Genomic DNA, 72,089 nt, shown 5'->3' with positions numbered 1-72,089 from the left:
TAAATAAATAAAAAAAATTGGTTATTTCTTTCCAGGAACGGATTCCGCATAAAACGGATGACATACGGAATGACATCCGAATGTCTTCCGTTTTTTGCGGATCCATTGACTTTGTATTGTACCAGGATCCGAATTTTGCGGAAAAGAATAGGACATGTTTTATATTTAAACGGACATGCGGAACGGAACAACGGAAACGGACAGCACACATTGTGCTGTCCGATTTTTTCCAGGACCCATTGAAAATGAATGGGTCCAGATCTGGTCCTGATCTGTTCCGCAAAAACCGGAACAGATCAGGAAAGAAAAAACGGACGTGTGAATGGACCCTTAAGAAGATACCTTGGTGGTGTTCGATTATAGCAGTCTGCTGTGTTGTCCCGGGGGAATGAAGGTTGTGTGCAATCCATCAGCTGAACAGTGATTAAACGTAGGAATCCTCTAAGTTTTCACCAGTTCTGTTCCCTTTAACGACAAGTTGGGTGACTACAGGAAAGACAGCCAGATGCTAATTATTAGCGTGTACATGGGAACATGGATATCTTCATAGCATCTTAATGGAAACAGATACAAATCTCCTGGTCCCAGGCCGTCATCAAATAATCTGCTCCATGGGGAAAAAAAAAGCTGCGAGCAAAGAAAACGGTGACGTCATATAAACATCTGCCACAAAAGAGAATTGCTGGAATGGTCTGTACCATCCGTTGTCCTGACCCATAAAGTCTGTATAAAAAAAATGGGGCTCTGGGCAACGACCACATTGATACTGACTGAAAAACCACCATATGGTGCCCACATACAATACCGTGTGCAGTAATAAGTGCCATATGTGCAATACCCCGAGTATCTGCCATTGGTTCTCACTGTTATGTCATGTTAATGTAATGCCCTGTATACTCAGTATTAGGGATGAGTGAATCGACTTACTTCGCGTAATAATTTCATAAATTAATTCGCACTGGAAAAAAAACATTTCCCGAACTCGGGTTCGGAACCAATACACTCTAATACTGAACAAAGTTTTAATGCAAATCGACTTCGGATGTTTCATTCGAAGTCCATTCGCTCATCCCTACTCAGTATGTTCCAGCATGAGCCAGGTATAACCACCTGGCCCATCCCTCTCTGGAGTTTAGGATGTGGGCTGGCCCCACCCTCTAGTTCCAGAGTTTTCTAGTCAGTCTGGCTGTCGAGAGAGAGGAAGTAGAGAGCAGACCCTGGCATGCTTTGCACCTCCATAATCTCCAGGAGAAGACATAGAGGAAGATCAGGAGGAGGTTTGGCATGTCTACAGTGTAGGAATCAGCAAGGTAATCAGCATAAAGGTTTCCAGACCCTGCTGCTGTATGGGGGGTAACATATTAAGACACCCTATGCAACCCCAGACTAGTGAACACTTCAGCCACGGTTGCCAGAGTAGTAATTGCTAGCTAGAGATCTCAGTATTACATGGAGACTGTAGCAGGAGAAACAGTAATCAGAGGGTCACTGCTCAGCTCATGCTTGGACATCCTGGAAGAATTTGCACTGTGCATAGATAATTCCTGGATGTACTACAACTAGTATTTTGTACACAGTGAGGAGAGACTTTCGTTTGGTTAATCTGACCTGGTTATTGACTTTCCCAACACCACACACTGCTTATTGCACCAATTCAAGCACTGCCTAGCACCCACATTTACCATCAAGGGCACCCCCAAACTACCATGAGGAAGGAGCCCTAACTACAAGGAGTGTCCTGAGGGAATGCAGGGTGTCCAGCCTGACGGAGTACACCATGACACATCATCATCAGAGTCACTACTACTCCCATCCTCCGCTCTGGCTTCTCCGCAAAGTGCTCGCTGCATATGGCATGTTCAGTTCCAAAATGACACTATCATACACCTCTAATATGGATTTAGTTTGCTCCTGGGCCTTCTGTGTCCGCTTCCCAACCATTACATCCATCTCTGTTCTAGGAATAGACCATATCAGCATAGATCTGACCATACACTGTCCTATGATATCTGTTAACTGCTATCAATCGAGAATCTGCCATAAACAGAACACAGACAGTAAAATGCAGCCATACTACTGCCGTGTAAGCCAGGACAGAGAACGCTACACAGAACATAACTAGTAGGCCCTCAAACATAAACCAGGAAATCCATTGGAGCCATATTGTTTCCTTTGTATACACAGCATAAGTCCCTGTATACAGAGCAGATGAAACATGGCGGGGTCCTGTCAAGAGGTCCCTATCTGACAAAACACTCAGCCCTGCATTCTTTTCATGCTTGAACCCTGTCCAGGGATGGCTTTACGATGGGTGATGCCCCTTCTGTGATATACTGTCATATAGTGCACAAATAACTATTCCAAACAGCATCACATTATTATGACACTATTCCGCCAAACAATGTGACTACTTCCATAGAGAATAATGCCATACAGTGGGGCCACCACCATATACCCTGTCTAAACTGGGCCATACACGTCAGTCAAACCTGTGGATTTCAGTGGGACCGGCCAACCATCTAATGTGTATGGAGTCCTCCTTGAAATCCATCTGCCCGATCTTTTGTTCTCATGGAGATAAGCCACAACTGCAGAAGTCTGGAAGCGTGTTTCTTCTCTCTACTCAAGCGTGCATCATGTCTATGGAAAGTAGATAGATATCTAATGTGTATGACCTGCCTACATAGTGCTACCATGCAGTCGCAGTGACTCAGTGGTTCACTGCTAAAAGGTTCATATTGTAATTTACTGTTAAAAGGCTAATACTAAGGCTCACCACTTAAAGCTGTTTACTGTGATGATATTTGTTCACTGTGAATCCCAAAAGGTGATATAAAAGATGCAGATAGCACTGGCAGTCTTGATTGGGTTGCCAGGATATGGGCTGGCCCCATCCCCCTGGTTAGGAGTCTTTGCTAAGCAGGCCTAGAAGAAGGAGGTGCATGTGTGAGCTGCTCACAACCAGGCCTAGTCCAGAGATCCTTCATCCCTGAGACTGAAAGCTGGCAGAGAGTCGCTAAACTGAGAGACTACCCGTGAGAGAAAGAGAACAGACCGTGCATGGGCTGAAACAGTAAGGCTGGGTTCACACCTGGGCGTTTTACAGCGCTTACGATCGCGCTGTAAAACGCCCGACGCCCCAAGAAGTACATGAGCTTCTTTGGGGCGTTTTGTCGCGCGTTCCCGTACATAGACTTTCGGGAACGCGCGACAATGGGCGTTCGCTTGTCTCTGTATGCGCGATTTCAAACGCCGGTACAATCGCGCATACAGAGTGCTCCTTTCAGAACTCTCAGGTGTGAACCCAGCGCAAAGTGAACACACGTTTATGGCAAAAGACTTTACTGCTTGTGGAAAGGGTTAATTGCCTCCAGCACCGGCCACACGTCTGAGACTGGCCTGGTCATTAACTCCACCATCATCCACCGGCAGTGGTGTAAATGGAAATGACTGGGCCCCACAGCAAATTTCTGAATGGGGCCCTTTCCCCCAGCAACTTCTTCGCAACCTCCACTCTTTTGGCTAGTCAGATGATGACCAGCACTCGCTCCATCTGTTTACTATAGTATCACTGCACATAATGTCATTGTATAATACTTTTAAAAGGGCCCTGACAATAAAATCTTTTAGTCCTCCTCCTGGATGGGCACCTTCTGAGTTCGGGCCCCAAAGCAGTGGCTTCCCCTATAGCTAACCCCTATATCCACCAACACCTTTCTTCTGCCCTTCTGCCTTGCATCCTACTACTCATCCACCATCATCAAGGGCACTCCAGCCACCACCACACAGGAGCCCACAAGAGTTCAGGGTGCTCCCTCCCATCACTTCACAGCCCAGGGTGACAGCCACCGAGGGTACAACTAGCACCAACAGTGCCACTACCACCACTCCTGGAGAAAACCGAATATGGCAGTACACTGTTATACATGCAAACCCATAGAACTAGGGATTAGAGATTATTCTGGATTACAGTGATACTATACAGTCGTGGCCAAAAGTTTTGAGAATGACACAAATATTAGTTTTCACAAAGTTTGCTGCTAAACTGCTTTTAGATCTTTGTTTCAGTTGTTTCTGTGATGTAGTGAAATATAGTTACATGCACTTCACACGTTTCAAAGGCTTTTATCGAAAATTACATGACATTTATGCAAAGAGTCAGTATTTGCAGTGTTGGCCCTTCTTTTTCAGGACCTCTGCAATTCGACTGGGCATGCCCTCAATCAACTTCTGGGCCAATTCCTGACTGATAGCAACCCATTCTTTCATAATCACTTCTTGGAGTTTGTCAGAATTAGTGGGTTTTTGTTTGTCCACCCGCCTCTTGAGGATTGACCACAAGTTCTCAATGGGATTAAGATCTGGGGAGTTTCCAGCCCATGGACCCAAAATGTCAACGTTTTGGTCCCCGAGCCACTTAGTTATCACTTTTGCCTTATGGCACGGTGCTCCATCGTGCTGGAAAATGCATTGTTCTTCACCAAACTGTTGTTGGATTGTTGGAAGAAGTTGCTGTTGGAGGGTGCTTTGGTACCATTCTTTATTCATGGCTGTGTTTTTGGGAAAAATTGTGAGTGAGCCCACTCTCTTGGATGAGAAGCAACCCCACACATGAATGGTCTCAGGATGCTTTACTGTTGGCATGACACAGGACTGATGGTAGCGCTCACCTTTTCTTCTCCGGACAAGCCTTTTTCCTGATGCCCCAAACAATCGGAAAGAGGCTTCATCGGAGAATATGACTTTGCCCCAGTCCTCAGCAGTCCATTCACCATATTTTCTGCAGAAGATCAATCTGTCCCTGATGTTTTTATTGGAGAGAAGTGGCTTCTTTGCTGCCCTTCTTGACACCAGGCCATCTTCCAAAAGTCTTTGCCTCACTGTGCGTGCAGATGCGCTCACACCTGCCTGCTGCCATTCCTGAGCAAGCTCTGCACTGGTGGCACTCCGATCCCGCAGCTGAATCCTCTTTAGGAGACGATCCTGGCGCTTGCTGGACTTTCTTGGATGCCCTGAAGCCTTCTTAACAAGAATTGAACTTCTTTCCTTGAAGTTCTTGACGATCCTATAAATTGTTGATTGAGGTACAATCTTAGTAGCCACAATATCCTTGCCTGTGAAGCCATTTTTATGCAACGCAATGATGGCTGCACGCGTTTCTTTGCAGGTTACCATGGTTAACAATGGAAGAACAATGATTTCAAGCATCACCCTCCTTTTAACAGGTCAAGTCTGCCATTTTAACCCAATCAGCCTGACATAATGATCTCCAGCCTTGTGCTCGTCAACATTCTCACCTGAGTTAACAAGACGATTACTGAAATGATCTCACCAGGTCCTTTAATGACAGCAATGAAATGCAGCGGAAAGTTCTTTTGGGAGTATATGCAAATTGCTATTATAAAAACTTAAGCAGCAACTTTTCCACTTTCCAATATTTATGTAATTCTCAAAACTTTTGGCCACGACTGTACATGAAAAATTAAGGCTCTTTGAGCACATTTTTGATCAGATGTGTGTTGGGCCCATCTACCACCACCCCTGTCCTCTGTCCTATTCCCTTCCCGGGCTTGTTGCACATAATCTATCATGTAATATCGCTTCAGAGTTATGACCCAGGCCGTCGGAGGCACTCTCGTGATGCATGATAATCAGGGTGGCACTAAGGCCCTGACCTGGTGTGATGATAGGTGCAGGCACTGTGCTGAGTGTATGTTTTATGTCTGGAGGTAGGCAATACGTACCTAAAAACAAGTTAATTAGGTAATGAGGTTGAGCGGGGACCATCACCGCACCTGTACAACACCCCGGGGAGACACGAGGATGTGTTAATTACATTAAAACAATCCTGCACTGCAGACAACTACATACCCATTGTAGTGGTAGTTATCCTGGAGATAGGTGTCCCCTGCCGAGTACCAACCCTCCGAGGATTTACAAGCATAACATTTTCAGTTCCCAGTTAGGGTACGGCCATAAGGACAGGTTTCCTGATGCAGTTTTGGAAGCCAAAATCAAAAGTGAATCGTAAGTGAGGAGAAAGTACCTGTATAAAGGACAGATACGACTTTTCTTCTTTTTTATTTTTATTTTATTCACTTCTAAATTAAATGCATTAGGAAACCTCATAGATAAGATTGTTAATCCCTTGTTTCATATAAATAAAGTTTATTGAAAGGAGTACATCATGTGATCCAACTGTGGATCCCCACGAGTACACCTCAGGGGGCTATAGTCCTTGAGATCTGCACTTGGGGATGAAATTACTACGGAGGGCATAATAATAGGTTTAGAGACGTGATGTACTCCTTTCAATAAACTTTATTTGTATGAAACTGGAGAACCCCCTTAAAGGATAAACCTTTAGACAAGTTGGTTTTAAAATGTTCTAAATACCCTAAAATACTCTAAAATATTTTTTTTGTAATATACTTTATTTATCAAAACAGCAAAGTCCACAAATTAAGTATATTAGAAAAAATAAATTTCAGGGCATTTAAAGCATCTTTAACCCCTTCACAACATCCACTGTACATGTACGGTATATATTGGCACCAGGGGCGAATTAAGTGCATGATAGGCCCGGGGCTGTCTAACCAACTTCCTCCATTTTAGTTTATTTTTATTTATTTTTGTATGAAGAGGCTGCGGTGCTTCGTGAGCGCTACATCTTCCTAGGCCATATGACATCTCCAGACTAAAAATATTCCCCAAATTGGCTCCTAAACTGAAAAATTTGGTTGCCACATTTAAAATACATATAATTATAATAAAAATTACTTGGAGGAGAATACAGCACCACATACCTCTTACATCCAGGGACTTCTCCTGTCATGTAGATCTTCTCTTTCCTCTTCACCTCCATTAGACCGCCATGAAAAATTCTTTCAGCCAGATCTCGTCTCTACAGAGTTTGTAACACAGACACATTAGACTTCTCAATTTTTCCATCAACCTCCCCATCCTGGTGTCCCCACAGTGTCATCCTGCTGCCACTCCCAATACTGTGCCCGTTGTGCTCCCCATATAGTAATTTGCCCCACACTGCCCCCTATAGTAATTCTCCCATAGTAATTTTCCCCTCCACACAGTAATTTCCCCCACACTACCTCCATATAGTAGTTTGCCCCCACACAGTAATTTCCCCCATATTGTAATTTGCCCCACACTGCCCTACACAGTAATTTCCATCACACTGACCCATATAGTAGTTTGCCCCCATACAGTAATTTCCCCCACAGTGCCCCCACACAGTAGTTTCCCCCAAACTGCCCCCACGCAATAGTTTCCCTCATACTGCCCCACACAGTAGTTTCCCCCAAACTGCCTCTACACAGTAGTTTCTCCCATACTGCCCCACACAGTAGTTTCCCCCAAACTGCCTCTACACAGTAGTTTCTCCCATACTGCCCCCACACAGTAGTTTCCCTCATACTGCCCCACACAGTAGTTTCCCCCAAACTGCCTCTACACAGTAGTTTCTCCCATACTGCCCCCACACAGTAGTTTCCCCCAAACTGCCTCTACACAGTAGTTTTCCTCACATTGCCCCCACACTGCCCTCACACAGTAGTTTCCCTCACACTGCCCCCACACAGTAGTTTCCCCAACACTGCCCCCACACAGTAGTTTCCCCCACACTGCCCCCACACAGTAGTTTCCCCCACACTGCCCCCACACAGTAGTTTCCCCAACACTGCCCCCACACAGTAGTTTCCCCCACACTGCCCCTACACAGTAGTTTCCCCCACACTGCCCCTACACAGTAGTTTCTCCCACACTGCCCCCACACAGTAGTTTCCCCCACACTGCCCCTACACAGTAGTTTTCCTCACACTGCCCCCACACAGTAGTTTTCCTCACACTGCCCCTACACAGTAGTTTTCCTCACACTGCCCCCACACTGTAGTTTCTCCCACACTGCCCCCACGCAGTAGTTTTCCTCACACTGCCCCCACACAGTAGTTTCCCCAACACTGCCCCCACACAGTAGTTTCCCCCACACTGCCCCCACACAGTAGTTTCCCCCACACTGCCCCTACACAGTAGTTTCCCCCACACTGCCCCTACACAGTAGTTTCTCCCACACTGCCCCCACACAGTAGTTTTCCTCACACTGCCCCCACACAGTAGTTTCCCCCACACTGCCCCTACACAGTAGTTTTCCTCACACTGCCCCCACACAGTAGTTTTCCTCACACTGCCCCTACACAGTAGTTTTCCTCACACTGCCCCCACACTGTAGTTTCTCCCACACTGCCCCCACGCAGTAGTTTTCCTCACACTGCCCCCACACAGTAGTTTCCCCCAACCTGCTCCTACACAGTAGTTTCTCCCACACTGCCCCCACACAGTAGTTTTCCTCACATTGCCCCCACACTGCCCCCACACAGAAGTTTTCCTCACACTGCCCCCACACAGTAGTTTTCCTCACACTGCCCCCACACAGTAGTTGCCCCCAAACTGCTCCTACACAGTAGTTTCTCCCACACTGCCCCCACACAGTAGTTTTCCCCACATTGCCCCCACACAGTAGTTTCCCCCACACTGCCCCCACACAGTAGTTTTCCTCACATTGCCCCCACACAGTAGTTCCCCCCAAACTGCCCCCACACAGTAGTTTCTCCCACACTGCCCCCACACAGTAGTTTTCCCCACATTGCCCCCACACAGTAGTTTCCCCCACACTGCCCCCACACAGTAGTTTTCCTCACATTGCCCCCACACAGTAGTTTCCCCCAAACTGCTCCTACACAGTAGTTTCCCCCACACTGCCCCCACACAGTAGTTTCCCCCAAACTGCTCCTACACAGTATTTTCCCCCACACTGCCCCCACACCGTAATTTCCCCCACACTGCCCCCACATGGTAATCCCTCCCATAATAATTTGCCAGCACACAGTAATCCCACCATAATATTTTTCCTCCACATAGTAATTTGCCCCATACTGCAAATTCCCCCCGATGTACTGTTCCTTCACATGTCCTCCTGTATGTCACCCAAAGTAGGCACATAGAATAAAAAAAAAAGGTAAATATTCACCTATGTCAAGGCGAGCAATGGCAGGCGCGCACACTTCACTGTGCTGCGTCCCGCCACAGGCGAGCGCGATGATGTCATCACGGACGCCTGCGCCGGGATTTCACTACCGCATAGGCCTCAGGCCTACTAGGCCTGAAGCCTATTGGCGGTGATCAGCAGGGCATGGAACTATGCGCTCCTGTGCCCCACCACAGTATGTGGGCGTTCAAGTCGGCGTTGGGCCCCGAGCGGTGCTGGGCCCGCGGCTGCTGACCCGAACGTCCCCATTGTAATCCGCCACTGATTGTTGGCTGATTCGCCAATTTTTTGTCATTTTACCTCACCGGAGAAATTGATTAAAAAGTAATCAAAAAGTAATACACACTAACTGAAAACTACAGATCACCTTGCAAAAAATGCGCCCTCACACAGCTCGTTTTTTTTTTTGTATAATTGTCTTTTTATTGAGAAAAAGATGAAATAATAAAAGTATACAATTACAGTTGTTTTTGTAATTCTTTGACAATTCAACCAAGTAGGTGGGAAAGATAGTATGAACAACAGTGCTATTACAATGTTAGATTGTGAAATATATGAGTTCCAAACAAATGACAGCATGGAAACGGCTGCACAAAAAGCTATTATAATAGCATTGTTTGGTGGAGCAGACACTAGCGGATCGCTAGTGTCTGACAGCTAAATTTGTCAAAACGATGTGGTAGAAACCCTTTAAGTCACACCACAGATTTTCAATTATATTCAGGTCTGGGGACTGAGATGGCCATTCCAGAACGTTGTACTTGTTCCTCTGCATTAATGCCTTAGTGGATTTTGAGCAGTGTTTAGGGTCGTTGTCTTGTTGAAAGATCCAGCCCCGGCGCAGCTTCAGCTTTGTCACTGATTCCTGGACATTGGTCTCCAGAATCTGCTGATACTGAGTGGAATCCATGTGTCCCTCAACTTTGACAAGATTCCCAGTCCCTGCACTGGCCACACAGCCCCACAGCATGATGGAACCACCACCATATTTTACTGTAGGTAGCGGGTGTTTTTCTTGGAATGCTGTGTTCTTTTTCCTCCATGCATAACGCCCCTTGTTATGGCCAAATAACTCAATTTTAGTTTCATCAGTCCACAGCACCTTATTCCAAAATGAAGCTGGCTTGTCCAAATGTGCTTTAGCCCAGTGTTTCCCAACCAGTGTGCCTCCAGCTGTTGCAAAACTACAACTCCCAGCATGCCCGCACAACCAAAGACTGTCCAGGCATGCTGGGAGTTGTAGTTTTGCAACAGCTGGAGGCACACTGGTTGGGAAACACTGCTTTAGCCCACCTCAAGCTGCACTTTTTGTGCTGTGGGCGAAGAAAAGGCTTCCTCTGCATCACTCTCGCATACAGCATCTCCTTGTGTAAAGTGCGCCGAATGGTTGAACGATGCACAGTGACTCCATCTGCAGCAAGATGATGTTGTAGGTCTTTGGTGCTGGTCTGTGGGTTGTTTTCACCATTCGTCGCTTCTGTCTATCTGAGATTTTTCTTGGTCTGCCACTTCGAGCCTTAACTTGAACTTAGCCTGTGGTCTTCCATTTCCTCAATATGTTCCTAACTGTGGAAACAGACGGATGAAATCTCTGAGACAGCTTTCTGTATCCTTCCCCTAAACCATGATGGTGAACAATCTTTGTCTTCAGGTCATTTGAGAGTTGTTTTGAGACCCCCATGTTGCTTCTCTTCAGAGAAAATTAAAAGAGGAGGTAAACTTACAATTGACCCCCTTAAATACTCTTTCTCATAATTGGATTCACCTGTGTATGTAGGTCAGGGGTCACTGAGCTTACCAAGCCAATTTGAGTTCCAATAATTAGTTCTAAAGGTCTTGGAATCAATAAAATGACAACAACAGAGCCCAGATGTATGCACCTGCCGAATTTTGTTTAAACATTTATAGCACACTGTCTGTAAATCCAATAAACTTCATTTCACTTCTCAAATATCACTGTGTGTGTCTCCTATATGATAGATTTAACTGACATTTTTTATTGTAACAACCAACGATTTATACAGGAAAATCATGACCATTAACAAGGTTGCCCAAACTTTCACATCCCACTGTACAGGTCCTTCTAAAAAAATTAGCATATTGTGATAAAGTTCATTATTTTCTGTAATGTACTGATAAACATTAGACTTTCATATATTTTAGATTCATTACACACCAACTGAAGTAGTTCAAGCCTTTTATTGTTTTAATATTGATGATTTTGGCATACAGCTCATGAAAACCCAAATTTCCTATCTCAAAAAATTAGCATATTTCATCCGACCAATAAAAGAAAAGTGTTTTTAATACAAAAAAAGTCAACCTTCAAATAATTATGTTCAGTTATGCACTCAATACTTGGTCGGGAATCCTTTTGCAGAAATCACTGCTTCAATGCGGCGTGGCATGGAGGCAATCAGCCTGTGGCACTGCTGAGGTGTTATGGAGGCCCAGGATGCTTCGATAGCGGCCTTAAGCTCATCCAGAGTGTTGGGTCTTGCGTCTCTCAACTTTCTCTTCCCAATATCCCACAGATTCTCTATGGGGTTCAGGTCAGGAGAGTTGGCAGGCCAATTGAGCACAGTAATACCATGGTCAGTAAACCATTTACCAGTGGTTTTGGCACTGTGAGCAGGTGCCAGGTCGTGCTGAAAAATGAAATCTTCATCTCCATAAAGCTTTTCAGCAGATGGAAGCATGAAGTGCTCCAAAATCTCCTGATAGCTAGCTGCATTGACCCTGCCCTTGATAAAACACAGTGGACCAACACCAGCAGCTGACATGGCACCCCAGACCATCGTCTGTGGGTACTTGACACTGGACGTCAGGCATTTGGCATTTCCCTCTCCCCAGTCTTCCTCCAGACTCTGGCACCTTGATTTCCGAATGACATGCAACAGTCCAGTGCTGCTTCTCTGTAGCCCAGGTCAGGCGCTTCTGCCGCTGTTTCTGGTTCAAAAGTGGCTTGACCTGGGGAATGCGGCACCTGTAGCCCATTTCCTGCACACGCCTGTACACGATGGCTCTGGATGTTTCTACTCCAGACTCAGTCCACTGCTTCCACAGGTCCCCCAAGGTCTGGAATCGGTCCTTCTCCACAATCTTCCTCAGGGTCCGGTCACCTCTTCTCGTTGTGCAGCGTTTTCTGCCACACTTTTTCCTTCCCACAGACTTCCCACTGAGGTGCCTTGATACAGCACTCTGGGAACAGCCTATTCGTTCAGAAATTTCTTTCTGTGTCTTACCCTCTTGCTTGAGGGTGTCAATGATGGCCTTCTGGACAGCAGTCAGGTCGGCAGTCTTACCCATGATTGCGGTTTTGAGTAATGAACCAGGCTGGGAGTTTTTAAAAGCCTCAGGAATCTTTTGCAGGTGTTTAGAGTTAATTAGTTGATTCAGATGATTAGGTTAATAGCTCGTTTAGAGAACCTTTTCATGATATGCTAATTTTTTTAGATAGGAATTTTGGGTTTTCATGAGCTGTAGCCAAAATCATCAATATTAAAACAATAAAAGGCTTGAACTACTTCAGTTGGTGTGTAATGAATCTAAAATATATGAAAGTCTAATGTTTATCAGTACAGTACAGAAAATAATGAACTTTATCACAATATGCTAATTTTTTTTAGAAAGACCTGTATATTTCGGCAGTGTTTTTTTTTTTTAAACCACTTGTCACCAAACATAAACGCATACTTATCAATGTTTAAGTTGGTAAATTTGAGCCACCTAAAACCTGCCCCAAGGAACACCTACCTATGGGTGGGTTTAACATTAGCCCCACCCATCTTCAGCCTAAGATAGCCTGAATTTGCTGGGACAGCCTCTGAAAATCAGGCAAAGTCCCGTCAAATTTGGGAAAGTTGGCGACTATGCACATGCATTGCGTGATAAAATAAAATCCAGCGAATATCCAACAAAATCAACATATTCCCAGCAGGTCTTGTAAGATACGGCGGAGAGACTGTACACCCAACCCTTGTGGTACAGCGTACGTATATATAGACTCGCAAAATATAGAACATGCTGTGATTTTTACGCAACGCAGAACTGATGCATGAAAAACAACGCTCATGTACACAGACCCATTGTAATGAATGGGTCCGGATTCAGTGCGGGTGCAATGCGTTCACGCTGAAAACTTATGTGAAAGGGGCCTAACAGTTGATGTAGTAGCCAATCTATAAGGTCAGGGGTTCGGATACAGAACCAGGTCGAGGTACTTAGCTGCTAACATATATTGTGTTTGATAAAGGCACTTGCACGTGCCGAAACGCGCGTCACTTTGTTCATCAGTGGCGAATAAAGAACATATTCATTGCATCGCAAGGAGTGCCGGTTTTGTTCCTTATTGAAGTATCTGGAGCGATGCCCGTTGACCGTGCACCCAGATACTGATGACCTGTCCTGAGGAAAAAGTATAATAAAAATACAAAATTAATTAATATTGGAAAACATTTTATTAGGGCATTAGGGACATCATATTCAAATTTGATACAAAGGTTTAGTTAATCTTTAAAGGGGCTGGCTGAAAACTATTCTACAGTTTTCAAACTAGCACCTGCAAATGAATACTTTTGTAACTGCATGCAATTAAAAATTTAGCATAGCCACTGAGTTATTCAATAAAAATGTATCTGTACAGCACCACCTGCTGTTTGTTCTTTCTCTTATTTCTTTGTCCTGCTCACTGAGATGGCCGCACATGCTCAGTTTCATCCTTCAACTGCCTCCTGAGCTGTGATAGGAAGAGCTGAGACACACCCCCTGAGCTGTGATAGGGAGAGCTGAGACAGGCCCCTTAGCTGTGATAGGGAGAGCTGAGACACACCCCCTGAGCTGTGATAGAGAGAGCTGAGACACGCCTTCTGAGCTGTGATAGGGAGAGCTAAAACACACCCCTGAGCTGTGATAGGGAGAGCTGAGACACGCCTCCTGAGCTGCAGCAGAAAAGACACTCCCCCGTAGCTGTCAGCTTGATATAAATCTAGCAGAGCAATGAATCTGGAGATCTCTGGATCCATGTGAGGTACAGGGCTGGTTCTAGCTTTGTTAGAAAGAGATTGTCATGTCCTGTATGATGTCTGATTCTCATTTTTTACATAAGTCATGAGATAACCCCTTTACAGTTGGGATCACATCTGTGCTGTGAACTCCAGCAGAGGAACAGACTGCCGGAGTTCACCGTATCCGGCATAGATGGATACCACCGTGCACTGCTGGTTCCCCATTCACTGTAATGGGATCCGGACGCTTTCTGGCATATATGCCACCTTGCAGACGAATAAAAAATGTTGCATGTAGCATTTTTTTGTCTGTGCCGGATTACAGTGCCAAAGTTCACAACGCAGATGTGAACCTGGCCTTACAAAGTTTCAAGCATTTTCTTATCAGTATCACTCATGGCTGTACATGTGCAATGAGCCGGACCATGGTGCGGTTAGGCGGACGCCAAATTATGCAGTGGGTCTGGATATGGGTATATAAGTCTATCGTTTTTGTTTGTGACGCCAATTGCAGTGTGCGCAGGGTACAGTCTCAGGGCCCTTTAAGTTGTTGCAACTCACGTACCAGGTTAGGAATGCCAGAGTGGTGTAATGTCTCTGTGTAGCAGTAGTAATAGTGTCAACGGTGTCTCCTACCTTGGTATGGCTGGACTCCTGGATCCTGGCTCACTTGCAATAAATTAGTGTGTTGCTAGTAGGAGTAATTGAGGAACTTGGTAGCAATGATTGAGATCCAGACTTGGAATGTAATTCAACTTGTCTTTACTGGAGGCAGAATTAATCCATATGAGATACAGCAATAGTCCTTGGGTCCCAGCAGGTATTGGCAATATGTGGCAGGGATCAATATCTCTTCTGCCTCTATCATATGCCTGGAGAATATGGCAGGAATCTATATCTTCTGCTTTGTCTGTCTTCTGCTGTGTATGGGACTGACTAGCTGAGGAGGAATTTGGCTTCTCCTGGTCTCTGGATAGTACTCACAGTTAGCTCACAGGGAATGGTTCTTCCTGGGGTTCTGGAGGTGGCTGCTTGCTTGTCACCAGCTGAGGCTGAAAGGCACAGACTGGGAATGGTGATCTTTGGTCTCAGCCGAGACACGATCCTGGGTTGGGATCCCTAGAACTGGGAGCTCCTACCAGCACAGCCTTCCCCTAGGGTGGCTGGCACACTAACTCTAACTTCCTTTCCTCCTCATGAGGCAGGACATGGGCGAGCCCACTCTGCTCAAAGAGGGGGAGCTAAACTGGTATAAGCTACCCCAGTCTAGATATGCTAAACTGAACTAAGGTCCTGCTGACACATTGCTGACACCTACTGGTGTACATGGAAATTACAGAAAAGTACCTTCAAACAAGGCTTTCAATGCACATTTGTGAAGAATATAAGATAAATCACATTAGATGACAAGGCACATGTTACCAACAAATAGTGGCGGGGAAAAAGAGTTTAGTAACATAACTCTGGGATGTTACACATGCACCAAACCCCAAGGGGCCTAGTACATTCAGTACTTCCCCTTCTTATCGTTCACTACCTCTATTCTCAGTGTGACCATAAAATGACAATCTCCTTCTAACAAAGCTAGAACCAGCCTTGTACCTCATATGGGTCCAGAGATCTCCACATTCACTGCAATTTCTCTGCTATATTTATATCAAGCTGTCAGCTCAGAGGGAGCGTCCCTTCTCGGGAGGCATGTCCTTTCTGCTTCAGCTGGTGGCAGTTGAAGGATTAGACTGAGCATGTATGTCAACCTCAGTCAACTGGACGAGAATTTATAAAAAGGGCAAACAGCAGGTGGCGCAATACAGACATATTTTATTGAATAACTTAGTGGCTATACCGAATTTTTTATTATAAAAAATTACAAAAGTATTCGGATCCAGGGGTTGGTTTGAAAAATGAATTTAATGAATTCAATGTCGAAAAAAGTCATACTTCTTTCTCTGTTAAGTGTATTACCTTTTGTTCCAATTACGTGGCGCTCGTTATTGCATTGTGCAAAAAATTTACCCACATCCTGTCGGCTTCTGGCGCCATCTCCATGTCTGCCTCCATCATGTCCATGTGCGCTTAAAAAATAGTCCTCCTCAATCAGGTGCCATGTAAAAAGATGCACGAGTCGGCACTGCCATATGCGCGAAGACAAATAATCAACTGGAGGCGGCCCTCAGGGACGGTGCTCAGCCAAACAGTCCTCAAATATCATCGATCAGCAGCACTCTTCAAAATCCCAAAAATGTAACATTTATCCCCAAGGAGCCCATCGCCTCTGTCTTCATGATCCACTTTTCTTCTCTCTGTAGCATTAATTTATGTCGCTCTCCACCTTGTAATCGCATCTACACTAGCTCCAATCCTGCAAATCTTATACACTACTACTCCCCCCATGCATGTCTCTACCCCTGCCTCTATCCACCTCTCATGCTCTTTAAACCTCTTACAGTATATAGACACCTTATCATCTTCCCTGCATAAGACCTGCCACTTGCAATACTACTGAATGGCCACTACGCGGTGTATGGAGCCTTCTACTTCTGGCTGCATCCACTGTATAGTTTCCCGCACCAGCATCAGTCAGAAACAGTTGATAGCTACATATGCCTGGAATCGGACCATCACTGGTTTGATATTGATGACCTTTCCTGAGACAAAGCCATCAATATCTGGAGAACCCCTTTAGCTGTCTCTGAGTACTGGACCATCTTTAGGACAACTGGCATGTTACTACGCTGAGTTTCGCGGTGGACTGGCCATAGACTCTACTGGGAAATTTCCTTGTGGGCTGATGCCCAGGGGACCGCCCAAGCCTTCCTTATGGCCACTAGCTGGGTACATAAAGATCTGATGCTTTCAGCACCTATGCACTTACCCAGCGTCCTCAGATGACCCCTTTCCATCCTCAGGATGATGACACATTTTCATACTGTGGTGTCGGCACCAGTATACTGTGCTGCACTGTGTTATTTGGTTCTGCTGGGGCGGGATTTTGTTCTGCACTATATTTCCGACCACGCCCACGTCTGTTATCCCTGCCTACTTTTTATTGGGACCCTGCTACAACATATGGTCAAGTTTCGTGTTTCTTTCACAACCACTTTAAGCTCCCAGAATAAGCATGTTTTTTTTTTCTTCTCATTTTGTAGTTTTATTGTATGTTGGCTATTATGTATATGCAGTAACTCTACACTTTATGTGCAGGCTGTCGGGGTGCGGGCACAGAGTCCACCTCCAGTACGGTAATAAGTAGAAGCGTCAGCCTGAGTCTTAGTTATTGTAATTCGTGGACAGGAAGCATAGGTGACATCTCCGTATGGTAATTGTATGCTGGAGACGACACAACTGGTACAATATACACTCACCCAGGAGTGTCTGCAATATACATGTCCGGGCGCTGTGCGCAATATACATGTCCGGGCGCTGTGTGTATTCCGCTGGGAAGGGAGAGCTTTGTGGTGACCATCATTGTTAAAGGGGTCCTATGGTTTACAGTCAATATAAAGTAACAGAGCCTGTGTAGTGCGCTCGCCTAAAGGGCCTGTGCAGTGGCCTCCTCCGCTCAAAATCTTGAACCTCATGTCAAACTGCCTGACCATTTTTCAGGGGATACGAAGTATTTCTTGACATTTAAAGAAAGCTGCAAGCTTTATTTTCGTTTACGTCCACATTCCTCGGGTTCCGAACAGCAAAGGGTAGACATTATCATCCCAGAAGAACCCATGCAACTTGGGATTACCTACTGTATTTTGTCTCTTCCCAAGCCTATACACATTATAGCTATTGATTCCACTCCTTTGGTGGGTGGTACTGTGGAATATTATACGCCTGAGGTAACCTTGATTGTGGGGGTTAGTCTTATGGAGAGTTGTTCCTTTTTGATATAATTTTTTTTTACCCGTGGAAGTAGTTTTGGGCATGCCCTGGCTTCAAATTCATAATCCAATTATCAACTGGTCCACGGGTGCATTCGAGAAATGGGGGCAAAAGTGTGAGTCATGCTGTTTACCGGTTATTCAAGGTGGACTCGCTTCTGAATCAAATAACCTGCCCCCCTACATCAGTGACTTCGGTGATGTGTTTTCCAAGTCTGATACCGAGTTCCTTCCCCCTCATAGACCGTATGATTGTGCTATCGAACTTATCCCAGGATCCAAGTACCCTAAGGCCTCTTTCACACGGGCGTTGCGGGAAAACATGCGGGTGCTTTGCGGGAAAATGCATGATTTTTCAGCGCGAGTGCAAAGCGCTTTAATGCGTTTTTCACGTGCGGGAGAAAAATCGCCATGTTTGGTACCCAGATCCGAACCCGGACTTCACGGTGTTGTGTAGATTTTATTAATTTCCCTGATAAAATAATAGCATTCTTAATACAGAATGCTAAGTAAATTAGATGATGGAGGGGTTAAAATAAAAAATTTAACTCAACTCATCCACTTGTTCGCGAAGCCTGGCTCGTCTTCTTTCTTCTTCTTTAAGGACCTGGGAGGAAAAGGACCTTTGGTGACGTCACTGCGCTCATCACATGGTCCATCGCATGGTCCATCACCATTCGTATCAAGGAGGGGGATGAGTGGAAAACTGCTTTTAATACCATAGTGATGCCATTTGGTTTAAGCAATGCCCCAGCAATTTTCCAGAATTTTGTCAATGGTATTTTCAGGCAATTTATTGGAAAATTTTTGATCGTTTATTTAGACAATATTTTAATTTATTCACCCGATTGGGATTTTCATGTTAGCCACACTAGACTGGTACTCTCCCAGGTGTCCTTAACTTTCACGATCCTAAGACGGTGCACATTTTTCTCTCGTAAGTTCTCTCCTACCAGGAGAAATTATGTTATTGGGAACTGAGAATTGCTTGCTATTAAGTGGGCCTTTGAGGAGTGGTGTCATTTTTTGGAGGGGGCCCTACATCGTGTTGCAGTTCTTACTGACCATAAAAATCTAATGTTTTTGGAGTCTGCTAAACGTTTAAATCCCAGGCAGGCTAGGTGGGCATTGTTCTTTACACTTTTTAATTCCTGTATTACTTTTAGGCCAGAAAGTAAAAATATTAAAGCTGATGCCCTGTCCCAAAGTTTTTGTGCTTTCCAACCTCCTGACACTCCACCTGAACCTATATTGCCGGCAGGAGTCATTGTGGCTTCGGTCACCGCTGATTTGATGACTGAAATTTCTGCGGAACACTTGGCTCCGGTACAATCTCCTAGTGATAAATGATTTGTCTCTGGTCATTTACGTCTCCAACTGGTGCCACAACTCTGTTTTGAGTGGACCTCCAGGTATTAATGCCACCAAGGAACTTGTTTCCAGGTTTTATTGGTGGCCTTCCTTGTCTAGAGATGTCCACTCATATGTTTCCGCATGTGAGGTTTGTGCCAGGTCCAAAACCCTTAGGTCCCGTCCTGTGGGTGAGTTACGACCACTGCCCATCCCGAATAGTCCGTGGTCCCATATTTCTATGGATTTAATCACCGACTTACTGAGGGTAAGTTAGTTGTGTGGGTGGTGGTGGACAGATTTAGTAAAATGGTACACTTCATCCCTCTGTCAAAATTGCCTAATGCCAAGACTCTGGCTTCCCTATTTGTTGATCATGTTATACGTTTACAAGGAATGTGGTTTCGGATACAGGTGTCTAATTTGTTTCAAGGTTTTGGACGGCTTTTTGTTGTAAATGTAACATCTCTTTGTCTTTTTCTTCTGCCTTTCATCCGGAAACCAACGGTCAAACTGCACGTTTGAACCAGTCTCTAGAGTAGTATTTAAGGTCCTATGTCTCTGATAACCAAAAGCTGTCGGTGAAACATCTGCCTCTGGCTGAATTCGCCATTAATAACCAGATGAATTAATCTACTGGTATGTCTCTTTTTTACTGTAATCTTGGTTTTCATCGACAATTTAGTTAGTTTTCGCCGTTCTCTTCGCAAATTCCAGAGGCTGATGTAATGGCTAGAGAACTGTGCACAGTCTGGGCCCAGGTTCAGTCGAACCTAAGAAAAGCCCAGGAGATTCAGAAAAGTAACGCAGATAAAAGGTGCTCTCGAGGAGTAGATTTTGGGTTGGGTGATAAAGTGTGGTTGTCCACCAAGAATTTGTCCTTGAAGGTACCTTCAAATAAGTTTGCAGTACGGTTTATTGGGCCTTATGAGATTGTGAGCATTATTAATCCTGTATCTTTTAGGTTAAGATTAGCCGACTCCTTTCGTATCCATAATGCTTTTCACAAGTCTTAACTTAAAAAGTATGTGTCGCCTGTATCCCCTTCACAGGAAGCTCCACCACCAGTGGAGGTGGACTGGTCAACCAGAATTCGAGATCTCTAGGATTATTGATGCGAGAAAGGTCCGGAACTCTCTGTAATATTTGGTCTATTGGAAGGGCTTTGGTCCTGAGGAGAGGTCTTGGGTGCCGGCTAGTAAGATGCATGCTGCTAGGCTGGTGAGAAGACTCCATCTTACACACCTGGAAAAACCCGCTCCAGTAATTATGGGTCCGGTTTTCCCTCAAGGAAGGGGGGGTACTGTAACGGGGAGCTGGCGACGAGCTTCCTCCTTGCAGCGCCGCCGACATCCTGCATCTGTGCTGGAGCTAGGACGCGGCCTGCGTCCTCGTCTTCATGGGGACCAGTGGGCGGGGAGGACCCGGCCGCGCTGAAAGAGGTGCTGAGCACCGATCACAATTTATCGGCGCTCAGATGGTTTGGGCTGGACTTGGTTCACGTGACACTGGCCACATCATGTGACCCACTTGTTCTGCTATTTAAACAGGCAGCCTGCTGGCCACCGGTTGCCTGTGAGTGGTCTTGCTACCCTCACCAGAATTTTCATATTGTGCCTTCTGGACCTGGGCTCTGTTTTTGACCTCAACCTTTTGACCTCCCTGGTATTGACGTGACCTCTTGGCTTTTGACTCCGGATTATGTTTTGACTTCGTTATCGGATTGCTCCCTGTGTGCCTGCACATATCTAAGCGAGGGACTGCCGCCAAGTTGTACGCCGTCGGTTAGGATAGGCCTTGCAAGTAGGCAGGGACAGAGGTGGGGTGGAGTTTAGGGCTGCACTTTACCCTCTGTCGTGACAAAAACTGGTGAATACATGAGCGATGTAATTATGAATAAGCCTTCCTTATTTCTTCTGCCTTCCAGAAACTGCTCCGCTGCCTGCAGCATGCTACTCTTTCTTCAGAATTTGCCATGTAATTTCCGTCTTGTGTGGATGTGCCACAACTAGTTTTCTCATTTTGTAGTTTTATTGTATGTTGGCTATTATGTATACGCAGTAACGCTACACTTTATGTGCAGGCTGCCGGGGTGCGGGCACAGAGTCCACCAACAGTACGGTAATAAGAAGAAGCGTCAGCCTGAGTCTTAGTTATTGTAATTCGTGGACAGGAAGCATAGGTGACATCTCCGTATGGTAATTGTATGCAGGAGACGATACAAATGGTACAATATACACTCACCCAGGAGTGTCTGCAATATACATGTCCGGGCGCTGTGCGCAATATACATGTCCGGGCGCTGTGTGTATTCCGCTGGGAAGGAAGAGCTTTGTGGTGACCGTCATTGTTAAAGGGGTCCTATAGTTTACAGTAAATATAAAGCAACAGAGCCTGTGTAGTGCGCTCGCTTAAAGGGGTTGTCTTGGCTACAGATATTGGATAGGTCATCAATATCAGATCAATGTATGCCCAACGCCCAATACCCCCAGCCGTTTCGGGGGAGAAAAGTATAGGGTGTATGGAGCTGGAAGCAGCAGGCTCTGTACACTGATCTGCAGTACGCTGACACTGGACACTACACAATGTATGAAGCCTCCTGCTTCCAGCGCGGTACACTGTATAGCTTCCCTCACCAAAACAGCTGATGTGTGGGGTGCCAGGTGTAGGATTTAGGTATTTGCCATATGACAATCATACAATGCCCGAAAAACACACAATCGTGCAGTGCCCAAGTAACACACAAGCATACTATGCTCATGTAATACACACCCAAGAAGCACAGTCATATAGAGCACAAGTAACACACAATCATACAGTGCCCAAGTAATACAGTCAAACAGTGCCCAAGTAATACAGTCATACAGTGCCCAAGTAATACAGTCAAACAGTGCCCAAGTAACACAGTCATACAGTGCCCAAGTAATACAGTCAAACAGTGCCCAAGTAACACAGTCATACAGTGCCCAAGTAATACAGTCATACAGTGCCCAAGTAACACAGTCATACAGTGCCCAAGTAATACAGTCAAACAGTGCCCAAGTATTGCAGTGCTCAAGTAACACAATCATATAGTGCTCAAATAACACACAATCATACAGTACCCAAGTAACAGTCATACAGTACCCAAGTAACACAGTCATACAGTAGCAAAGCAATACAGTCATACAGTGCCCAAGTAACACATTCATACAGTACCCGAGTAACACTGTCTAATGCATTTGCCTCTTTCTCACTTTTGGCAATAAATTTGGGATCAGAGCTGTGAGCACTGGGTGCCCAGGCCATCAAGACCAGTGGCGCTCCCTTCAGTATTGACAGTTGATGTACAGGCTACACCCAGCTGAAGCTGACCATAGCCTTCTGGGCATCTATGGAATATCCGTACCAGGGCCCCCAAACCACCATTGATGGTATACAATATTGCATCCGTGTATATGGTGAATTAGGACAGCCTTAAAAAAAGGGGGTCAGTCAGCACATCCCAATGCCACGGCTAGAAGCACACAGAAAAAAAAGACAATGCGCAGCACTCTGCAAACACATATAAAGTATAATAATGCCATAATTATAGAAAACATTCTGGTGCTAATGCTACGCTTATTTAGCAAATTTGAGATTCTTGGCAAATACATTTTGTACAAAATTATTTGGGCCCATCTGCCAAACGTCAAGGCGATCTCTATAAGACAGGAACCTAACACTAAATACTACCTGCCGTAACAGGTTCCTATCTTATAGAGATCACCTTGACGTTCGGCAGATGGGTCCAAATAATTTTGTAACAAAATGCATTTACCAAGCTGCTGCATTGTCTTTTTTTCTTTAGGACAGCCTTAGATACCAGTGTCTGGCTGCAAATACAAGATCTGAAGCCTGGACCAATTGATGGATAAAATTCTCATAATTGTGTCCAGGTTCTGGCAGTCAGAGGGCATCTCAGGGGGTTGTAGGCTATTTCCCTAGGCCTAGATGCTCTGACCACCAATCTAGTGAATGCAAGTGCTGCTTGCTGGACTGCAGAGGAAGCTATTGCGGTAGAGTGTTGGAGAGTAGGATAGTAGTGGTGACAGTGACAACAAGGGTGGTTGTAGTCATCAAGGTGGCTAATCCCTCTCTCCAGCACCTCCCCAGGCCGTGTGAGCAGTGGTTGGTGGGGTGCAACCCTTCTTCTTCAACTAAGGGCACATCCTGGACTTTTGGATAGCTCCTGCTTGGTGATGGCTGGGGTGCCCTTAATGTTAGGTGGTTGGGTAGCAGGCTGCAAGGCAGGAGGGCAGGCATTGGGCTGTGGATGGTGGAAGCAATGACCAGGACCACTTGGTTAGACTAAATAGAGTGTCTCTTTACTGAGTAGTTGATGGGGAATGCAGTACAAATACAAGCAATAGGCACAGTTCTCAGGTATTTCACAGAAGAGGTTATTCCCAAAGGTGTATGGCAGTACTCCTCATTGAGTCTCTTTCTAAAGGTACAAGCAATCTTCCCAAATTGACCAAAGGCATGCAATGTCTTCTCAATACACTTTCTGCAGTGCCCAACCGAGGGGTGCAGTCCAAGATTGGACAGCCAGTCTGTCTCAGTAGTGTAGCATGCGCAGGAAGTAATTGACCCTTTCCACAAGCAGTAAAGTCTATTGCCATGTATGTGCGTCTACCTTACTGTCTTGGTGCAGCACTGGTTCTCAACCTTCTGCAAATATTCCTTGTTTCCTTCCCTTACAGCATAATCCTTAGCAAAGTTGCTTTTCTGGCAGTTTTCTACTCACCCAGGGATGGATCTCCCTAAAGATGGATTTCTTTCTATTGATTTAGCTTGTGTGGCTTTCACAGCAGCAAGCATCACTCTTGGCTTGCTTGCTAGCAACTATCTACACTACATACTGCCAGTTAACTATTTTCCTATCCATACATAACCTTTTGGGATGCATAGTGCACAGATCACCTCAGTAAACATTTCAACACAATACACAGGATCAAAGGCCTTGTATCAAAGGTAAAGGCATTCGTATGGGACCATGGGGCTTCTATGGGGCCCTAAGTTAGATGAGGCCTAGCCTTGGTTAGCCCCATCCACTTTGGTACTAGATAGAGAGACCCCGTGCAGGACTCCCCTCTCCAGATGGACTGCATTGTTGTTGTGGGTGGTGAACCCTTGTAACCAGGGGTGGAATTCAGTCTGTTCTCCACAGTTCTCCTCAATTGGGAACCAGGGAGAAAACGGGAGGCCTACACCGTTCCATCCTACTTCCCTATGTCATGGGTGCAAGGGAGGCCTACAAAGACCTACATACCCCACCTTCTTTGTGGTGCAGGAGACGTGATGATGCTATTGCGCTACCTGTACCATTTTACAGGAGCCTGACTATAGGGGGCTAGAAGTGTGGGACTGGAGGATGGTGCTATGCACTGGAAGACTATGCCAGCTGTACTTGATCCAGTGTTCTGGGCCTTATCTGTACATTTTCACGTTTTATATGCAGGATATCTAGATAGATCTACTATACGTCTCGTTCATATCATGGTATGCTGGGGGTGGGAGGCACAGACTTGGGTAATGACCTCAGATTTCTGGAGCCTGATAATAGCTGTTTACACACCAGGTCATCACATGCATGTAATGGATAATAGGGATGCACAGGCGCATCGCTCAGACCAGCAGAGAAAGGGTCTGTGTACAGTTCCTTGGAATTCCTACAAGACATATCTGCTTTCTGTACATCTGTCAGGAAAACTATGCTGAGAGGATAAGTGCGGGTGTCTAACCTCATAACTCTACCGTCATTTACAGGGCTGGAATTTCCTTCTCCTGTCTATCTACTATCTATCTCATATCTATCTATTTACTATCTATCTATTATCTATCTATTATCTATCTCATATCTATCTATTTACTATCTATCTCATATTTATCTATCTATATCCTATTTAGCAGAGTAACATAGTACATGAGGCCGAAAAAAGACATTTGTCCATCCAGTTCGGCCTGTTATCCTGTAAGTTGATCCAGAGGAAGGCAAAAAAAAACTGAGGTAGAAGCCAATTTTCCCACTTAAAGGGAACCTGTCGCCAGGATTTTGTGTATAGGGTTGAGGACATGGGTTGCTAGATGGCCGCTAGCACATCCGCAATACCCAGTCCCTATAGCTCTGTGTGCTTTTATTGTGTAAAAAACACGATTTGATACATATGCAAATTAACCTGAGATGAGTCCTGTCCCTGACTCATCTGACATACAGGACTCATCTCAGGTTAATTTGCATATGTATCAAATCGTGTTTTTTACACAATAAAAAGCACACAGAGCTATGGGGACTGGGTATTGCGGATGTGCTAGCGGCCATCTAGCAACCCATGTCCTCAGCTCTATACACAAAATCCCGGTGACAGGTTCCCTTTAAGGGGGAAAAAAATCCTTCCCGACCCCAATCAGGCATCAGAATAACTCCCTGGATCAGCGACCCCTCTCTAGTAGCTATAGCCTGTAATATTATTACGCTCCAGAAATACATCCAGGCCCCTCTTGAATTCCGTTATTGTACTCACCGTCACCACCTCCTCAGGCAGAGAGCTCCATAGTCTCACTGCTCTTACCGTAAAGAATCCTCTTCTGTGTTTGTGTAGAAACCTTCTTTCCTCCAGACGCAGAGGATGTCCCCTCGTCACAGTCCTGGGGATAAATAGACGATGGGAGAGATCTCTGTACTGACCCCTGATATATTTATACATATTAATTAGATCTCCCCTCAGTCGTCTTTTTTCTAAAGTGAATAACCCTAATTTTGATAATCTTTCAGGGTACTGTAGTCCCCCCATTCCAGTTATTACTTTAGTTGCCCTCCTCTGGACCCTCTCCAGCTCTGCTATGTCTGCCTTGTTCACAGGAGCCCAGAACTGTACACAGTACTCCATGTGTGGTCTGACTAATGATTTGTAAAGTGGTAGGACTATGTTCTCATCACGGGCATCTATGCCCCTTCTGATGCAACCCATTATCTTATTGACCTTGGCAGCAGCTGCCTGACACTGGTTTCTAAAGCTTAGTTTGCTGGCCACAAAAATTCCCAGGTCCTTTTCCATGTCAGTGTTACCCAGTGTTTTACCATTTAGTATGTACGGGTGACTTGCATTATTCCTTCCCATGTGCATAACCTTACATTTGTCAGTGTTAAACCTCATCTGCCACTTATCTGCCCAAGCCTCAAATCTATCCAGATCCCTCTGTAGTAGTATACTTTCCTCTTCCATGTCAATTACTTTACACAGTTTAGTGTCATCTGCAAAAATTTATATTTTACTGTTCAAGCCTTCTACAAAATCATTAATAAATATATTGAAGAGAGTAGGGCCCAATACTGACCCCTGAGGTACCCCACTAGTGACAGTGACCCCTCCAATACTGACCCCTGAGGTACCCCACTAGTGACAGTGACCCCTCCAATACTGACCCCTGAGGTACTCCACTAGTGACAGTGACCCAATCTGAGTGTGTACCGTTAATAACCACCCTCTGTTTTCTATCATTGAGCCAGTTACTTACCCACATACAGACGTTTTCTCCCAGTCCGAGCATTCTCATTTTATATACTAACCTTTCATCTGATGGTTTATTTTCTTCATATATAGGAAGAGGAGGATCGGCACTCGCAGATAGAATGCAATTCTTGTGTATTTATTGCAACATCTAAAGAGTTTTAAGTTTATTTTCTTCAGTGAATACAGTGGAGAAAAAAATATTTAATAGCTTTGCTTTCTCCTCATCGCTCTCTGCTACCCCCCCCCCCCCTCATTACTCTGTAAAGTGTCAACACCTTCAGATTTATACTTTTTACCATTTATATAATTGAAAAAACATGTTAGGGTTAGTTTTTCTCTCTTAGGTAATTAATCTCTTGGTCTTTAGTTTGGCTGCTTTTATTTGGTTTCTACATATAAAGTTTTCAGTGCTTCCTCGCTACCCTCCTGTTTTAGTGATTTAAATGCCTTCTTTTTGTCATTTATTGTTTTCTTTACAGTTCTATGTATCCATTTGTTCCTTAACCTTTTATTCCCATACGGTATGTACCTCTCACAATTAGATTTTAGGATGCTTTTAAAAATATCCCTGTATTTTTTTATTTTTGAGGACTTTGTCCCAGTTAGTTAGGCCTATGGCCTCTCTTAGTTGGCTAAATTTAGCTTTTTTGAAGTTTGGTATTTATGTTCCTCCCTGTAGAAACACTCTTTTGAATGATAATTGGAAGGTTATTACTTTATGGTCACTATTTCCCAGGTGTCCCCCAACCTGCACGTCTGTTGTTCTGTCAGGCCTATTGGTTAATACTAAGTCCAGTATGGCCGTCCCTCTAGTCGGGTCCTGAACCAGTTGGGAGAGGTAATTGTCTTTGGTTATTGCCAAGAACCTGTTTCCCTTATGAGATATACAGGTTTCAGTTTCCCAGTCTATATCTGGGTAGTTGAAGTCCCCCATAATAACCACCTCATTATGATTTGCCGCCTCGTCTATCTCGTTTAGTAGTAGATTTTCTGTGGACTCTGGTATATTAGGTGGTTTATAGTAAACTCCTATTAGTAATTTATTATTGTTTTTAGCGCCATGTATCTCTACCCACAGTGACTCCACATGTTCATGTCCCTCACTTATATCTTCTCAGACTGTGGGCTTTAGACAGGACTTTACATAGAGGCAGACCCCCCCGCCCTCTCCGGTTTTGGCGATCCTTTCTAAACAGACTGTAACCTTGTAGATTAACCACCCAGTCATAGCTATCATCCAGCCATGTCTCAGTTATTCCCACTGTGTCATAGTCCTCCTCACACATCACTTATTCCAGTTCCCCAGTTTCTTTGGTCAGGCTTCTGGCATTAGTATACATACATTTGAGAGGTTTATGTATATTTTTCACCCTACACCTTTCCTTCTGAACTGTTCTAGTCCCTCCTTCCATTCCTTCCCCAGTCCCACTACCTTACCCCTGGTCTCTATCTGCACTATCTTCCCCTCCTATAATGTAATTTCCCTCCCCCCAGTCCTTAGTTTAAACACTCCTCCAACCTTCTAGCCATCTTCTCCCCCAACACAGCTGCCCCTTCCCCATTGAGGTGCAGCCCGTCCCTACGATAGAGCCTGTAGCCGATAGAGAAGTCGGACCAGTTCTCCAGGAACCCAAACCCCTCCTTCCTACACCAGTTCTTGAGCCACTTGTTAACCGCCCTAATGCTCCCGGAAAGCCAAAACGCGAGTGTGGCTCGTGGTACCGGTAGTATTTCAGAAAATACTACCTTTGAGGTCCTTGCCCTAAGCTTTTAACCTAAATCCCTCATTTTTAAGGACGCTCCACCTACCTCTAACTTTGTCATTGGTTCCGATATGGACCATGACCGCTGGATCTTCTCCAGCCCCTCCCAGTAATCTGTCAACCGGATCCGCGATGTGTCGAATTTTAGCGCCAGGAAGACAACACACCGTTTGAGGATCCCGGTCTTTGTGACAGATCGTCCTATCCGTACCCCTGAGTGGCAGAGGAAGGGTCCGGCTGCAGCAGTGCTCTCCCTGAACTGACATCCCCCTTATCTGCCAACCGTGCAAACCTGTTGGGGTGTGTCAGATCAGGGCTAGCCTCCCTGGCACTCTTTCCTCTACCCTGCTTTCTGTTACCCAGCTAGCTACCTGAGCCTCCTCGCTACCACCCTCCCCCACATCTACCCCATAGAGCGCTTGCTCAGGTGAGCAGCAAACTCTTTTCCAAATTGTCAACGCTTCTCAGTGTTGAAACTCGCCCGTTTAGATACTCAATTTGCGATTCCAAACGGGCAATTTGCTCACATTTTGAACAAAGATATGCACCCTCATGTTCCAGGACTGCATACATCAGACAAGATGTGCACTGGACTGCGCTGTCAGTAATGGAACACATACTAAGTGGGGATTACACAACGAAAAGCGAAAAATACAATATAGTGCAGTGATAAGAATCTAACTGTAGTCCCCTCCTAAAGTCCCTGAATCTCAAGTCACAAACTTAATACAAACACACACTTGAACTCAAACACGCGAACGCTCACAAACTCACATTATTTGCCGGCTTGTATAAATGCAGCTCTCAAACCAGCCTGCTTTTTTTCCTCTGGATTCTATCTATCTATTATCTATCTTCTATCTCATATCTATCTATCTATCTGATAACAATTCTTTCTCGAAGTGCTTTGTAATGACCGTTTTTTCCTGATTTGAGCGCTCATACTTCATGCCTCCAGTGACACACGCACTGGTTCACATTCAGCAGGAGGAATGTTACCCGCGCTATGTGAATTATAAAGATAAGGCTACGAATTTTCTACGAATCTGCATCCGTTCAGAACTGATCCGTTTGTATTATCTGTAACATAGCCAAGAAGGATCTGTCTTGAACACCATTGAAAGTCAATGGAGGACGGATCCGTTTTCTATTGTGTCAGTGAAAACAGATCCGTCCCCATTGACTTACATTGTGTGCCAGGACGGATCCGTTTGGCTCAGTTTCATCAGACAGACACCAAAACGTTGGTGTCCGCCTCCAAAGCGGAATGGAGACTGAACTGATGCATTCTGAGCGGATCCTTTTCCATTCAGAATGCATTAGGGCAAAACTGACCCGTTTTGGACCGCTTGTCAGAGCCCTGAACGGATCTTACAAACGGAAAGACAAAACGCGAGTGTGAAAGTAGACTACTCGACTAATGTTTCCATACATGATCAGTAATGCGAGATCTGTTGCCGCCATACTACTATAGTTATATAGTGTCAGCATATGCCGTAGCGCTGTACGGAGATTGTCACTATTCAAATCTCCGGTGGTGCTCAGTTTCCTTCCTATCGCTGACACAACTCAAGGGCGAGTTTCCTAGTCAAAGCTCTTATAACATGGGCCGATCATGACACCAATGATCGGGGATGAACGACCATATGAACATTGGTTCCCGATGGTTGCCTCCTCTATCGGCCCCTAAACCATCGTAGGTCCAAAGTCGTCCACAGCCATGTCATCCACGGCAGCCATGTGGCCACAAGATACATGTCTGGGACCTGTGTGAGGACATGAGGCACGCTGTCATGAGATGGTATCATATAACCACCATGAATGGAGCATTTATACACAGCACCTGTGAAAGCTTGTATTATTCAAATGGGGCATCACAAAAAGCGGATCTCCGAACAGGTGCGCCATTAAAATGGTTAAAAAGCTAGTAAGATATTTTACACCGTACTGGATTTGGCCGCGTTCACATATGCGCATACCCAGATCCCACCGTGCACTGCCGGATCCCCATTCACTGTAATGGGATCTGGACGCTTTCCGGCATATATGGCGGCTTTTAGATGGACAAAAATTGCTGTATTAAAAAATTGCTCCGGCCGAAAGTCGGCATATATGTCGGATACAGTGACCGGATCAGAGTGCTCGGATCAGATCACAAGGCAGATGTGAACCTGGCCTGTTTATAAATGACATCAGAGAATCCAGACCTACGAAATACAGATCCCCGCCCAAACCCCCTAAACAAACCCAGATTCAGACCGGGCAAGACCCCTAAACGACTACAGATCCAAGACCCCCTAAATACAGGACCCCCAAACAAACCCAGACTCAGACCCCCTAAATAAATACAGACCAGGCAAGACCCCTAAACGACTACAGATCCCCGACCAAACCCCCTAAATACAAGACCCCCAAACAAATACAGACCCAGACGCCCTAAAGAAATACACACGACTATACCCCTGAACTACAGATGCCAGACCCCCTAAATACAGAACCCCCAAATAAATCCAAACTCAGACCCCCTGAACAAATACACACTGGGCAAGACCCCTAAACTACAGAACCCCTAATATATTCACATGACTGTATATATTTTGCAGTCTGCAGCTGATGTCCGTGTTGCATCGTTTTTTGCTTTTGCGGACCCGTTGTAACCATGCCTATTCTTGTCTGCAGAGCGGACACGTATGGGCTCAAGCACATGGCCGTTATTTTTGTCAGCATTTTTTGCGGGTCGGATAAGGACCCATTCACTTCAATGTGGCCGCAAAATACCTGTTGCGCGGCACCGCAAAAAAATACATGTCCTATTCTTGTCCGTATTTCAGAAAAGGATAGGACGTTCGGTTCCGCATTTTGCATACCGCATAAACGGCTACGGCCATGTGCATGAGCCCTAGAGGACATGTTCTATCTTTTTTTGCGGGGCCACGGAATGGACATGGTGTGCTGTCCACATCTTTTGCGGCCCCATTAAAATCAATGGGTCCGCATCCAATCCACAAAAAATGTGGATCGGATGTGGACCAAAAAATACGTCCATAGGATGGGGCCTAAACAAATACAGACCCCTAAATAAATACACTCCCTGGGAAGACCCAGTGTTCACTAACTAGGCAGGAAAGCTGCTATTAAGCGGCAGCCATCCTGTCACCCAGCTTTCCCAGAAGCAGACAACACAATGTGGAGCATTTGCCTCATTTCAGTGAGAAGCAGCCTGATTGCCCGTAGCAACCAATCAGAATGCAGCTTCCATTTTTACAGCGCAGTTTAGAGGATAAGAGCCGTCTTCTGATTGGTTGCCACGGGCAACAAGGCTGTGAGTGATCCGGGGGTCAGAGAGTTTCGCAGGACGGTGCAGCCCGCGGAGCAGGAATGCGGTCCCCTGTGGTAATGGCCGGAGCTGGCACATCCTGGGGGAGGGCGGCGGCGATAATAGCATTTACACTGCCTGCCCCCCGCAGCCCTCATTGTAAGAGCGCCCCCTCCCCTCTATGTGCAACAGGCAGTGTGCTCCGCTATACTGGACGTGCGGACTAGTGCTGAGCCCGGGACCGCACAGCGCCGAGGAGCACAGCACACCTACGGTACCGGGGAGCAGAGCACTACAGCCGAGCACAGCACACCTACAGTACCGGGGAGCAGAGCACACCTACGGTACCGGGGAGCAGAGCACACCTACAGTACCGGGGAGCAGAGCACTACAGCCGAGCACACCTACAGTACCGGGGAGCAGAGCACACCTACAGTACCGGGGAGCAGAGCACACCTACGGTACCGGGGAGCAGAGTACCGGGGAGCAGAGTACACCTACAGTACCGGGGAGCAGAGCACTACAGCCGAGCACACCTACAGTACCGGGGAGCAGAGTACACCTACGGTACCGGGGAGCAGAGCACAGAACCTAGGACTGTACACAGTGGAGCTCACAATGTTCGGTAAGTACCTGATATATCTCCTATCTATCAAATCAATAAAGCTTTATTGTCCAGTCTAAAATTATACATTAGTATAACCAAAGCATGTGGGAAATATCTGTCTATTTATTACCTATCTATCTATATACTATCTATCATCTATTATCTAAATATCTATCTCATATCTATTATCTATCTATTATCTATCTATTATCTATCTATTATCTATCTATCTATTATCTATCTATCTATCTATTATCTATCTATCTATCTATCTATCTGTCTATCTATTATCTATCTATCTATTATCTATCTATCTATCTATCTATCTATCTATTATCTATCTATCTATCTCATATCTATTATCTATCTATCTCATATCTATCTATTATCTATCTATCTATTATCTATCTATCTATCTATCTATCTATCTGTCTATCTATTATCTATCTATCTAAAAGGCACATAATGAGGCAGCACTCCATATTAACCCTTTGCTACAGGTTGGAGCGCTGCCCCATTATTTCCCTTTTGGAGATTATTATGGCCTCGGGTGCCTGCAGTACATGAGGATAGCCGGCATTTTTCACAACTGCTGCTTTTAGTTTTTTCTATCTGTCTCTTCCATATGTATCTGATCAGGGATGATTGTTGTACTTGGTATTCGCAGTGAGATTTTAACCCCTTGCTCCCAGTGTGGGGTCGGGGTGAGGTCCTCCGGTGACCTCCCGCTCGCTGTAGATATGTTTCCTGCATCTCTTAACAATATCCAAGAACAACATCATGTGTTTTCGTTCACTGATGGCCGGCGGTGTTACTAAGATTTGTGCTGTGCTCTGGAATTCTTCTTTTCCTCCTTCATCTTGGAAGAGAACGTTGTGGTCTTTGGCCCCAAATGATTTTTCTTCATGGAACCCCCCCCTCCCCGTCCTCCCGGGCACACGGGGGTCAGGGCAAGTGAGGCTCCTCCACATCTCTGCCTCCCTTTCACATCCATGGAAGTCCGTCCATGTTTCATCAGTGAAGACGTCCGTGAAGGACCTGTATTTGGTCCGTGTATCCGTTTTATGCCTTCCGTGTGTCATCCGTGTTCTATGTTGAGCTGCAAATTCATTTCCTGACCACCTCCAGCCAGTGACCGACAGAACATGGACATCATCAGTGGTTTTCACGGCCCCACAGACTTCAATGGGCTTGTTCTGTCCTCCTCACAGACCAGTGGTGCACTGACCCACAGTGATGTGTGAGCACATTCAAATCAATGGGCACGTGTGCTGTCCGTCAGAAAACATGGAAATGTGAACAAGGCCTAACCCTGTGCCATGTACGTGGACTGAGTGACACGTGGCTGACAGCAGCGAGCTGTTATCTATCCTCCATCTATCCATTATCTACTAGACTGTCCCGGCTGTGAGGGGACCATTATGAGGTGACATGTTTGGAGATGCAGTCGCCCTTGGCCGGGGTTGTGCTCCGTTATCTGAGCGCTGTCTTGTAGATCCTGGCTGATGGCTGCCTATAACCAGAGAACGTACTGTCTCTTTCTGTCTCCTGCTGTCTCCTTTTGTCTCTTTTCATCTCCTGCTGTCTCCTGCTGTCTCTTTCTGTCTTCTGCTGTCTCTTGCTGTCTTCTGCTGTCTATTTCTGTCTCCTGCTGTCTCTTTCTGTCTCCTGCTGTCTCTTTCTGCCTCCTGCTGTTTCTTGTTGTCTCCTGCTGTCTCTTGTTGTCTCCTGCTGTCTCTTGTCTCCTGCTGTCTTCTGCTGTTTCCTGCTGTCTCTTGTCTCCTGCTGTCTCTTGGTGTCTCTTTCTGTCTCTTGGTGTCTCTTTCTGTCTCCTGCTGTCTCTTGGTGTCTCTTTTTGTCTTCTGCTGTCTCTTTCTGTCTCCTGTTGTCTCTTGCTGTCTTCTTCTGTCTCTTGCTGTCTCCTGTTGTCTCCTGCTATCTCTTGCTGTCTCCTGCTGTCTCTTTCTGTCTCTTGTTGTCTTCTGCTGTCGTCTTTTGCTGTCTCTTGCTGTTTTTTGCTGTCTCGCTGTCTCCTGCTGTTTGTTTTTTGCTGTCTCTTGCTGTCTCCTGCTGTTTCTTGCTGTCTCCTGCTGTTTCTTGCTGTCTCCTGCTGTTTTTTGCTGTCTCCCGCTGTTTTTTGCTGTCTCCCGCTTGTCTCTTGCTGTCTCCTGTTGTTTCCCACTGTCTCCTGCTGTCTCCCGCTGTCTTCTGCTGTCCACTACTGTTCCCCGCTGTCTTCTGCTGTCTCCCGCTGTCTCCTGCTGTTCCCCGCTGTCTTCTGCTGTCTCTTGCTGTCTCCTGCTGTCTCTTGCTGTCTCTTGCTGTCTCCTGCTGTCTCCTACTGTCTTCTGCTGTCTCTTACTGTCTCTTGCTGTCTTCTGCTGTCTCCTGCTGTCTCTTGCTGTCTTCTGCTGTCTCCTACTGTTCCCCGCTGTCTTCTGCTTTCTCCTGCTGTCTCCTGCTGTTCCCCGCTGTCTTCTGCTGTGTCTTGCTGTCTTCTGCTGTCTCCTGCTGTCTCTTGCTGTCTTCTGCTGTCTCTTGCTGTCTCCTGCTGTCTCCTGCTGTTCCCCGCTGTCTTCTGCTGTGTCTTGCTGTCTCCTGCTGTCTCTTGCTGTCTCTTACTGTCTCCTGCTGTCTCTTACTGTCTTCTGCTGTCTCTTACTGTCTTCTGCTGTCTCACCATGCCTCCACCGGGGTGACATCAGCCGGGGAGCACCCAGGCCACGTGCCCACGGTCCCGGACTGCTTGCAGGGGCCGGTGGCATCCCCACGTCCCCACACAGCGGCTGACATTACTGCACTCACTAAGGTGATCACTGATAGCACAATATTCTACCCTCTGTGCAGGATATCTGTTTGCTGTCAGTGAATGAGAACACTCTCCCTTCAGAGGCAGTAAACCTGTATATAGCCAGAGGTGCCACCCCTGATCTGTAATCTGCAGCGGGAAGGAAGCTGGCATAGATCTCAGGTACAATCTCCACCATGCACCTGGCATATACCTGGCACCACCCACTCCCCGGGGCTTATAACCCTCCAGAATATGCACACTTCAGTATAAGAGGGGTGTGCGCCAAACTCCGCCAAGTCCTGATGCCAGTCTACTGCCCTATAGGAGTTGGTTAATGCTCCCCGCCCCTAATGTCTATAGAGAGCTCGTCTGAGACATGGGTGGCAGTCAGATAGGTGCAGTCCCACCTCTGGGACCCGCTCCTCTCCCCAGAACGGGACCTCCGAATAAGCAGAGAGCAGCCGCGCATGCGCAGTTGCCCTCCATTCATTACTATGGGACTTTCGAAAATAGCCAAGCTCGCTGGCTCAGCTATTTCCAGAACCCCCGGTAGAAATGAATGGCGGTCTCGCCCGTATGCACGGTCTGCTCTCCTCTTTCGGGGGCCCCTTTCTGGAGATAGGTGCTGGTCCCAGAGGTATGAGCTGCACCTCTCTGACATTGGTGGCGTATCCTAGCGATATCCCACCGGTGTGTGTGATAGGACAACCCCTTTAAGCCTGACAGCAGTGGTGGTCATCCTGCCTCTCTCCAGCTGTTGCGAACCTACAACTCCCATCGTGTAGTCTTGCTGGGATTTGTAGTCTGGGAACAGCTGTTGTTTGAGAAGGCGTTGTATGTGGGTGACACCATCACGCGAAGCGGATTATTGTGTGTCGGGAGAACATCTGCTCGGGATCAGTGTACATCAGACCAGGCACGCATCTCCATCCCCACCGCAGGCCGGCGCCTGGGGGCCCCTTACCAGTTAATCACCTCCCATGATGCCTGTGGTGGGCTCTGCAGATCAAAGCCTTGTGGCCCCCCTCCTGCCGGGCCATTGTGATCAGAGAGGACTTCACATCTACATAAGAAGCAAGGCCGGATTCAAATGAAACTACCCAAAAACCAAGGGTTCTACTGAACGGACATCCCGGGTGATACCCGTGTATATGGGGCTTAGGTACTCCATGTACTGCCTTAGGGTGCTCTGTGTGGCCCTGTGTTAGAGGGCCCCACCAGTAGGGCGCAGCACCAGTGTACCTGCGCGGCGGGTGGCCAAGGCTTCAGCATTCACCTGAAGGACGGAGGAGGCATGGCTTAAAGGGGTGGTGCCAAGTATAAAAGTCACCCCCTATCCACAGATAGGTCCGAACTCTGGGACCCCTACCAGTCTATTAGTTATCCCCTGTCGTAACTTTTATGCTCGGCACAATTACGATAGGTGATAGGCACTGATTTTGGCAGAAATCTGCCATATTTTTCTCATCCTCTTGAAAAGGGTTGTCCTGCTTTTGGACTACGCTCAGAATAGCCGGCAGTGGTCAGATACCCGGCACCGCCGACCGTCAGCTGTTCGTCGGCCTGGGATCGGGCCCGTCGTCACCAGCTACCGCCACTGCGCAGGAGACGGAGCTATGTGCCTCGAGAGCTTTCTTTCAGTGCCGGAGCTACGCCAAAACAGCTGACAGTTGGGGGTGCCAGGTATCGGACGGCTGCCGATTGGCTAGTGATGGCCTGGTCTGAGGACTAGTAACAGCTGGCACCCCCTAGAGGGGGGAGGCTCCTGCTGCAGCCAGGACTGGGGCGTACAGGACACTTACAGAAGATTTCCATATATTTTACAGTTGCAAAAGAGGAGAATAATGGGGGACGGGATATTTGGGACTGTGAGTATGGTCCCGTTTATTAGTGCTAGTCCCTGCAGTCAGTGCTAGTCCTCACCTCTCTGGACTAGCAGTACACAACATGAGATTGTCTCAGTCTTCTGATGAGATTTACAACAGTCCCTGACCCACACTACTTTATATACAAAGGATTTGGCCTGACAACCTCCCCCCCCCCTCAGTTATCTGCGGCCTTTTGTCAGGGCTGTTTGGAGAAGGGCTTTATGAGTGTGAGGAGCATCAGATAAGACTGTTATCCCAGCCCTGGAGATCAGCGGTGGTCACTTAGATAAACAGCAGAGGGTTGTCCAGCTCCAGGGCGGTTACAGTAACCCGATCCTTGTTTTTACTGAGAATTGTGCAAAGTCCTCAAGTTGGCTCTGAGGAGCCTTAAAGGACTCGGACTTCCAACGTTTGTTTTAGCATCTACAGCCAGATTGGAAAAGGAACACGTAAGCCACGGGGGTTACGATGTCTCACAAGTGGGCACCCTGAGGCGGGTCTTAAAGGGGATGTCCACCTTCACATTTTTAACATACAGTTGAGTCAACACGACTGCCATTTAAGAGGCACAATTATACATCACAAGCGTGTCAAGGACAAAGTGATAAACTAGCCCTGTGTGTTCGATGACAAAGGGGGAGATTGTCACCCGTCCAAGTCCAGCAGACGGCTACAGGAGCAGCCCTGCCGGAGCCCACCGCGTCTGGGGTAGCCGGATGGCGTAGTTCACCTCTGGAGCCACTGACTATAATGCAAGCACTGGTTTTTGTCCGGCTGAATCCCAGCAATCATGCCGTAAGCCAGCACAAACCGCGCCGGGTCCCATTATGGTCAGTGGGGTCTGGCGGCGCTCTGGCCCATACAATAACGGATATGTGAAAGTGGCCGAAGTGTTCTTCTCACGTAGATGATAGTATGAGAAAAAGAGAGAACGTTAAAGATGTTTTTTAGGATTTTATAACGTATGACCTATCCTCTGATCGGTGGGAGTCCGGGACCCCCCACGAACAGCTGTGCCAAGCACAGCGCCGTACATTGTATAGTGGTGGTGCTTGGTATCACAGCTCAGCCCCATTCATTTCTATGCGGCTGAGCTGCTCCTAGACCACGTGACAGATGAGTGTGACGTTACTGGCCTAAGCTAAGCTGCAAGAAGGCCGCGGCGCTGCTGCAAACACCAGTGGCTTCTCAAACAGCTGGTCGGTGGGAGTTTCCAGGTGTCGGACCCCCACCGATCAGATACTGATGACTTATCCAGAGGAAAATCCTTTAAAGGAAAGAGATAGTCAAGCACCATTTTATACTTGTCCTGAGTTATATCCTGTATTATACTCCGGAGCTGCACTCACTATACTGCTGGTTGGGTTAACAGTGTACATACATTACATTACTTCTCCTGTACTGATCCTGAGTTATATCCTGTATTATAATCCAGAGCTGCACTCACTATTCTGCGGGTGGAATCACTGAGGGGTATTTGCTAATGTCTTTACACCACAATAGTAGCGCAAAAAAGGCGCTGACTATGTGTCATATGTGTGCAATAATTTGCGAATCCTTAAAGGGGTACTCCGAGAATCATTTAAAATTGCTGCCAACAACCTGTCCTAGAATGTGAGCAGCACTGGTTGCCACCACTTGCAGAGCTGCCTAGGGGGGTGAGGGTAGCAGGGCCTCACCACATTGTACACTCTGCCTCTTACATATACTACATATTGGTGAGTGCTCCTGTCAGGCTGCTCAGCTATGATGACATATCATAGGCAGGATCACATCATTACATCTATTGTAGATCAGTGCAGTGTGTAGTGAGACCCTTCAGGATGCTCAGCCATGATGACATATCATAGGCAGGATCACATCATTACATCTATTGTAGAGCGGTGCAGTGTGTAGTGAGACCCTTAAGGCTGCTCAGCTATGATGACATATCATAGGCAGGATCACATCATTACATCTATTGTAGAGCAGTGCAGTGTGTAGTGAGACCCTTCAGGCTGCTCAGCCATAATGACATATCATAGGCAGGATCACATCATTACATCTATTGTAGAGCAGTGCAGTGTGTAGTGAAACCGCTCAGGCTGCTCAGCCATGATGGCATATCATAGGCAGGATCGCATCATTACCATCTATTGTAGAGCGGTGCAGTGTGTAGTGAGGCCACGCCCCCGCTACCCCCTAGGCCAGAGGTAGGCAATCTCCAGCTCCAAGCTGTTGTGAAACTACAATTCCCAGCATGCTCCATTCATTTCTATGAGAGTTCTTAGAAGAGCAGAGCAAGTATGCATACTGGGAGTTGTAGTTTCACAACAGCTGGGAGCCAGAGGTTGCCTACCCCTGCCCTAGGCAGCCCTGCAAGTGGTGACAACCAGTCCTGTTCACATTCTAAGACAGGTTGCTAGGGGCCATTTTCAATAATTCCCGGAGAACCCCTTTAAGCTTCTCACCACTTCTCTGAACACAGGCTATATGCTGGGACGTCTTTCCAGCAGTCTAGGGTTCCCGACAGTCGGACTCCCCCCTGACACTGACTTCAAATTCTTTGTGACTGAATATTTCAGTGCCACCTATAGAAGGAAGTGCAGGCCTCATGTACCGTGCGTCATGGTGTGGAGAGAGCGTGTCACTGAGACTGTGCGGTCACAGGGAAGTAATGGAAACGACGTCCTCACCACATTACTGTGCATGTGAGTGATTGAGACTGAAAATGGCACGTTCTGAACCTCAGTTTCTCCATGCTGCCAACCACTGCGGGTGCCCAGCCCGTGCCACAGATCGCCGCTTCAGCCCACATCATGGAAATCTAAGGATTCAAAGAGCCTGGAATCTGAGGTGTCTGTCTGAGGTTCATGGCTTTCATAGAAACTGAGGTGTCACTTACCTCTCTATCTGGATATAGCTGTGATTTTTCATTGCTATGCTATGGGCTGAGACACCATGCCTGTCCATGTCCTGTAGCCTACTGTTCTACTACGGTACATGGTGGCTTTTACCATGCAATGGCCTGAAGGACCATGGTTAGTAACGTCTCGTAGCCCACTCGTATATGTTGGGCTGGAGGACCATGGTGCAGTCTCATAGCTCACTCCTATATAGTGGACTGGAGGACCATGGTGCAGTCTGATATTCCACATCTATATGGTGGGCTGGAGGACCATGGTGCAGTCCGATATTCCACATCTATATGGTGGACTGGAGGACCATGGTGCCGTCTCATAGCCCACTCCTATATGGTGGGCTGGAGGACCATAGTGCAGTCTGATATTCCACATATATATGGTGGACTGGAGGACCATGGTGCAGTCTCATAGCCCACATCTATATGGTGGGCTGGAGGACCATAGTGCAGTCTGATATTCCACATCTATATGGTGGGCTGGAGGGCCATGGTGCAGTCTGATATTCCACATCTATATGGTGGGCTGGAGAACCATGGAGCAGTCTTATAACCCATTCCTAAATGGTGGGCTAGAGAACCATGGTTGGTAACGTCTCATAGCCCACTCTTATAAGGTGACTTTTATTATACAATGTACTGGAGGACCATGGTGCAGTCTCATAGCCCATTCCTATATGGTAGCTTTTACCATACAGTGGACTGGAGGACCATGGTGCAGTCTCATAGCCTACTCCTATATGGTGACTTTTTCCATACAGTGGGCTGGTGGACCATGGGGGTTTTGTAGCTCACTCCTATATAGTGGCTTGTTCCATACACTTTGCCATTGCTGCTGCTATACTACTTGATGGATTTTGCTGCACAGTGGACTAAGGAACCTTGTGCAGTATCATAGCCCACTGTTTCACGTGCTGGTTTTTGCCATGAAGGTTCCTGAAGGACCATTCCTAGTGCAGACGCATAGCCCACTGCTATTTTACATGGTGGCACTTGCCATGCTCTGGTCTGAGTGACAATACATGGTGCAGTCTCCTTGTCCACTGAAATGCATTAAAATGACTCATCCCCCTGTGATCGGCACATAAGGGGCAACCGAAACCCCTGCTGGGTTGTCTGGAGTGTTTATTCTACATTTGTGGCCTCACTGTTGTGTAAATGGTTATTAGGATGAGGTCTATGGCCGATATTACCATTTGTAGAGGGTAGGCATGCTGCCTCTACACGACAATGACCATCTGGGTAGGAAGTAGGAGGACAATATCCTCCATGAGTACACAGTTCTCTACAGGTTTGTCTTCTCTTGGTAGGAGGGTGTTAACTGTAACCTGAGCACAGACCCAAGAGGTGTGCTTCTCAGGAAAGGTGAGGTCCTCCCCCCTGTCACACCTTACTGGTGGCTGGTATTTGGAAATAGTCAGGTCTGTACCGGCAGGCAGCGGCTTGTATGTCAGCAGTTACACTGTGCGCCTCATAAGGGGAGGAGAAGCAGCTCGCTGGGACCTAATGGAAGGACTGAAGGAGCTGAGGGCAACAACAGGATGACTACGATAGCCACCAACAGTGGTAAGAGTGGAGCTGGAAGCTCATGGAAAACCATGGTGTGGAGAGAGGAGTACGGGGGGGGGGGGGGGGGGGGTAGTTATATCATGTAGTCCATGACACAGGAGTAGATTGGGAGGGGCACCGAGACAAGCGTTGAAGGAGAAGCCTACCTAAAGTGTCCGTTCCGAGGGCCTTGGGTGGCAGTGGTTGTCGTGATGCATGAATGACACAGAAAGAACTGGTTTGGAGGTTTCTGGAGACAATGACATGGGTGGTGGTGTCCTGTAGTAGGGTCAAGGCGGAAACACAGCACGGGACATTGTAGCTGTACATGTATGTGGCCGTGTGGACCCTACTCAGTTGTTCGGAAAGCTGAGGTCCACCTAACCTGGCCATCATTACAGCCAAGGCGGTGGTTGCTACCCAGCTTTCCTAGACTCCGGAATGTCAAATCTATCTGCTTATCCCATACCTCTCTAAAACTAGGCCGATCCCCCTAGGTGACGAGCCCTGTGGGAGTCCCAGCAGCCGCCATAGTGTTACCCAGCTTTTCTACAAGCAGATAACACAACTTTCTAAGTACTGGTTTTAAAAGAACCCAGTGGGCTGTGTTAGGGTACGGCCATGCAGGCAGGGCAGCTGATCTGGCCGAAGTCCGTCACCACAAAAATCGCCTGAATTTCTTAATTTTTTTGTGTGGCTGCATTGCTTCCTGAACCACGGCGAACCTTTACATGCTGGGAGCAACAAACTGCTGCACAACTCAGGTTACGCTACAGGGTCCTCTTTACTTGTCCTGTAAATGCTGCAGATTTTCTGCTGTACAGGCAGGAGGGGGCAGGGCACGTCCCAGAGATTCTGTGTCATGCTCCGCCTCTTCATGCCTTGAACTAGGTATAAAACAGTGTTTCAGTGAGGCCTGGAGGGATCCTTTTAATATGGGGTCAGTAAATATAAGGGAAATCAGGCGGAGAGCTGTTCATGGACGTAGAGAGCTGTTCATGGACGTAGAGAGCTGTTCATGGACGTAGAGAGCTGTTCATGGACATAGAGAGCTGTTCATGGACGTAGAGAGCTGTTCATGGACGTAGAGCGCTGTTCATGGACGTAGAGCGCTGTTCATGGACGAAGAGAGCTGTTCATGGACGAAGAGAGCTGTTCATGGACGTAGAGAGCTGTTCATGGACGTAGAGAGCTGTTCATGGACGTAGAGCGCTGTTCATGGACGTAGAGCGCTGTTCATGGACGTAGAACGCTGTTCATGGACGTAGAACGCTGTTCATGGACGTAGAGAGCAGTTCATGGACGTAGAGAGCAGTTCATGGACGTAGAGAGCCGTTCATGGACGTAGAGAGCCGTTCATGGTGGTAGAGAGCCGTTCATGGAGGTAGAGAGCCGTTCATGGAGGTAGAGAGCCGTTCATGGACGTAGAGAGCCGTTCATGGACGTAGAGCGCCGTTCATGGACGTAGAGACCCGTTCATGGATGTAGAGAGCCGTTCATGGATGTAGAGAGCCGTTCATTGACGTAGAGAGCCGTTCATGGACGTAGAGAGCCGTTCATGGACGTAGAGCGCCGTTCATGGACGTAGAGAGCCGTTCATGGAGGTAGAGAGCCGTTCATGGAGGTAGAGAGCCGTTCATGGATGTAGAGAGCCGTTCATGGATGTAGAGAGCCGTTCATGGAGGTAGAGAGCCGTTCATGGACGTAGAGAGCCGTTCATGGACGTAGAGAGCCGTTCATGGAGGTAGAGAGCCGTTCATGGATGTAGAGAGCCGTTCATGGATGTAGAGAGCCGTTCATGGATGTAGAGAGCCGTTCATGGATGTAGAGAGCCGTTCATGGAGGTAGAGAGCCGTTCATGGAGGTAGAGAGCCGTTCATGGACGTAGAGAGCCGCTCATGGACGTAGAGAGCCGTTCATGGATGTAGAAACCCGTTCATGGACGTAGAGCACCGTTCATGGACGTAGAGAGCCGTTCATGGATGTAGAGAGCCGTTCATGGATGTAGAGACGAGCTATGTTTGGCCCAGTTGAAGCGCAGGAGGTCCGAATATTGCAGCTTCGTTGCGTATTGTATGGTGGGAGTCCTGTAAGGCAGACACAGTACTGAACCTGTTGATATCAGCAATGCATGCTGGGACTAGACATTTAAGGGGGCGTCCCGCAGGTGCTCATCTGTAGCATTGGGTTTTGTGTGGCTTCTGTAAAAATGTCTGGCCCTTATACATTACACACCTATTATATGCAGATTGTACCTGAGCAGCGCCTGATATTACCGTCCTTTCTGTTTGCTTTTATTAGATACGTGTAGACCACTTGTCTGTAGCCAGTCGTTGTGAGACTACAACTCCCAGCGTGTTGCAGCAAGGACACAGGCTTTAATCATACAGAAGTTACCCGTGTGCAGTGCACGGTCACACATATAAGAGTACATGAGAGTAACACACCAGGATGGCGATGTAATGTGTATGGAGGATGTGGCAGATGTCATAAGAAGGATTGGGCATGTTGGATTTCAAAATGGCCAATCATTTGTTTTCATGGCCCATTGAGAACACATGAATATGTATGGGGGAGGGGGGGGGGGTTCAGATGGAACTGTCTGAGTGAGGGATATTGACTGTTCATGCCACCTTAGGCTACTTTCACACTTGCGTTCGTCGGTCCGCTCGTGAACTCCGTTTGAAGGAGCTCACGAGCGGACCCGAACGCCTCCGTCCAGCCCTGATGCAGTCTGGATGGAGCGGATCCGCTCAGACTGCATCAGTCTGGCGGCGTTCAGCCTCCGCTCCGCTCGCCTCCGCATGGCCAGGCGGACAGCTGAACGCTGCGTTCAGCTGTCCGCCTGGCCGTGCGGAGGCGAGCGGATCCGTTCAGACTTACAATGTAAGTCAATGGGAACGGATCCGCTTGAAGATGACACCATATGGCTCAATCTTCAAGCGGATCCGTCCCCCATTGACTTTACATTGAAGGTCTGAACGGATCCGCTCAGGCTACTTTCAGACTTAGAAATTTTTCTAAGTTATTAATGCAGACGGATCCGTACTGAACGGAGCCTCCGTCTGCATTAATATGATCGGATCCGTTCAGAACGGATCCGATCAAGTGCAAGTGTGGAAGTAGCCTTAAAGAGGACCCGTCCCCTCTCCTGACATGTCTGCATCACTAACTGCAGGCATCCCCCACGTAATAACAATTCTGGAGCATCTATTCTTATATATCTATTTTGTACCATTCCTTTAATTTTCCTGCTAGAAGTTATGAATTAATTACTAGCAGTTTGCAATAAAGGTCCAGCTGAGTGGTACCAGTTGAGGGCGTGTCCCTGCACTGTCTGACACTAGCAGCACACATCCCCAACTGTTAACATCCAGCTGGACCTTCACTGCAAAGTGCAAGGAATGAATTCATAACTTCTAGCGGGAATAATTCAGGAAGTAGTAGTGACTAAAGGAGAGGGCAGAGGTCCTAACGTATTAGAAGGTTGGTACGTCCTACGTATTAGACATATTAGAAGGTTGGTCCATCCCACCAAAATCCCCAGGTTGGACTGAAGTTCATCTACAATGTATTTCCTGAGTGTATTCTTTAAAGAAGATGACCTGATAAGTGAGATGTGAGGAGACGTCTTATCTCTAGACTGTTGTGTCTGGTGACCGCCTGTCCCATCATGTCCTCTCATTAACACTACACTCATTGTTACCTATCAGGATTATATATTTTTGTAGTCTATTTAAAGCCAGCGTCCTGCTAATTAAAAGGAAAGTATACGGCGTGGGTGGCAGATAAGTGTATAGGGGTGGTGGGTGGATGCAGAACTGTGAATGGGTAGGGGGGAGGTTCATGCTGCAGGTACCCCCATGATCAGCTGTTAGATAGGTGCCGGCTGTACCCTCTGACTTTGGTGGGACTGGTTGACCACCTAATATGTATGGTGGTCTCCCAACCCTAATGGCAGATGGTGAGAAGATAAGGGTTGGACTATTGGATTTTATTCACTTGTGGTGTTTTCTCCCTCCATTCAGGACACATGTAAACTCAGCCGGGTGTGCATGTATGTGGGAGGGTCGGCGATGTAAGCTCAGCCGGGTGTGCATGTATGTGGGAGGGTCGGCGATGTAAGCTCAGCCGGGTGTGCATGTATGTGGGAGGGTCAGCGATGTAAGCTCAGCCGGGTGTGCATGTATGTGGGAGGGTTGGCGATGTAAGCTCAGCCGGGTGTGCATGTATGTGGGAGGGTTGGCGATGTAAGCTCAGCAGGGTGTGCATGTATGTGGGAGGGTCGGCGATGTAAGCTCAGCCGGGTGTGCATGTGTGTGGGAGGGTCGGCGATGTAAGCTCAGCCGGGTCTGCATGTGTGTGGGAGGGTCGGCGATGTAAGCTCAGCCGGGTCTGCATGTATGTGGGAGGGTCGGCGATGTAAGCTCAGCCGGGTGTGCATGTATGTGGGAGGGTCGGCGATGTAAGCTCAGCAGGGTGTGCATGTATGTGGGAGGGTCAGCGATGTAAGCTCAGTAGGGTGTGCATGTATGTGGGAGGGTTGGCGATGTAAGCTCAGCCGGGTGTGCATGTGTGTGGGAAGGTCGGCGATGTAAGCTCAGCCGGGTGTGCATGTATGTGGGAGGGTCGGCGATGTAAGCTCAGCCAGGTGTGCATGTGTGTGGGAGGGTCGGCGATGTAAGCTCAGGCGGGTGTGCATGTATGTGGGAGGGTCGGCGATGTAAGCTCAGCAGAGTGTGCATGTGTGGGGGAGGGTCGGCGATGTAAGCTCAGCCGGGTGTGCATGTGTGGGGGAGGGTCGGCGATGTAAGCTCAGACGGGTGTGCATGTATGTGGGAGGGTCAGCGATGTAAGCTCAGCCGGGTGTGCATGTGTGTGGGAGGGTCGGCGATGTAAGCTCAGGCGGGTGTGCATGTATGTGGGAGGGTCGGCGATGTAAGCTGAGCCGGGTGTGCATTTGTGTGGGAGGGTCGGCGATGTAAGCTCAGCTGGGTGTGCATGTATGTGGGAGGGTCAGCAATGTAAGCTCAGCCGGGTGTGCATGTGTGTGGGAAGGTCGGCGATGTAAGCTCAGCCGGGTGTGCATTTGTGTGGGAGGGTCGGCGATGTAAGCTCAGCCGGGTGTGCATGTATGTGGGAGGGTCGGCGATGTAAGCTCAGCCGGGTGTGCATGTGTGTGGGAAGGTCGGCGATGTAAGCTCAGCCGGGTGTGCATTTGTGTGGGGGGGTCGGCGATGTAAGCTCAGCAGAGTGTGCATGTGTGTGGGAGGGTCGGCGATGTAAGCTCAGCCGGGTGTGCATGTGTGTGGGAGAGTCGGCGATGTAAGCTCAGCCGGGTGTGCATGTGTGTGGGAGGGTCGGCGATGTAAGCTCAGACGGGTGTGCATGTATTTGGGAGGGTCGGCGATGTAAGCTCTGCCGGGTGTGCATGTGTGTGGGAGGGTCGGCGATGTAAGCTCAGCAGGGTGTGCATGTGTGTGGGAGGGTCGGCGATGTAAGCTCAGCCGGGTGTGCATGTGTGTGGGAGGGTCGGCGATGTAAGCTCAGCAGAGTGTGCATGTGTGTGGGAGGGTCGGCAGATGTCTACATGTCACACATGCACGGTGCATTCTCCTTCTCTTCAGGGCTCCCATTCTAATGATCAGTGCAGATCCGTACCTATCTGACATTGCTGGCATGTCCTAGAGATATGCCGTCAATGTCTGAGATGAGACAACCCCTTTAAACAGTTTGCCTCACCGCAGACAACCCCTTTTAAAAAAAGAGCCTCCATGTTGATCATCGATCGACGCAGGTCTGGCTGATTTTGCCATCGGTAGCCGGGCGTTTTCTCTGCAGTGGCCACTACAGGCGGGGTGAAGTACTACATGACTTATAGAGGAGGGTCTCCCCCTGTGATATAATTCATATGCCCTAGTGGGGCATACAGCTAGGGGGCTTTCAGCCACAAGCCCTTGTCGAGGGGTCACCCTTCTGGAAGCCCCATATATCAGCCAGAGCTGATGGAGCATTTCAGTGGTCTCCAAGCTGTCAGGGCATGCTGGAAGTTGTAGTTTTACACCAGCCTGATGTTGGGCCCCAGCAGTCCCAGCCTTGACTCCTGCTTGTCTGCTGAGACAATTGCTTGGCCTGCAGTTCCAGTCACTGTTGAGGGTAATGTATGTGGTGCTCAGATTATGACTGATGGGTAAGCCATGCGTCTCGGCTCTGTCCTCTTGGTATTTGTAGCCCCGTCTGACTATTGTTTGTGTTCCTCTCATTTACATCTCTATGCTGCCGCTTAATTGCCTTGTGCAGAGCCTCATTGTAGTATTGCCGGAGGGGGGCTGTGTGATTATATCTCACGTCTCCTTTTATCCTTGTTCTCGGTGTGTCCTTGGTTTTGTGTGACCACTTTAAGGCTGTATTGCACTGGTCAGTTTATCAGTAGATGATCGCTAACGAGCCCAATAGCCATCATTTGGCAGTGTAATACTGCCGCCGATTGCAATTCTGATTTTTAAGCCTGTATTACATTGAGCAAGCAAGTGTCGGGAGGGAAGCGTTCCTTCCCGGCAGTCGCCTGCTCGCTAGCGGAGGAGACTGCGGCTATTACATGCAGCGATCGCCTCCGCAGCCTGGGGAGGAGAGAACGCTATGCCATCGCTTGTCCCCATGCTGTATAGTGGTTGTGTCCCCATGCTGTATAGTTGTTGTGTCCCCATGCTGTATAGTGTCTTGTGTCCCCATTCTGTATAGTGGTCTGTGTCCCCCATGCTGTATAGTGGTTGTGTCCCCATGCTGTATAGTTGTTGTGTCCCCATGCTGTATAGTGTCTTGTGTCCCCATGCTGTATAGTTGTTGTGTCCCCATGCTGTATAGTTGTTGTGTCCCCATGCTGTATAGTTGTTGTGTCCCCATGCTGTATAGTGTCTTGTGTCCCCATTCTGTATAGTGGTCTGTGTCCCCCATGCTGTATAGTTGTTGTGTCCCCATGCTGTATAGTTGTTGTGTCCCCCATGCTGTATAGTGGTTTGTGTCCCCCATGCTGTATAGTTGTGTCCCCCATGCTGTATAGTGATTGTGTCCCCATGCTGTATAGTGTCTTGTGTCCCCATGCTGTATAGTGTCTTGTGTCCCCATGCTGTATAGTGCTTGTGTCCCCATGCTGTATAGTGTCTTGTGTCCCCATGCTATATAGTGGTTGTGTCCCCATGCTGTATAGTGGTTGTGTCCCCATGCTGTATAGTGTCTTGTGTCCCCATTCTGTATAGTGGTCTGTGTCCCCCATGCTGTATAGTGGTTGTGTCCCCATGCTGTATAGTTGTTGTGTCCCCCATGCTGTATAGTGGTTTGTGTCCCCCATGCTGTATAGTGGTTGTGTCTCCATGCTGTATAGTGGTTGTGTCCCCATGCTGTATATTAGTTGTGTCCCCATGCTGTATAGTGTCTTGTGTCCCCATGCTGTATAGTGCTTGTGTCCCCATGCTGTATAGTGTCTTGTGTCCCCATGCTATATAGTGGTTGTGTCCCCATGCTGTATAGTGGTTTGTGTCCCCCATGCTGTATAGTGGTTTGTGTCCCCCATGCTGTATAGTGGTTTGTGTCCCCCATGCTGTATAGTGGTTGTGTCCCCCATGCTGTATAGTGTCTTGTGTCCCCATGTTGTATAGTGTCTTGTGTCCCCATGTTGTATAGTGTCTTGTGTCCCCATGCTGTATAGTGTCTTGTGTCCCCATGCTGTATAGTGGTTGTGTCCCCATGCTGTATAGTGGTTGTGTCCCCATGCTGTATAGTGGTTGTGTCCCCATGCTGTATAGCATGCTTTATAGCATGTATCTCTTTACTGAGAGAGTAGTGGATGCATGGAATAGCCTTCCTGCAGAAGTGGTAGCTGCAAATACAATGAAGGAGTTTAAGCATGCGTGGGATAGGCATAAGGCCACCCTTCATATAAGATAGGGCCAGGGGCTATCCATAGTATTCAGTATATTGGGCAGACTAGATAGTGGTTTATGTCCCCATGCTGTATAGTGGTTGTGACTCCATGCTGTATAGTGGTTGTGTCCCCATGCTGTATAGTGGTTGTGTCCCCATGCTGTATAGTGTCTTGTGTCCCCATGCTGTATAGTGGTTTATGTCCCCATGCTGTATAGTGGTTGTGTCCCCATGTTGTATAGTGGTTTATGTCCCCATACTGTATAGTGGTTGTGTCCCCATGCTGTATAGTGGTTGTGTCCCCATGCTGTATAGTGGTTTATGTCCCCATGCTGTATAGTGGTTTATGTCCCCATACTGTATAGTGGTGGTGTCCCCATGCTGTATAGTGGTTGTGTCCCCATGCTGTATAGTGGTTGTGTCCCCATGCTGTATAGTGTCTTGTGTCCCCATGCTGTATAGTGGTTGTGTCCCCATGCTGTATAGTGGTTGTGTCCCCATGCTGTATAGTGGTTTATGTCCCCATGCTGTATAGTGGTTGTGTCCCCATGCTGTATAGTTGTTGTGTCCCCATGCTGTATAGTGTCTTGTGTCCCCATGCTGTATAGTGGTTTATGTCCCCATGCTGTATAGTGGTTGTGTCCCCATGCTGTATAGTGGTTGTGTCCCCATGCTGTATAGTGGTTTATGTCCCCATGCTGTATAGTGGTTGTGTCCCCATGCTGTATAGTGTCTTGTGTCCCCATGCTGTATAGTGGTTGTGTCCCCATGCTGTATAGTGGTTGTGTCCCCATGCTGTATAGTGGATTAGACACCACAATCTGCCCCCTTTCAACGATCATTTTTTAGCATGTCAAAAATTTTGGATTGTCTGATAATTGAGTGTTTGCTCCTTCATTGGGCAATCGGCGGCAGTATTACACTGCCAGATGATTGCTAACGTTAGTGATCATCTGCCGAAAAAAATGTGTAATGTGATACAGGCTTAAAATATCATCATTTGCCGGCAGCAGATTGTGCCGTGTAATCACGATCTGCTATCGGCAAACAAAGAGTCTGTATGGGGACAAGCGATGGCATTAGCGATCTCTCCTCCCCATACTGTGGAGGAGATCGCTGCAAGTAATAGCAGCAGTCTCCTCCACTGACGAGCAGGTGAAGGAGCGCTTCATCTGCACATATAATATAAGCCTAAGTTAGCAGATTGTTAGGCCGTGGAGACGGAGCTTCTGGATCTTGTCAAGCTCCGGGTTATAGCATCCCACTTTTCTTCTGGGAGGTCTCCATGTCTTCATGTCTAGTTTGATGGGGGGTTTTTGTGCACTTTTAAATTCTCCTTTTTCTTTCCAGGATTTAACGACCCCCTTAAAATGAAGCAGTGTTACTTTAACGAAAGTATCGGCTTCTTCTACAACAAGAGCGGGAAAGACTTGACAACAGAATGGAGGCCGAAGGACAGCCTGGTGGTCGGCCTGGGACTTACTGTGTGCGTCTTTGTACTTTTCACCAACATACTGGTCATTACGGCCATCATAATAAACAAGAGGTTCCACTATCCTATCTACTATCTCTTGGGGAACTTAGCGGCTGCAGATCTATTCGCTGGAGTAGCCTACACTTATCTCATGTTCCATACCGGCCCACGGACTTCCAGCCTAACGTTGAAAACCTGGCTCCTCCGGCAAAGTTTACTAGATACCAGCCTCACCGCCTCAGTGGCCAATCTATTGGCCATAGCTGTAGAGCGGCACCAGACGGTCTTTGCCATGCAGCTCCACAGCAAGATGTCCAACCAACGCGTCTGCATCCTCATCGCCTGCATCTGGCTCACAGCTTTGCTGCTGGGACTCATCCCGTCCTTTGGGTGGCACTGTATTTGTAACATTGAGACTTGCTCGCGAATGGCCCCGCTGTACAGCCGGAGTTATCTTATCTTCTGGGCGGTATCCAACCTGGTGGCATTTCTCATTATGATGGTGGTATACTTGCATATCTTTGTGTACGTCAAGAGGAAGATGGCCAGGATGTCCAGGCACACATCGTTCCATCCCAAGTACCGGGAGACCATGATCAACCTAATGAAGACCGTCTTCATCATATTGAGTAAGTACTATGAGATATATTTCTGTGGGAGATCTACCTAACTTTTCCAAAAATTGGCATCCGTTTTTACGGCCGTTAAAGCCGGCCATTAAAAGTGTCTCTTCCACTTGGACACGCAGAGGCATTCACTCCTCTCTTGATGCTGAAGGCCCCACTCTAACAGCACGATAACGATATCATGGTCCTTCAGCATCAAGAGAGGAGGGACTGCTTCTACACGTGGATAGGTCTACTTCAACACTATTGTTGTTAGACTCCATTGCCGGACCTGCCTGCCGGATCCAGAAATCCGTATGAAAACGGATATCTTTTTGATCCGGATCCGTTAGACTTATTCATTGAAATACCAGATCCGTCTTAACGGTATCCTCCGGAATAACGGATCCGGTATTGAATTTTTTCAGAGCTAGAAAGAACTGTGCATACGCAGACCGGAAAGCCGGATAAGGTGATTTCTGTAACCGGATCCGGTATCGGCATTAATAGATTTCAATGGTAGTGCGGTAGTGTTCTGGAATTTTGGCATGCTGCGGTATTTTGTCCGGTCAAATACCGTACAAGGGACGGAACGGAAAACATCCTGAGGCATACTGTACGGATTGCTTTCCATTCAGAATGCATTGAGACAAAACTGATGCGTTTTTTTCCGGTATTGAGACCCTTTATCGAAATTTCAGTACCGGAAAAGAATAACGCTAGTGTAAAAGTACCCCTAGGCGAGTAATTTTTATTTTATTTTTTTAACCCCTAAAAGGCCATTTTTCAGTAGTGTACTTATTTTTAATGACAATTAAACGGGTGCTAAAAAGGTCCCATTGATTTCAGTAGGGTGCTTCTGGCTATGAAAATGTAATTAGCCCCTAAACTTTAGTAGGTTCTGAGAAATGGCCGTCACACAACCGTTTCTTGCTGTGGATGTAGCCTAAGGCTGAATGCACACGGCCGAGAGTGGTATAGTGTATTACTGTACAGCAGCGGCGGCATGAAGTGCAGGCGTCATAGCAACCAATGACGCAGTGCGCTCCTGCTCTCAACAGGAATCCAGGCCGTGGTACCACGGACCACTTTCGGCCGCGGAACACGGCCGTGTGCATTCAGCCTTAGTGAGAGTGGAAACTTATTGCATAGAGTGTCTCTCACTTTGGAGGACCTCATCCGTCCTGCATTACACAGACAACCCATCGATGCGGATGGACATTGTGTAAAGCTTCCTTTGTCCTGTAGTTGGTGCTGCAGGGTAATTGAGCACTTACTGCCATGTTTCCTCACATATTAAAGCTGATCGCTGGGGGTTTCAGCAGGAGGACACTTTCTGATCAGTCTGGTCAAGGGATTCTTCCAACAAAGTAGCAATTGTCCAAAGCAGAGAACCCCTTAAGGCTAGGTCTACACGACGACGTGTGTCGCGCGACAATAAGTTGTGCGATACATAGGGCACAACAATTTTTATAATGGTAGTTTATGGTGTCGCACTGCGACATGCTGCGACGTGACATCTTGAATGGGTTTTTTGCGACTGTCACGTCACAGTCACAGCATGTCGCATGTCGCAGTGCGACACCATAGACTACTATTATAAAAATTGTTGATGCATGACATTGATGCGACAAAATGTTGCGCGACAAATGTCGTTGTGTAGACCTAGCCTTAAGGTTGTTGACCTCTATTTAATCTACCTGTTGACCAGGATTTGTCCTCGATGCTTCTCAAACTCTGCTGACCCAGATGCAGACAATGGTCGCAGTGGACTGTGCTTTCGTTGGCAGCCATATTGTCCCCTAGGATGTACAGTAAAGAGCGTTGTTATGACCCTGATGCATCTACATTCCTAAGCAGTGATCTGGTTGAGGTATGGGTATCAGTCTGACAGATTGCTGCAGCTTATGGATTCAGATGAACTCTGTCACACGTGTAATGGCTGCGAGAATGGCTCAGCCCATGTCATGGAGGGTGTGGTGGACGCCAAGGATGATGTTATCTGAGGTGTGTGCATTCATCATCCAGTAATGCTCCGCACATCATGGTGAGGCATCGCTCCACACATGCCAGAACCTCTGCAGCCTTCCTCTTGATATTCGGCATCAGCGTTTGTCCTCCTGACATAGTGGAGGAAGGACGTGCTATGGTCAGCCATGTCCTCCAGGTATAACAGAGGTCCAAATGTTTGTTAGCTTGAGAGTCCCACAGAAGTATTCCAGGTGGTAAGGCATATTAGTGAAGGTACTCTTTCCACAGCTCACTGGGGGTGATCTGTGAACTGGGAACCCCACTGATTTCTAGGGTGAAGGAACCAGTGCATAACAGTCCCATAGATACATAGAAGACTCATTGACCAAGCCCCAAAAGGTCTTTGAGCCAAGGAGACTCTGCACTTAGGAGACCACTGAGGGGTTCTTCACCCGAGAGATTGTGGCGTTCCAGCTCAGTGGTAACGTGACCGGTGATACTATGACATGGGGTCGTCCCATCAGGATGACCTTTGTCAGTATGGTCCATTAGGACCTCTGGATTTTATAGGCGGAGGGGGCTATCTGAAGCGTTTGGCACAAGCATGGATAACATGGTCAGCTCATTGGGTGGGGAGCCGCTTTAGCAAGGGGGTTGTCTTGATGGGATTTCCTCCTGTCTGGTGCCAAAGAAAAAATAATGAAACTGTCGACAGCAAAGAATAAAACACTAAAGGCCCCTCTATTTTCCCCGCTGCTCGTCATGTCACCGCTGAGACCAGTGATTGGCTGCACCGGTCACATGACCACGGAGGTGACATCATCACTTTTGGTGAAAAAGCACCCGGGATGGGAGCCTTGGTGCTGGAACGGAGGGGGGCAGTATTAAAGGAGTGATCAATTGTAGTTAATCAAATGTAACTTTTAATCAATTAATTATCTAAGATAGATTACCCTTTGATAAACCAGGATACAAATAAATGCCCTGAAGCGTGGGTGGAGGATTACCTACCCTGAGATCATCTATAAAGGTAATTGAACATAACGTTATACCTAGTAATCAGCTTGGTGAAGGCATCTTTCTTGGTGTTTTGTTCTTTCCTACAGATCCTGATTCTCTGTCCCCTGTGATTATGACTCGGGAATAGAGTAGGGAAATATAGGGCTTTGAGCTAGGGACAGGTTCCGGACGGGGTCGCCCTGTGGTGAGGCTGCTCTGATTTATTAGGCTAGGGCCACCACAGGGGCTCATTTAGGGGCGAATAGGTGTAGTCCAACTACCCCGACAACAAATGGTTATCATAGCCCATGAAAGAAGCTATCCGTCTCCAATTGGACCTGGGCTGCCATATCAAGGGACCTGTCGCCAGAGTGGTAGGACCACGGTTTATTTATATCAGTGCCGCCGTGCACTCGCTGTTTCTATTCACTGATAATTTTTTTTCATATTTATTTGTATCCTGGTTTATCAAAGGGTAATCTATCTTAGATAATTAATTGATTAAAAGTTACATTTTAATAACTACAATTGATCACTCCTTTAATACTGCCCCCTACATATTGGTGATCCATATTTGAGCATTTGATATTTATCTACTCTGCTTGTTAATTTTGCTGGAACGGAGGGGGTTGCAAAAGATGAGTCCATTTCTGCAGGGCGGTCGGACAAACTGTTTAAAGAATTCCCCTATGCGTGTGAAAGAGGCCTTACAGCGACTTATAATTCATCATGAAGCCACGATGCACAGGAGAGAGTGTAGTCAGCGGCATCTGTCAGCAGATTTGTACCTATGACGCTTGCTGACCTGTTACACGGGCGCTTGGCAGCTGAAGACATCTGTGTTGGTCCCATGTTCATATGCGCCCGCATTACTGAAAAAAATGATGTATTAATATATGCAAATGAGCTTCTAGGAGCAACGGGGGTGGTGCCGTTACACCTAGAGGCTCTGCTCTCCCTGCAACTGCTGTGCCTTCTGCCCTGTGATTGAAAGGACCACGCAGTGTGAATGTGATCCCACCTGGCTCTGTCGATCAAAGTCCAGAGGGCTGGGCAGTTACAGAGAGAGCAGAGCCTCTAGGTGTAACGGTAACGCCCCCTTTGCTCCTAGAGGCTCATTTGCATACAATAAAACATAATTTTTCTCACGGCAGGTCACTGTGCCTTTAAGCGGCTGATACAGCAATTATTTTTTAAGAAATGGGACCAGCCCCCCGCAGCTGTGACCTGTGTATGTGGAAACTGATAGACTATAGAGAGGCGCTCCGGCCGGGGGGGATAGGGAGGGACACGCTCTTCCCCCGCCAGGCACGGGGCGGTATCCATTGTCCAGCTCCGTCCTCTGAAGGCATTCTGATGTTATTTTGGTTGCACAAAGCAAACAAGAGGAACACGAGACTATTACACTTACCCACTAATCCGGATCTTAACCCCCACCCCAAACCCTAACCCCTCTTTCCTGGCAGCGCTAGATACGTTTGCAGATGGATTTCTGTAGGGAGAGTAAACCCCTGTATATGCTGTGTGGTCTCCTGTTCTCTGTTATCAGCCACCCCAGACTAGTGAGGGGGCGACTTTATTGTTTTTCAATGCATTTATTGGCAGGAATTGCCCCCCCCCTCCCGCCATGATATGATGCATGTGTAGGTCCCTCATCTCCAGTGGTAAGGACCTCCACCTACATATGTGTATGACCTCTGGACCGCCCGTACCATCTGTATGTGTGGAGCGTCATGCTGGTGACTGTAGGTGACCACACGATGTCGGCGTCTCAACAGTCCTGCCTTAAAGGGGTTTGTATGGTATTGGTAAACAGCGCCACACGTTACTACAGGCCATGTCTGGTATTGCCGCCAGGCACCATTCACAAAGAATGCGGCTGAGCTGTAATACCACTCACAGCCTATGAACAAGAGTGGCGCTCTTTCTGAGAAAAGAAAAAAGACATGGGGAGATTTACTAACCCTGTAGAGGGTAAGGTTTCAATAGCCTTTTTGTTTGAAACCATTTTTATTTTATTTATTTTTTTCCCCGCAAATTCACAAACTGTTGCGTCCTCTGTCATCTCCTGCAGCCTTGGTGAGCCTCTAGCTTCATGGCAGGATAAGTCTCAGCGTGCTGCGGTCGCTGTCATCATGACACACCAGGAGTTATGTAACCCTGTGATCCAGAAGTATTCAGTAATTGCCGTTCAGTTGACCGCTGTGGAAACCTTTACACGGGTTATCCTATGACTAATGTGAAAAATGAAAATCAGAAATCATACAGTACATGGCGATCTCACCCTGTACCTCACATGGCTCCAGAGATGTCACCATTCACTGCTCCAAATGCTCTGCTAGATATATTTCAGCCTGGCATCTCAGGGAGCATGTCCTTTCTACTGCAGCTCTCTCCCTATCACAGCTCGGGGGTGTCTCCTTTCTACTGCAGCTCTCTCCCTATCACAGCTCGGGGGTGTCTCCTTTCTACTGCAGCTCTCTCCCTATCACAGCTCGGGGGTGTCTCCTTTCTACTGCAGCTCTCTCTCTATCACAGCTCGGGGGTGTCTCCTTTCTACTGCAGCTCTCTCCCTATCACAGCTCAGGGGTGTCTCCTTTCTACTGCAGCTCTCTCCCTATCACAGCTCAGGGGGGGGGGGGGGGGTCTCCTCTCTACTGCAGCTCTCTCCCTATCACAGCTCGGGGGTGTCTCCTTTCTACTGTAGCTTTCTCCCTATGACAGCTCGGGGGTGTCTCCTTTATACTGCAGCTTTCTCCCTATCACATCTCGGAGGTGTCTCCTTTCTACTGGAGCTTTCTCCCTATCACAGCTCGGGGTGTCTCCTTTCTACTGCAGCTTTCTCCCTATCACATCTCGGGGGTGTCTCCTCTCTACTGCAGCTCTCTCCCTATCACAGCTCGGGGGTGTCTCCTTTCTACTGCAGCTCTCTCCCTATCACAGCTCGGGGGTGTCTCCTTTATACTGCAGCTTTCTCCCTATCACAGCTCGGGGGTGTCTCCTTTCTACTGCAGCTCTCTCCCTATCACAGCTCGGGGGTGTCTCCTTTCTACTGCAGCTCTCTCCCTATCACAGCTCGGGGGTGTCTCCTTTCTACTGCAGCTCTCTCTCTATCACAGCTCGGGGGTGTCTCCTTTCTACTGCAGCTCTCTCTCTATCACAGCTCGGGGGTGTCTCCTTTCTACTGCAGCTCTCTCCCTATCACAGCTCAGGGGTGTCTCCTTTCTACTGCAGCTCTCTCCCTATCACAGCTCGGGGGGGGGGGGTCTCCTCTCTACTGTAGATTTCTCCCTATCACAGCTCGGGGGTGTCTCCTTTCTACTGTAGCTTTCTCCCTATCACATCTCAGGGGTGTCCTCTCTACTGCAGCTCTCTCCCTATCACAGCTCGGGGGTGTCTCCTTTCTACTGTAGCTTTCTCCCTATCACAGCTCGGGGGTGTCTCCTTTATACTGCAGCTTTCTCCCTATCACATCTCGGGGGTGTCTCCTTTCTACTGGAGCTTTCTCCCTATCACAGCTCGGGGGTGTCTCCTTTCTACTGTAGCTTTCTCCCTATCACAGCTCGGGGGTGTCTCCTTTATACTGCAGCTTTCTCCCTATCACATCTCAGGGGTGTCCTCTCTACTGTAGCTTTCTCCCTATCACAGCTCGGGGGTGTCTCCTTTATACTGCAGCTTTCTCCCTATCACATCTCGGGGGTGTCTCCTTTCTACTGCAGCTTTCTCCCTATCACATCTCGGGGGTGTCTCCTTTCTACTGTAGCTTTCTCCCTATCACAGCTCGGGGTGTCTCCTTTCTACTGCAGCTTTCTCCCTATCACATCTCGGGGGTGTCTCCTCTCTACTGCAGCTCTCTCCCTATCACAGCTCGGGGGTGTCTCCTTTCTACTGCAGCTCTCTCCCTATCACAGCTCGGGGGTGTCTCCTTTATACTGCAGCTTTCTCCCTATCACAGCTCGGGGGTGTCTCCTTTCTACTGTAGCTCTCTCCCTCTTTTGAATAACTCAGTGGCTGTACTACATTTTTAACACGCAGTTACAAAAGTATTAAAAAATGTTGAATATGTTTTTTACGGGGCACAACCCCTTTAATACATGTGTTATGAGGCCCATGCGGCAGGATGCTGGCACATTTGCAATTATTTATAATTTCACATAATCCTTTTACAGTGGTTTTTGCCTGGATATGCCATTACTATCAGTCCCCACGGACCCTGAGAATGAAGGGTTAATACAGCTGTAGTGGAGTAAATGGGCTGCGCTGCAGTTGTCCGCACTGCGGAGGCAGGGGGTGCCACTGTGAAGGAGACTCAGCACTGAAGCATGTGCACTGCAGACCACAGATTGTGTCGTTATGTCACCACGTTGTGTCTGTGGGTTTCACTGCTAGTAGACGGGAATGTAATCCCATATACAGTATCCACTGGAGCGGACCGCAATATATATATTTTTTCATTTTAAAGTGATTATCCAGGATTAGGAAACAGCACCCCATCAGTCCACAGGTTGTGTGTGGTATTGCAGCACAGCCCGATTCTCTTCAGTATCAGACAGATCCTATGAACAGGCATACCAGTAAAGACAGTAGAGGCTGACTCAGCAATCAGCAGATTGGTGCAGGTTAGTGATGAGCGAATCGGTTTGTCTCATTAAGCAGATTTCGGCACCTGAGGGTGCTTCCCCTGCCATCTCGCGCTGAGGCTCTGCTTCCGCGCGGTCTCTGCTACAGTGGCAGAAGCAGAGCAGCACTGCAGGATTCGGCAGGGCCGGCCCTCTCCATCAAGTGATGGGAAAGCATCCTCAGCTTCGGGGACGCCCCAAGGTACCGAAACCCATCTCTAGTGCAGCTCTGGCTTTTTTGGCCATTCATTCTTCTTGTAGTGCCCCCTACAGGAGAAATGTAACATTACACATGGGCCATTCAGATAAGTGACTGACAGGCATGGGTTTCCTGGGCTCGTACAGGTGGCCACCCCTCTAGATGTCCATATGTCACAATAGAACATTTAGTCACTGCGGGTGGACGTGGAGAAGTGATTGACCCCCGTGGGTAGCCATTTCCATATCACACGGATCCTGAAGGCAGTTGTGTACATGGAGCCCCGGGATTTCCGTCCTCTGGAGCCAGAACCTCCTATAATGCTGAATGGACAAAGCTTGAACTTTCCCTTCAAACCACATTCTTGCCTTATCAAAGGAGATTGTGGAGAGATGGAGTCACAGCAGCTGTGTTTGTGGAGATCCTCCTTCTACAGATGTCTTCCTTCATGTGCTATCCATACCTGTCCCTCTTCCCCTTATTCTCATCCAGACGTTCCCAGTGCTCGTCCTCATTCTGACCCTGCAGACATCTCTGCTCGCATCTGTCCCTCTCCCCCATGTTGCCTCAGTTCCTCCGACATTGCTGGGCACATGAGACTTTGAAAACAGAGCAGAGCACTTATGGCGACCTCCTTTCCATCTTTTTAGTTGCAGATCCCAACCGGAGGGTCACCCCAGGTGTTAAGTGCCACCCACCTACCCCTATGTTCGGGCAATGCAGTGGTGCAGGTTTGTGGAGAAGATAGCCAACACCAGTATTCCTTGTCAGAAAGAGATTTTTTGTGATTTAAAGAAATCTAGCAATTCAGGTTCAAGATTGCAAAGTGGCAAACTGTAAAATACTTACCTTCCCGATTCCACACTGGTTCCCCGCCAATGATCACCTGCTTCCCTCATTGCATACTGACATGCCCCATCCCCTCCCAGTCAGGTCCATCCTGATGCATCAGGCATCCCAAGAGGTCTATAGTGACCATAGAAAATGATCTGGCAGAAGGGTGGAGGTGGCTCCTGCTGCAGCCAGCTGTCTTGCATCCTATGGAGGAGGAGGGGGCTCCTGCTGCAGCCCGATGTCTTACATCATATGGAGGAGGAGGGGGCTCCTGCTGCAGCCAGCTGTCTTACATCATATGGAGGAGGAGGGGGCTCCTGCTGCAGCCAGCTGTCTTACATCCTATGGAGGAGGAGGGGGGCTCCTGCTGCAGCCAGCTGTCTTGCATCCTATGGTGGAGGAGGGGGCTCCTGCTGCAGCCAGCTGTCTTGCATCCTATGGAGGAGGAGGGGGCTCCTGCTACAGCCAGATGTCTTACATCCTATGGAGGAGGAGGGGGCTCCTGCTGCATCCAGATGTCTTACTGTCACGGCTGAGGATGGGGAAAACACTCAGCCGTGCGATGCCAGAAGGCCAGTACAGAGATCAGGGAGCAGGTCACCTCCTATCATATCCCTAACTCTGACTCCTAGCTGTATGAGCCGACCCTGATGGTAGGAGGGCTCATACTCCGGAACCTTGAAGTCCCTACTAGCCCTCAGGGTTGCCCTCAACTAGGAGCAGGGTAAGATGACCTGTTCCTCCTAGGCACGGAGGAACAGGAGTCTCACAGGCCAGGCTACAATAAAGGGGAAACATAAACAACTTACGGCAATGGCAGGTGAATGCAACAAGTATAGCACCTACCTGCCACAGACACAAAGCCTGGAACCCATGCAGACGCACTGCTGTCCAAAGAACACACACGGACATAACACACAGGAACACAGGACCATAAGCTGCAATAAACAAGCATACCAAAAACACACCTTCATAACATCATGTGTGACATAACTTATGACCACAAGGGTGGCCCCCACTGGCAGATGGTGAATTACCAGGAAGATGTCTCCAGCAAAGCATGGCTGAAGAACCCCTCAACTTCAGGTCTCCAAAGAGGCTTTATAGCCCAAAGTGGCCACACCCACACAGACACACACAGGAAAGGGAATTAACCCTTCCAACACCAACCAGGGAAGTGAAACCACGGGGAATACACACACAAACACACTGGAGCTGTTACCGCCGGCAACGACATGCGTGGCAACCATGTCCTGGGAGTTAGCCAAAAGACCGAGACACTGCCACCACATGTACAACATAGAACACGTTGCCACGGGCAGCCACCAGTAAAGGGAAGTGTCACAGTGCACACACCTAAACCTCGTGCACACCAAACACATAAAAGGCACACCTACAAAGACAGGTAGCCAGGTGCAACCGCATACACAAACAGCAAGCTGCCACATAAAAATGTTGCCAGCGGCAACCACAGGTGAGGCAAACTACTTCAGCCCTCACCTGTGATTGACAACACAACCAAGACCGCGCAACTGCATGCGGTTACAGGAGTCACGACCATGACCATGGTCATGACACTTACATCCTATGGAGGAGGAGGGGGCTCCTGCTGCAGCCAGCTGTCTTGCATCCTATGGAGGAGGAGGGGGCTCCTGCTGCAGCCAGCTGTCCTGCATCCTACGGAGGAGGAGGGGGGTCATAGCTGATCTCCTGGGACACACAGAGATTTCTTTATAGATTTCTCTCAGCAAGATGGGTTCAAAGGGAAGGGGGAGATTAAGGTCGGAACAGATTGTTTTGTGGTTTATTTTTATTTTTATTTTTTGTGGTTCCTTCAAGTCCCAAACTGCTTACCTGTCCAGGAGATCCAAGCTATCTGCCCATGTCTGAATACATGACTATATTATACAACCCTTACCACCCATAGTACTGTACCTCTGTGCAGCCTCTCTATACCTCCACGTGCCTTTGAATTCATATAGAGGCAATTATATATTCTATACATTTTTTGTCTATGAATTCAACAGAATAGAAAATGTCCTGTGGTATGAGATGAGATAAAGAGGTACTGCCTGTGTTGTACAGGGACTGCGCTGGTCAGTGGGTGTCTTAGTGGCGCCGGCTATAAGAGGACGCCAGGCGTGCAGAGACGGAATAAGTTGAAACATCTGGATTTTAGAAGCAGTTATGCATCACAGGGAATATATGACCATGATGTTTGCACAGCTGGAGACAGGATCCCCTCGAGATCGGCCTTATATAAAGGGTGACTCAGCGTCACCAAGCAGTGACACATGGTGACAAACCCTGGAACACAGGGCTGACCGGCAGAGACTAGAAAATGACACCTCTACACACGATACAGGAGACTGAGGTCAGTCTAGTTAAAGGGATTATCCCAATGTAAAAAATGAGAATCAGACATCATACAGGACACGACAATCTCTTTCTAACAAAGCTAGAACCAGCCCTGTACCTCACATGGAGCCAGAGATTTCCTCATTCATTGCTCTGCTAGATTAATATCAAGCTGACAGCTCAAAGGGGTGTGTCCATTCTGCTGCAGCTCAGGGGGCGTGTCTCTGCTCTCCCCATCACAGCTCAGGGGGCGTGTCTCAGCTCTCCCTATCACAGCTAAGGGGCGTGTCTCAGCTCTCCCTATCACAACTCAGGAGGCAGTTGAAGGATGAAACTGAGCAAGTGCGGCCATCTCAGTGAGCAGGACAAAGAAATAAGAGAAAGAACAAACAGCAGGTGGTGCTGTACAGATACATTTTATTAAATAACTTACTGGCTATGCAAAATTTTTAATTGCATGCAGTTACAAAAGTATTCAGATCTAGGAGCTGGTAGAATATCTTTCGTAAGACAGCCCCTTTAAAGATTAACTAAACTAGGGCTGCAGCTAACGATTATTTGAATAATCGATTAGTTGTCGATAATTTAATCGATTAATCGGGGGAAAAAACACCAAAATGAAAAAAAAAGGGGTTTATATGATTTTACTTGAAAAATTATGTTCAAAGGCCATATTAAAAAAAATTGGGAATGGCACTATTATGGCTGGATCTGTGGATGGCACTGTTATGGAGGGTTCTGTGGATGGCACTGTTATGGAGGGGTTCTGTGGATGGCACTTATGGAGGGGGTCTGTGGATGGCACTTATGGAGGGGATCTGTGGATGGCACTATTATGGAGGGGATCTGTGGATGGCACTGTTATGGAGGGGTTCTGTGGATGGCACTGTTATGGAGGGGATCTGTGGATGGCACTGTTATGGAGGGGTTCTGTGGATGGCACTTATGGAGGGGATCTGTGGATGGCACTGTTATGGGGGAACCTCCATAATAGTGCCATCCACAGATCCCCTCCATAACAGTGCCATCCACAGACCCCCCTCCACATAACAGTCCCATACACAAATCCCTCTCCCCATAACAGCCCTGGCCCCTCCGCTCACAGCAGTATTCCTTAACCGGCAGTAACTTTTACTTTAAATCAGCGCATCTTCTTTTACCTTACAATGAAGCTCCAGTAACAGGCAGAGCAGGCAGTGTAACGTCACTTACTCTCGTGACGCGTCTCCTCCACCTACTTTATGAATGAAGCAGGCGGAGCAGGCGCGTCACGTGAGTAAGTGACGTTACGCCGCCTGCTCTGCCTGTTACTGGAGCTTCATTGTAAGGTAATAAAGATGCGGTGATCTAAAGTTCAAGGACCCACAGGCATAGAGCCTGACCACCCGCTCCCGCCCGCATAGCAACGAACCGGCCGATTATTCGATAACAGGATTTGTTGTCAACGAATCCCATTATCGAATATTATCGATAACGTTGATTAATCGTTGCAGCCCTAAACTAAACCTTTGTAATTTTAATATGATGTCCCTAATGCCCTAATAAAACTTTTATAATTATAACTCTCATAATTTTTATTATACTTTTTCCTCAGGACAGGTCATCAGTATCTGATCGGTGTGGGACACCCGGGACCCCCGCTGATCAGCTGTATGAGAAGGCAGCGGCTCTCCTGGGAGTGCTACGGCCTTCTCCCTGCTTTTCACTATATATATTTTTGAAAAATCCTAAATTCATTCAGTTTTCCAACTTCTTGGTCTGTACAGATCACTTTTCAGCAGTCATCTCGTTATCATCATAGGCGGGATTACAATGACAGATAACACCTATGAATAGATCATATAGGATCCACCATTCACCATGGGTGATGGTCCACGGCTTATCTACTCCCTCCCTGTACAATGACCTCTGCACTGGTCACAGAGCATGCCCAGAAAACACACAGAAGTCACCAAAAATACAGAAAAAATATGTTTAACATAAATACTTTATTTTAGTAATAGTTCATTTTCTGATGGTACGTTCCCTCTAAGTCGGCCATACATATTAGATAGATGCGTGTTGGCCTGACCGATCATCTAATATGTACGGGGACCTCCTAACTCTCCTTCAATGGGAGTTTTCAGCTGGATTTCAACATGCCCGCTCCTTCTGTTCTCCAGGAGATAAGCCGTTGTCAGGAGCCCCTGTTCCTGTGAGACTAGGTTGGCATATGGGGTAGTCGGGAAGGATGGCTGTTGGCTGATCTAATGTGTATGGTCAGCCTGAAGGTATCCATACACAGTAGACTAAAGCTGATGAAAATTTACAATCTGAACCATAACAAACATAAATTGGGTGAAAGATCGTTTGGCCAACTGGTGACACTACTACTTTTGGAAAGAAGTCGGCCATGTTTGAAATTTTCCTTTAGTTAGTTGAGTACATAATGTGTTGTCAACCAACCTGGCGAGAACGCCAGGTTTTGCCGATACTCTACCGAAGGTGGGAGCTCCTGAGAGAAGGGTCAGGCGAAGTGAATATTTTCACCAGGAGATAGTCCACCACGAGAGGTGCCTTTTGACTTTCTCCGCCCTCCCCATAGAAAACATTCAGCCGAACGTGCATGTGTGTGGAGGAGTTTTTAGGGAATCGGGAAAGCTAGCTGTCAGCCAAACGATCTTAGGCCAGCAGCTGTTGCATGTGTAGGCCCAGCTTTGGTCAGTTTTGAGAAGCTGATAGGACACTCATCCTAGGATCAAGGACACTGTAATTACTGCTTGTCTGTTGGGCGAGGAGGAGGCGTTTTTCCACTTTATACAGGGTGGATTCATGACTTTTAACTCCTCGTTTGCTGGACTCGGGCACACACCCATTTTATAGGACAGGGCTGGCTGTTGTCAGATAGCCGAGAATAAGTCATTGGGGTGTAACCAAAACGTTTAGAAATGAAGGGTGAGGGTCAGAGAGGAGAAAAGCTCAGTCTGTGACCGCTTCATCCCCAATCTGTCCTCTTGGTTCCTACTAAAATGACAACTATAGTCCGGCATATTGTTGTACATAGTTTCTGTGTGAGTTATGCAATGATATTAAGTGGTGCAGAAAGCCTTTTGGCACACGTCCTAACAATGCCCGTCGTAAACATGGCTTATGGCGTCACCCGCGTGGGAGCACAGCTGTAAATAATGATAGGATCTGTGATGTTCCCATACAATACTGGTTTTTGAGGAGCACGGTCATTAGAAGTATGTCCTTACGGATCATGAGCTGGCCATACCGTGAATGAAGATGTGTTCTTCCTTATCATTACTCTTGGTTTAGGATGTCCCACGTGAAAAGGCGCACTATATCTTGCTTTGAAAAAAAATACATAATTTTGCATTACTTTATCGGGCATGTGTCTAAAGAAGAATTTGTATCCTGGAGTCCTTCACAAAACGTGTGGACTCATCATGCCAACCGTGGACAAATGAATGTAGACTCTTCAGATCCATCCAGTACCTAAGCAATAGGAGGAACCCACATAAAAATAACATCTCAAGAAGTAAATTTCGTCTACTGGGATTTGTTGTGTCCTATATCCAGTGGAGGGAAGGAGCGGGCTATGTTCTGTGATCCAAAAACGTTAGACCTGATTTGTCTTTTCATAAAGACGACAAGGCTCAAACTCTCATGGTTTCAACGGTCCTAAGGTGGTGGTGTAGGAGAAGTTTTAACGTGAAAATGGTAAACTCCAGCATTCGTACGTAGTTCAGATCTTCAGTAGTTAATTCTAAATTTATTAAAAGACAATCTTTATACAAAGAAGAAACCTACACATTTCAAACAAAGAGGATTGTTCTTAGTTGTAGCCTGCGTAGGCTATGACTAAAGGCTTACTACACAGGCCAATAATTGAGACAATTATCAGGAAGGAGTGTTCCTAGGATTGGTCGTTCCTGATAATTGCCCAGTGTAAAGGAGCCACCGATCACCTGATTATATAAGCAAACGTTTATTCATTGAATGAAAGTATCACTGGTGCAGTCGACTTGTTTCTGGGCAGCAGAACGTGCTGTCTAAACAGGTATCTGCTGCCCAGAAACAATGATTCTCCTTGGGGATGAGGAATTGCAGCAGTGCCAGACACCTTTAGCGGTGGCCTATCTCCCATGAGAACAAAATGATCAACCTTTGAAATTCAACTTGTCCAATGCTTCTTTCCTCCAACAGATGATATTGGGACACCCCCATGCACATGAGCTGGTTGACTGGTCCCTCCAAAGTCGGCAGCTTTGGTCTATTTTATTCTTATGGGTATAGGCACCTTTCAACTTGCATGATGAAAGTCCATATTTTGTGTATACTGTTTTCAGTGTTATCTCAAATTCTTATGCCCATGTCTTTACCATTTCTTCCAGGTGCGTTTATCATCTGCTGGACTCCAGGCCAAATTGTCCTCCTTCTGGATGGCTTAGATTGCAAACAGTGCAATGTTCTGGCTGTTGAGAAATACTTCCTGCTCCTTGCCGAGATCAACTCCGTCATCAATCCCATTGTGTACTCATACAGAGACAATGAGATGAGAGCCACCTTCAAGCAGATCCTTTGCTTTTGCTGCAATCGAGGGTCCAAGTACTCACCCTCTGTCAAGTCAACAAATACCGAGAGGAGAATATTGGCTGACAATGGACATATGGTTAGGGACTCCACACTATAAACCACCGATCAGGCTCTGAATTTATTCCTTTCCTAGGCACCAAGACTACATCCAATGGGAAATTTGCTACTGTGGTACCATGGGCACCATTAATAGTAGTGTGAGTGAGCTTGTTTCCCATGTTGTAGAAACTGATTTTAAACTGAGTAGATCTTAAGGGTTGCGTTTCTGGATGGAAGGACAGCACAATGCTCCTCGACTTTTCCCATGAGTTCTTTTATGATGGATCCAGTTACTGCTTACAAAGGAGAAGATGTATTTTTTCATCATCTGAGCTCAGGGTGCCAGGAACAAAATGCATGCGATTATACTGTCTTCTGTGGTGGGGATGGTATGAAGCTGGAGAAGATATGGAGATGACTACATAGCTTTAAGGACATATGTACAATTTATTTTTTTAAAGGAAGTTTTAAAAGGAGAAAGAAGATTATTTCATAGGAAATACATTAGAACATGTTTGAAGGATGGCATAAACTGGATGGAAAAGATACTAGTGAATATAATATGACCACCAAAATTTACTGTTGAAAAGAATGAATGATATGGAGTATGACTGTGTTTCATAATCGCCCAACACTTGTGTCAATGAAATAATCATGGAGGTGGACTCTTTATAAAGAGTCTTCCTCTGAGCCCTAGATGCAAACATTAGGGGCACGGCAACATTTGGGTGATCACTTGTGGAGTTAGATGGTTGACTGAAGAAATCAGGGTAGTGAGACTCGTCATAAAAGTTACACACCCTAAGGGAACTGATCTGGGTGGTCTATCCACGTTTTATCTTGGTGCTCATTTGTATGGTCACATCAAACCAGTTTTCCAGCTTTGGAGCTAAAATGACCAAATCCCCATGGATGTTGTAGTATCTGTGGTGGAACATTCCTGACAGAAGCTGAAAATGGGCAACTCTACAGTGACAGTAATCCTCTTAAAGGGGTTGTCCGCTTGTAAAAATATATATAAAATCTAATAACTAACATTCGCCAGTCTGATCCCTTGTTGCTCTCATTATGATGCTTCCAAGGTCTCCCAACAGTCTCTAATTCCTATACCCTATTAACACAGAAAATGTCTGCAAATCACTGGCCACAGCGGTGACCTGCCTCAGCCAGTCATTGACCACAGCGGTGACCTGCCTCAGCCAGTCATTGACCACAGCGGTGACCTGCCTTAGCCAGTCATTGACCACAGCGGTGACCTGCCTCAGCTAGTCATTGGCCACAGCGGTGACCTGCCTCAGCTAGTCATTGGCCACAGCGGTGACCTGCCTTAGCCAGTGATTGGCTACAGCGGTGACCTGCCTCAGCCAGTCATTGGCCACAGCGGTGACCTGCCTCAGCTAGTCATTGGCCACAGCGGTGACCTGCCTCAGCTAGTCATTGGACACAGCGGTGACCTGCCTCAGCCAGTCATTGGCCACAGCGGTGACCTGCCTCAGCCAGTCATTGGCCACAGCGATGACCTGCCTCAGCTAGTCATTGGCCACAGCGGTGACCTGCCTCAGCCAGTCATTGGTCACGGGGGTAACCTGCCTCAGCCAGTCATTGGTCACGGGGGTGACCTGCCTGAGCCAGTCATTGACCACAGCGGTGATCTGCCTCAGCCAGTCATTGACCACAGCAGTGACCAGTCATTGACCACAGCGGTGACCTGCCTCGTCCAGTCATTGACCACAGAGGTGACCTGCTTTAGCCAGTCATTGACCACAGCGGTGACTTGCCTCGTCCAGTCATTGACCACAGCGGTGACCTGCCTGAGCAGTCACATTTCCATGTTGAGAGGGACGAGGAAGTAGACACCAGTGGAAAAACCTTGGCAGCATCGGAACGGGAGTGGAGTAGGATTAATTAGGTGATATTACTTTTTATTAAGCCATACTGACCCTTTTAAATAAAAAAAATAGCACCCGGACAACTCCTTAAATGTTTAACAATATACACCATCATTTGGGGTCATTTTCCTAATATAGGCTGTAGTATGCCAGCATCGTAGGTTAGATATACTTAGAATGACCCCTTGAATATGTGTGCTCCATTTTTAGTATTTTTGTATAAATCTATTCAGGTCAAAGTAGCATCCACTCACTAATAATGATAATGGAGGCCGTGCCTTGTATAAAAAAAAATGGGGGTTGCGGAAAGGGTAGTACAAAGTAACACAAAGCAACCTTGCTGCCCATGGTAGCTAATGGAATCTACGATGTTAGTCAGCAATGATTGGTGGCCATAGACATGCCAGGAGTCCACTATCAGCATAGTGAAGGCAGCATGGTGGCTCTGTTGGTGGTTCTGTTGCCCGGGGACTTGGGTTAGGATCTAAAGTGGCCGGGCCGCAATGTATGTTGAGGTGGCTGAGTGCATGAGCAGCTTATCCATGTTAAAGAGGTTGTACAAGATTAGACAAAAAGAGTCTACTTTAAAGGGGTTGTCCACCCTTTACTAAGTAATGGCTTAGTAAATAGCAGGGGTGTCGGACCCGAACCCATCAACATAGTAAAGGCTGAACTTCTCCTTTTACGACCATAAACAGCGCCACTTTTGTCTACGGGTTGTGTCCGATATCTCCTTTCAAGTGTAATACCAGACAAGACCTGTAGACAAAAGTGACGCTGTTTTTGTGGGAAATAAGACTCTTTTTTTTTGCTAATGGTGGATAAGCCCTTTAAAGGGAACCTGTCACCAGGATTTTGGGTATAGAGCTGAGGACATGGGTGTTGCTAGATGGCCGCTAGCACATCCGCAATACCCAGTCCCCATAGCTCTGTGTGCTTTTATTGTGTATAAATAAAAACCGATTTAATACATATGCAAATTAACCTGAGATGAGTCAGAGCTTGAAAATATGACTCTTCTCTGGTCACATAAGTAAGATATGACTCTTTTATGTTAATTTGCATATGTATCAAGTAGTTTTTTTACACAATAAAAGCACACAGAGCTATAGGGACTGGATATTGCGGATGTGCTAGTGGCCATCTAGCAACCCATGTCCTCAGCTCTATACCCAAAATCCCGGTGACAGGTTCCCTTTAAGAATCTTCCGTTTTAGCCTTAAAGTATTAAAAGTTATGGGCGTCCAGGAGGAGGAGCAATCTTATGGATTAATGATATACATAAATGTATATATATACTGTATATAAACATATATTTTGTCATTCAATGCTATATCATTTTTTTATTGTTACATCAGCTTGTATCGTCGTGTTATTTAACGTCCCCCATGAGAAATAGTGGAACGTATAGAATTAGGCACGAGGGCCACAGTCATGGTAAAGTAACCCGTTGTATGACCTCGGTTTTTGCAGTATGGTCGTCACAAGACGTCGACACCTTCTCCACCCCCCCATAGAAATATCGAGGTTGTAGAAAACCACTTTAAGACGAGGTCGCACGTGTAAAAACTATTAGAGAGAAAAATTGTCATTGGTACTTCTATCATCCAATCAGATTCCAGCTTTTACGTTTGCAAATTAAAGATGCCATCTGATTGGCTGCTGTGCTTGTGGTTCCTGAGTCAGCCGCCCCCCGAGCTGCGCTGTCACTTGTATATGAAATGCCGCCATGTTAGCTTTAATAAAAGCCATTTTTGGTTGAGTATTACGCTTCTTCTCGTCGTATACATGTGTGTTTCTTCTTCATACAGAAGAAATGAACGCTACCACTGCTGGGATCAAGGAGGCGGAGCATGACACACAAGTCAGAGGACACCAGGAAAGAACCCCACCCCCTCGTGGCCTAAGACAATGTAGCAGTCCCTTTAACAGCAGACATAGAGATAAATAGGAGTAAATGAATTATGGCGGGGCAGATTTACTAATAGTGTCCTACTTTACACTGTCTAAGAGTATGTATCATCGTCTTAAAGGGGTTTTCCGAGTGTTTTTTTTTTTTTTTTTTACTGATGACCTGTCCTCTGGATCAGTGGGGGTCTGACACCCGAGCCCCCCGCCAATCAGCTGCTTGGAGCTACTGTGAGCACTGCAGCCTTCTAACTGCTCGCCAAGGACAGCGCCATACATTGTATAGTGGTCATGCTTGGTATCGCAGCTCACCCCTATTCACTAGGATGAATGTGTCGTCACTGGCCTATGGAAAGCTGTAGCTCTACTGTTAGCACCGCTCCCTTCTCAAACAGCTGATCGGCAGGGGTCCCGGTGTCGGGCCCCCACCTATCAGATACTGATGACCTATCCAGAGGACAGGTCATCAGTATTAAATTTTTGAAAAACCCCTTTTACTTTTTATTTACAAAAATGGTATCTGACCATCCTTGGAAAGTAAATTCAACAGGTGGGATTACAGCAAAGAGAGCGTGACCCTCCACACGAAGGGACCTACTCAAGGGTAGATTGCATACAAATTTTCTTTTTTCAGCTTTATATGAAGGCATGTCTGTAAAGCTGTATACAGGAGGAATGAGGTGGTGACAGGTTCCCCTTAAGGGGCTTATGCCATGACTGATGTACAAAATAAAAATCAGACATCATACACCCTTCTAACAAAGCTAGAACCAGCCCTGCATCGCACACAGATCCAGAGATCTCCACATTCACTGCTCCATTTGCTCTGCTAGATTATCTTCAGCCTGGAAGCTCAGGGAACGTGTCCTTTCTGCTGCAGCTCTTTCCCTATAACCGCCACAGCTTCTAACAGAACATATGGCTGGTGGCAGTTGAAGATTTGAACTGAGCGCGTGTGACCACCTCAGTGAGATGGACAAAAAAATAAGGAAAAGAACAAACAGCAGGTGCCGCTATGCAGATATTGAATAGCTCAGGGGCTATGCTATATTTTTTTCATTACATGCAATTACA

General features: G+C 47.2%; 1 protein-coding gene across 2 annotated transcripts; it reads left to right on the top strand.

The window, feature by feature from the left end:
- Positions 1-32,024: 32,024 nt before the first annotated feature.
- Positions 32,025-69,959, top strand: LPAR2 (lysophosphatidic acid receptor 2). Of its 2 annotated transcripts, none has more exons than XM_044282903.1 (3): positions 32,025-32,531; positions 50,890-51,642; positions 66,978-69,959. In XM_044282903.1, exons 1-3 carry the CDS (start codon positions 32,525-32,527, stop codon positions 67,274-67,276), a joined length of 1,059 nt encoding a protein of 352 aa, XP_044138838.1. In that variant the 5' UTR covers positions 32,025-32,524; the 3' UTR covers positions 67,277-69,959. The 2 variants fall into 2 exon arrangements, with proteins under 2 accessions (XP_044138838.1, XP_044138837.1); XM_044282902.1 differs by lacking the exon at positions 32,025-32,531 and adding an exon at positions 41,489-41,637.
- The last annotated feature ends 2,130 nt before the right edge of the window (positions 69,960-72,089 follow it).

The sequence above is a fragment of the Bufo gargarizans genome, chromosome 2 (assembly GCF_014858855.1).
Source record: "Bufo gargarizans isolate SCDJY-AF-19 chromosome 2, ASM1485885v1, whole genome shotgun sequence".
Taxonomy (NCBI): Eukaryota; Metazoa; Chordata; class Amphibia; order Anura; family Bufonidae; genus Bufo; species Bufo gargarizans.
The sequence above is the reverse complement of the archived record's forward strand: the minus strand, read 5'-3'. Positions and strand labels throughout refer to the sequence as shown.

Coding starts and splice junctions, on each gene's coding strand:
- LPAR2 (XM_044282902.1), top strand. CDS start 41,613: ATGACTACGATAGCCACCAACAGTG. Junction 41,638..50,889: donor TACGATAGCCACCAACAGTG/GTAAGAGTGGAG, acceptor TTTTCTTTCCAG/GATTTAACGACCCCCTTAAA. Junction 51,643..66,977: donor GACCGTCTTCATCATATTGA/GTAAGTACTATG, acceptor CATTTCTTCCAG/GTGCGTTTATCATCTGCTGG.